At 43.5% G+C, this 72089-nt stretch overlaps 1 long non-coding RNA gene across 3 annotated transcripts; it reads right to left on the minus strand.

The window, feature by feature from the left end:
• Positions 1 to 17279: 17279 nt before the first annotated feature.
• LOC150045845 (uncharacterized) lies at positions 17280 to 54793 on the minus strand. Of its 3 annotated transcripts, none has more exons than XR_016532690.1 (4): positions 54709 to 54793; positions 53848 to 54099; positions 20850 to 21068; positions 17280 to 17434 (listed from the first exon to the last, which is right to left on the minus strand). It is a non-coding gene; the product is annotated as an uncharacterized LOC150045845 (long non-coding RNA). The 3 variants fall into 3 exon arrangements; XR_016532689.1 differs by lacking the exon at positions 20850 to 21068 and adding an exon at positions 24162 to 24239; XR_016532688.1 differs by lacking the exon at positions 20850 to 21068.
• Positions 54794 to 72089: the final 17296 nt, after the last annotated feature.

Here is a 72089-nt window from a genome sequence, read left to right on the forward strand (position 1 = left end):
GAGCTGGATTCAGTCAAGTGGAAAGCAGGCAGCCCTCCCAGATGCCCGCTAGCCTGTGGTGTCTTCCTGCTTTCCTACAGGGCAGTCTTGCCTCCCCAGAGGAGTCGCGCCATTTCCAAAGACCATTTCTCTGCTGAAATTCAGGCAAAAAAAGTAGCTTCTTCGATGTTGCTTGCTTGCAAACGTACAGAACACTTTTGAGCTTTTTAACCTCGCCTCTTACGTCAGAAGGCCCTCCAGTTTACTCTCCGGGGAGGTCAACTGGCTTTGCTCCCTAAACAGGTACAGAATTGTTTTTACAAGGGTTAAAAACTATACCCTTCCCAAATTCATCCCATGCATAGCCCTAAGAGTCAATCTTAAAACTCAAACATGAGTTTTAAATTACAGTCATGCTCACTGTAAAAATCTGCCTGTTTGTCCCAATGGCCCATGGCATGAAGAGCTGACTGTTGTGCTTGGAATCTGATATTCTCTCTCTCTCTGTCTCTCTCTCTCTGTCTCCCTCCCTCCCTCCCTCTTTGTCTCTCTCTCTCGCCTTCTCTCTCCCTCTCTCTCCTCCCTCTCTCTCTCTCTTTCTCATCTTTCTCAACCTCTCTTTCTCTCCATTCCTTATCTTTCCTTTCTGCATCTCCAATGTCATCTCTCACCTCTTTCTTCTTTCAAAAATCTATGCTCCAATATCATTAGTTCTACCGCACATTTTCACCCCTTTTGCTCTTTCTTCCTTCCTGACTGGTGAAATATTCTTCTTTCTGAGGCGATCAATCACCCTTCTTTTTCCTCCAAATATTTTCTTCGTTTAGAAATGCTCTCTTGTAGTTGATCGATGGTATTTGAGCATTTGTGGTGTATCCTGTGATGTTTGGATATGTATTTATAGTACGGGATGACTAAATCAGGGAATTAACCATCCTTCACCTCACATATCTATCAATTCTTGTGGCAAGAACATTTAAAATATAATCTTCAAGCAATTTTCAACTATCAAATGCATTGCATTATTTATTGCTCATGCAGTGTTGTGTACTTGATCAATAAAGCGCTTTTCCTTGGTTAGCTGCAAGCTTGCATCCTTTGATCAAAAGATTTATATAAAAATACATGTTTTGTGCCATATCCTCATTAAAAACATATAGAATTACATTTTATGTGTTTATGTCTATGTCTTCTCCTCGACAACCCTCACTTGTCAGTAACTCTCTACCTTGCTCATGTTTATAGGTCCAACATTTCGAGTACTGCATGGCACACAAGGAAAATGGAAGAGATAGATAAATTTGAAAGGTGTATTTACTGAAACTTCTATACAGTTGAGAACTACCATACGACTTACCTTCCGATTTGTTCTTCACAAAAGATCTCAAAAAATAAAACGTGGCTAGAAGCTGTTAGGCATCCGGAACATTATTCTCCGGTGTGGAAATACAATATGACGTTTCTTCTGTGCCTCACTCCAAGCGACATGGGGAGAAGAGACGAGGTGTGTGTCCTGATCCCAGCAGACTCAGCTTGAGGTGCCTTTTGCTCACTGACATGAGCCAGTGAAGGAGAAGATGCACCCTTTCCACCTCCCTCAGCTGTGGGATCCGGCCACTCTTGCCGCTGTTAGTTGTGTCCTCTTCTTGGAAAACTCTGCCCTCTTTGTGATCCAGATAACTTATTCCTGAGACAACGTGAACAGCGAGGCATTCCCTCCTGGTCTGTAAGCTTCCCTTCTTATCTCTACCAGCAGCTCTGTCTGCTGGGCCTGTGTCCTCTCTCCTCTCCTCTTCTCCTCTCCTCCCCTCTCCCCTCTCCCCTCTCCCCTCTCCCCCCCCCTCTCTCTCTTTCCTTATGTGGGAACTTCTGGGAGTCCTTACTGCACTGTGTTCACACACACACACACACACACACACACACACACACACACACACACACACGCATTATATATAAACCTGGGGACCATAGCATGAGAAATGGAACATGAAGTCTAACTCGCACTCCCCGCACACCCCGGGCAAGGAGCTTCTCCTGGCTTCTGACCATCATAGCTCAGAAAAGCTGACTTGGTCCCTTGACACGTCCACGCAGGGTCAGCTGAGAACTCACAGGACAAACTCATAAGAAGGATGTGCCACCGCTGACTTTGGCATGGAGTTTCCAGTTATTTGCATAGTGGCGGGCACACAAAACATCAGATGGCAGGGGACAGAAGGTGACAAGAAGAAAAAAAAAACAACTCTAACAGAGGCTCTCGTGGCCGGCCGCAGTGACTAAGCTCCAGCCTTCCAGGAGGGAGAGCAGGCCCAAGAAGAGCAGTGTAGATGGAGCGATGGTCAGAGGCACAGCGCACGGGCGCCAGGAGTTACCACCCCTCAGGATGGAACGCTTTTTGGGCAGGGCAATGACTATAAAGCAGAGGTGGTGTCGTTGCTCTTCTGCCTCTCACTTACAGGAATCATTTCATCGTGACTCTGCTTAATGAGCTTTGTGACCCTACACAAGTGGATTCCTTGGCAAGCCTCCAATTCCTTCATTTATCAAATGAGATGAACCCCGAGCTCCAGAGTTATGAATGTCCCTGCAGAGAATCCTGCTGTCTTGCCGGAAACCCTCGCACCTCACTCTGGACTCGGCTGGGACATTTCCAGTAATCTCCAGAATGCACTAAACTTGGTTTGGGCTTCTTGGCTCCCACGTGCTGATTATAATCGGAATGATTCTGAATTTCTTAAATATTTACACAAAAATAAAAATTCTGTCGAAATGAAACCAGGGAAAAATAGTTGTCAGGGGTTACCTGCAAAGTCTTACAGTAGGTATGGAAATGCTGGCCTGTCCTCTTTACCCATGGTGACTAAGACAGCCACAGTACGCAAGACCAGAAAAAGGAGAGAACGCTCTCTCCCTCCCTCTCTCTCTCTCTCTCAGCCACAATTTTCTTCTTCTCATCACAGTGCAAACATGGCATCCTTCAAAACCTGCCCTAGCCACCCAGTTCATGTGTGCTCTGGGAATTCCGCATTGTCTATTATTTGTCATCCAGGGTCTTTCACTGTGGCGTTATTTTAGTGAATGTCATGTATTGAGTGATCGATTTATTGGCTGACCCTAGAAATAAGGTAAACATTTTTATCTTTTTTGAATATCAATTCACAGGAAAATACTTGGAAGGTAACAAAGACAGGACAAATATTTGAAGGCCGAATAAAGGATCACCAAATGTCACATGGTCTTCATTCCAAATGAACTCAAAATTAAGTGCCATGGGCCGGGAGTTTGGCCTAGTGGTAGAGTGCTTGCCTAGCATGCATGAAGACCCGGGTTCAATTCCTCGGTACCACATACATAGAAAAAAGCCAGGAGTGGTGCTGAGGCTCAAGTGGTAGAGCTCTAGCCTTGACAAAGTCCAAGGACAGTGCTCAGGCCCTGAGCTCAAAAAAAAAAGTTAAGTGCCATTAGTAGAGCTTGAACTCGGGGTCTTACACTCTTATTTGGCTTTTTTTTTTCACTCTCAGCCTTTGCTCTACCACCTATGCCACTCTTCCAGTCTGGCATTTTGCTGGTTAATTAGAGATGGAGTCTTGAAGACATTTTTGCTCAGAGTGGCTTTGAACTGTGATTTTCCTTGATTTCAGCCTTCTAAGTAGCTAGGAATAACAGGCTAGAGCCGCTGGTACCTGGCTTCATGTGAGATCAATTTACCTCAAAATACCTCTCTACTTCACAGGTGGTTGTTTTATGTTTTTGTTGCTTTTTGTTTGCTTTATGCCTGTTTTTTCCATTAAGACTATTCTGAAAGAAGCCACTCATTCTTTCACATTTTATGTGGGGAAATTAACTCCTAACATTGCCATGCACAGATATGGAATTTTATATCGATTATTTCTTCATGTCTGTCTTCTCTATAAAATGATCATCATGGTAGCCCCCACTGGCTCTCAGGAAGGATGAGAGGCATAGTAACCAGGACACAAATTGTAGTTACTATTTTCTCACTGTATCAGCCTCCGACTGTAGGAATAGCTGATTACACCTAATCCTTTGCTGGGGCATCATTCAAATGCAAGCTCTTCTCCCAAATCTTTCCTTATATTCCTACTTCTCCTTTTCCTTCCATACCCGAGGTACATGGAGCCATGAGCAATAGTTGACTGATAAGTTGATTCTTTTCATTCCTTGAGGTACTTCCTGCTCACTGGTTGCTGGGACATCATACTTTTATTTGCTGCATTAGCTTTGCTTCTCAGTCTGTGTATGTAAATAGGTAGGTAGGAAGGTAGACAGACAGACAGACAGGCAGAAATGATGTAAACATGCACAGGGCCATATGTACATATACACAAACACGTTGACTAAATTATTAACTCTTTGGAACAATGAACTTACAGTTTAACAAAACTAATACCAGGAAACTAGAATGTGGGGAGGCTAAAGAGGGCCAGAGGTGAACCACTAGTGTGAGGAAGAGTGGGTGGTACAGTTGTAATCTTCAGTGTGACATATTGAACATGGAGCTGGGTAACTTGACGGGATGGGTGGGTTGAAAGATTGGCGGGGATCACAATGGGAGGGGCTGACATTGACCCAGATGCACTCCTTTTTACAACTACTCAAAGATAGAAGCGTAAAATAAAATAATACAATATTTAAAAACAAATTTAAAAAACATAGCAATATATCGCCCCTCATATTGGGGTGATGGATTCAGGGATTTTCCTTGTCCCTTTATAGAAATGCAAGCTGCAGAGGGGAAGGTTTTATCTTCTGTGACCAACATCTAGATCAAGCTTCTAAAACAGTGCCTAGAGAAACAGAAGGCACTGGACAATACCTACAGAAGCCCTAAAAATAAGAAATAAGGGAATATATCCTGTAGCTAGCCACACTCTACAATGGATGAGAGGCAGTGTGCATGTTTCTTCACATGAAGAAATCTGTTGAAGCAAATAGGGCAATCTTGAAATGAGAAGGTTGGTGAAGTGAAATGGAAAAGTGCAAAAGTAATATACAATTATTCTTCTATCTCGTCTTCACATCTGATTAGGGAAAGGGGGAATTGTTTTGGACAGCGTATGCTATTCTTTGATTCAGCACAAGCATTGGAATTTCTTTTTCATTTTTCAAGCCCTCTGCCACCTACTTTTTCTTTCATGTTTGTAAATAACAATGATTCGCCCTTCCTTGGGCTGCTGTCAGCTAGCTTGACCTTTGTTCTAATTTTATTGTGTTATATGACCTGCTCTACCTTGCTGAGAAGACATTCAGATTTGAATCTCTGTTAAACAAGTCAAAAAGAACACACTCGTTCAGCGAAGATCCTATTTTGTTTTCAGGGAATAAATGTGGGGAAAAAAAGAGAAAACATTTAGGTATTAGTAAAGACAGGAGTGTTTTCTCGTTGTACTTTAATAGATAAGTTTCCCCTAGTCAAGTGAGGTCAGGGCCGTTCCAAATATTTTCCTATTTTCCAGGATATCAATAGACTGACACTGAAGAAGAACCAGCCATTCCTTTTGGTGTTATATACTTGTAGATGACTAGTACAAAGGCTGTTTCTCTTGTTCAAGGCACAGTGCTAGCAAACTGTTGTTTTATCTGTAAGTGGATGGCTGGTGTGATGGCTGTAATTAGCTATCCCCATCTCAGTTTGAGGAGGCCGTGGAAGGTCTCACAGAAGCGGCTACTCAATCAACAGCCTTGTGTCCTGGAGGAGCGTAATGACCCACCACAATATTCAGAAGTACATCCCGGACCCCTAGAACATGGCTACTGAACACGGAATAACGTTGCAGCCCACACACCAGTGGGCATGAAAGTGGCTCCCACAGCTCACCCCTTGCAGACTCGGTAAGCCAGCAACTCCTTCCTGCTGAGTGTGAAGTCAGAAACAAAACCCACGGTGGAAGGAACCCAGCCCGTTGAATGTATGTTCCATTATGACCGGGATCAAAGGGCAGTCAGTGCCCTTGGGAAGCCAGGGAGAGGTAACTGGACCCCCCCTTCAGTCTTTCCCCAGTCTCTCCCTGTGCAGTCCTCCAGAGGTACACAGGCAGCCTGACAGGGGAATCCAGCAAGCTGCCCCCAAATCCAGGACAGCTTTCACAAGACAGAACGTAAGCCCATACAGGGAACATATTTCAAAATATCCTCCAAAGGTAAATGTCATCAGTTTCTTGCCATCCCTGCACAAGTTCTCACGAGCCTGGCTTCTCAGGCCATACCTAGTTTGCTACTTCTGCAGGACAACCCCCGCCCTCCCCCCCACACCTGTGTTTGGTCCATCTGTCTCCTTTGCTAAGTTTCACCACCTTCTCCCTCTCATTCTAAGAAAAGTTGCAGTCTTCAGTGTTGCGTGAAATGTTTACATTCTGTAGTGTCTTCCTTCTCATTCTCTCTCTTCTTTCATTTCCAAACTTTGTAGATTGTTGTAATGTGGCGCTTTCGAATGTCTTGTTTCCTGTTCCACTGCAATCTTCTCCCCATGAGACTTGAGTTCTCTAGCGTCTTTAGGCACCTTCTTAATAACTTCTTAGAAGATCTTATTCTGCCTGGGTGATATTGAATGGTTCTGAGGATGACATCATGTCTTCTTTCTTTAATCTATTTGATGGCTTTCTACCTTGAGACTCAGCCTCTCCTTCTTACCTTCCTCATTTCTTTTCCTTTTTTTCTTGTTTATTTATATATTTTTTTGGAATTTGGTAATTACTGACTTCTTCCTTTGCCATTCTGAAAGATTTTTGTTTATCTTCTTTCCTGGGAAAACCATGGTGGATTCCCATATCTCTCTTTTTTTTTAAGAGTTAACACCATTGGCTGGTATTGATATGGCAAGGCCAGTACATGCAGAGCTGCTGTCTGCATTTGTGGAAATGCCATAAACAATGTTTCTAGTCAGATAATTTTAAATAATAACTGACTAGAGAAGGTGCAACAAAGAATACATAATTGTCACGCGCCATTTCCAACATGCTCGATGGGCCATTTTGAACGAGGCATACCTTTGTGTCTTTTGTCAGTGTTGTGGGGTGCAAAGCAGTTTAGGGGTTTGCAGGTGATAAGAGCATGTCAGAAGGGCTCTGGTATAAATGTGTGCTGACATACATGAGTCCACGTGGGTGCTGTAATGATGGATGGGCGGGACTTCCACAGTGTCCTGGGTCCTGAGGTAGATAGGTTTTAGCAAATGGGAAGAGACAGGCCCGAGGCAAGGAGGTACCTTGAAGAAAACACAGAGCTAGGGGAACTTAGACATTCTTGAAACTTTGGGAAAATTCCAGGAGCTGCAGTGAAGCAATCAGCATACCAGACAAATGAGAGATTGAACTACTGTTTGAGAACACTGATTGAACGAGATAAAGGGGAAAACAAGCAGTATGACAGACTAAGGAAAGAAACCTTTTGAAATACGTCTGATTACTTTCTTCCAGTTTTATCAAAATGGAAGACTATGAAAGGAAAATCTTGGAAAGAATTTGAAAACAATCCACCTGTTTTCTCTATAATCTGTTTTATTGCCTTTCACAAATGGTAAGCCTGCCACTAATCCAGAGAGAGAAACCTAGTTTTAAAAGATAATTGAATTTGCACTAGTATAGCCATAGAATCAGACTCTTTGTTTTCCTTAAAGGTGTGATTAGCAATTAGAAAATGAGGAAACAAAATTGAATTTTAGCCAAAGTATGTACGAAAAGTTTAGTCAAAAAAAATTGCAATGTGTTGCCCGGCTTCAGGCTCCAGAGAATATTTTTTTAAGTCATGAGAAGTTGATTCAGACTGAGATTTATGATGCTCAGAAACAAAATCCAGCAGGCACAAGTTTATTTTATTAGAAAAAGTTAATCTCTCATAACTGGAAGTACTATGAAAAGTGTACATAACTTTAATTTACATTGATGAAGAAATACAATACTTTTAATAAGCACCTTTCATTTCCTTACATAAGAAACATAATGCTAGGATCTATTTGGAAAAAGCATGAATCCCTCTCAAAATTTGACATAACAAAAGGAGCCCAGGGCATTATGAAGTGTATCCGTTCTCATCAATGGTCAGGCCTCATGTACACCAGCACAATCTATCGGATGAAGTTGGTTTGTCATGGCGTATACCCAATAAAACTCAACATTGTTCTGCCACCAAAGAGCAATGTATCCAAGTACGGCTGCCTCAGCTTTAAAGTTTCGAGCAGAAGAGGATCTGCTCTGCTCTCCAGTGTGTCCTGTGCTATTAGCAGAAGAGGGGATTGCTTCTTTCCCATCCCTGTGGGAACACTTGTCTCCACAGCGGCCATCCTAGTCCTGGTTTCTCAGCTTCTGTTCTCCATGTCACAGCTGGTGTGAAAGTGTCACATCCTGCCTGTCAGTTGGAAACTGACTCCAGGCAACCACAGGATTCCAGATTGCCCAGCTTCCTCTCAAACTTCAGAAGAACATGGTTGAGGATGTGACACTTTCTTGCTAACCCTTTCTCATCTCCCATCTGTTAGCTGTTAGGTGTGTGTGTGTGAGTGTGAGTGTGTGTGTGTGTGTGTGCACGCGCTTGTGTGTATGCAATCTGATCATTGAGGGAGCTTCATAAGGAGAGAAGTGGATGGTCTCCCTGGGTTATGGTAGGCACGGATGCCAGCGTAACCCGCTATTCTATAACTTCTTCCCTAACCTACCCCCAGACAATCATTTATTCAAGGATACAAAGTGGCAGCTTGCAGTTGTCCCTGCTATAGGAGGTAACTGAGCACTGGGGACTGACATGAATGGGGTGACATTGAGGATACGTGTGCTAACAAAAGTGTGACATTTCAGTCACTACAAATAAACTCATCCTAGACAAACATAGTATAAGGGACAGGAAACTCAAGACACTAGAAAACCAGCAACTGAACAGGTATCATTAAGATGTGAAAACTAAGGGGAAAAATATTGAAGGGTGGTACATGGACTTGTGAAAACAAAATGCTCGTGTAGAATCCATGAAAGAGAAATTTCATCTTGTATCAATTGTTCTCACCGCATGTAAATAGTTAATGAAAATTATGATAGTCAGATTAACAGATAATAGACGAGGTATAGATGATAAAGAGTAAATCAATGGGTAGATAGATGATAGATAATAGTGAGAACTAGAGAGAGAGAATATTCCAATTGTGCCATTGTGGTACAAGTTCTTTAGTGTGTCCTCTGTGATTCTCAATGAAGCATCGCCATCCTGTTTTCCCACTTCATGTCTTACCTCTTAACTTTCTCCAACTCTGCAATCAGCTCAGTAGAGGGTAGTACAAATAGCCTGTGGGCATGAAAGTCCCTCTCAGCTTCCCAGCCCATGAAGAACAGAAGAGGCCCACGTTCTGGTCCCATCTCACCCACGGAGGATGAAAGATAGGAGAGTTCGTGAGTGTGAGCATGCAAGTCAGGCCAGCCTGTCTTTAAGCTTGTACGATTCTGTGTGCGTCTGTAGCTTGTGTGCCGTGGCTTGATTCATAGGAGCGACAGGAATTCTCCATTCTCCCTGCAAAATGCCGACACAGACTTGATGTCCAAACATCTCTGAATTCTGTTGATACGTTCTACTTATTATGCACATTGCCCACTTTTCTTGACAGTAGACACTGAATGAGGCAAAGCTATGCATAAAGGAAAACAAAAGCTCAGAAACTCGGTAAGGACAATTGGTCGTACTTTTTTAAACCTCCCAAACCATCCCTTGAATTAGGAAGGAGACAAATAAATACAAAATATGGTTGAAAATGCAAAAAAGTTGTTTCTCAGTTGGATTCACAAAGTGTCTACACTATCACTTAAAAGTAAAATTTAAATCGGAAGTTTTGGAGCATTCAGGATGAATATAATTTATGCAAGAAGAAAAGCCAAGTACTTTATTAGTGAGAGGAAAGGCTTTGGTCACATGACCAAAGGTGGAGCAAGGAAAGTATAGTAAGGCTTTACATCACAGAACCTGGCAGGCATGTGGCCAGACTGTTGTGGAAAAGCAAAACCAGAAAAGGAAGAAAATTGGATAGAACTCAGCAGGCTGCAGTAAGGTTCTAAATCATGGAAAACCTGCTGGAATCCAAAACTATTGGGAGCTTAAGCCAAACTTCTAACCTCAGATGACAAAATGATGGTATATTAATCTCTTTTGGAATGGTTACATTGGAAACCAATATCCGTAATTAGAACACTTATATATCCTTTACAAACATGTGGCTTCTGAGGCTTCATTCACTGAGGATCAAAGAGGAAAAGCACCTACTTAGGGGAAATAGTTGTCACCAACAAAACTACAAAGGGCAACTACAGAATCATGACTTGGTTCGTCGGTAATAAGGTATTTTATATGTGTGTACGTGTGTAGTTGCTAAGTAACCAATGAAATGCAACCCTCACCCACCGCAATGACTCCAAACAACAGATCAACGCCACTGGGTTGAAATACAAAGTGAATAATACGCTGCTGGCTCCTATCTGTAATTCTAGTGACTCTGGAGGCTGAGATCTGAGAACTGTGGTTTAAAACCAGATCAGGCAGAAAAGTTGGAGGGACTTGTCTCCAATTAATCAACCAAAAAGTAGAGGTATGACCAGCCTTGATCCAAAAAGCCAAATGAGGAAGCCCTGAGTTCAAGGCCAAGTACTAGCACAAAATAAAAGATAGTCACTATTATGGAGTACGGAGGTTTTGATTCTTGAATTGATTGGTAAGATGGTCTTTTCAACCACGGACGTAAGACATTTTCTTTACCTTAGGCTCTTCCTTATCTAAGGAAACTCACAAATGCACACAGAAAAAAATATAGCAAATTCTTGACTTAGCATTAATTTCATCTTAACACTGACAAGATTTTACTAGCAAATGGTAAAAGATCACTTAGCCATCTCATTGAAGCCATACATTAACTTTTGTAGAAATAGGTTTCTTCCTGGCATTCAAAAGGATTTTAAAACATCATAACTGATTCTAAAATAGCCAAGGTAGACAGTTTTTGCTCATTTCTGCTCTTAGGATTTATGATTCATACCACAGAATTCAGATAAATCCTTCTACTTTAGAAACATTTCAACATCACAATTACAACAATGCCTCTTTGATTCAACAGTCTCTTTAGTCAATTTCTTGGCTGTCAAGGGAAGTTATATTTATTACTGTTTCTTGAGAAGCCATAAACCCAACAAAAAGCATGCTTCATTTGAGAAAAAGTTTATTTTTGAAAAACCACTACTCGTGGAAAAGAGATAATGCGTACATAGAATGTTGTTTAGGTTCCAGCAGACTCTTAGTTATGCACAAATCTCTACCTACTGACACATTAATAACAGCAAATATCATTAGAGTCATATCAGCCTGGCAAGCCTTGATTAAACAGATGAACAATTAATGTATTTACAAAAAGGAACAAAAGACTCAGCATGAGAAGAGTTCAGCTGCCTTAAGCAATGCTCAGGTGAGACTTGGTCTCTGAGAAAATCACACCACTGCAGTGTTTCTTTACTTTGCTTTTATCTTTTTTTCTTCCCTTAAGAGAATTGTTCCTATCTATTCTCATTTTCATCTTTGCCTTCCTATTAGATTAGGTTTTGTTTGTTCCTTATTGGGTTTGATCTAAAGTAAATCATATTCATTTTTTAAGAACACATTTGATTTCGAGAGTGGAACTTATAGGTTTCATCATTTTAAAAAGTCACTACAAAGACTTTTTTAAAAAGCTGTAGATAAACATGTCTCTTTACTTGTATGAAGGAGGCTTTTCTCTGCCATTAGAATGTAAGCTTTCTTCAAATTTCAGAGAGTCTGAGTCACACCCATTGTCTGGATTGGTTTGTACAGATTTGAGAGTGTTGGTTAATTTCAGGGACAAAGATGGGAGAGTTTTTCGCAGCGAATGAGGGATTCAAAGATGAGAAATCATGCACTTTTATGAAAAAGTAGGTTAACTCTTTCCTGTAATTCCTTGAGAATTACACTTACAGATATATTTTGGATGTTTCTTTTTTCACTTAAGCACCACTGCCAGCTGAAGATTTCCAATCTCCAGATCCTTAGGTTTTCATGTTTCAGTCTAGTCTTTCATCTTTTGTCCTGATTGACCGTCATGCCTTTTTCACGCAGCTTGCAGGTATCCTGTAAACTTACTGCCTGCACCTGGTGCTTTAATTCAAGCTACTCAGGAGGCTGAGCTCTGAGGATCAAGATTCGAAGCCATTGCAAGTTGGAGGAGAAAGGAGTGAGAAGTGCTGAGAGAGAGAAAATGAGGGAGGGGTAACAGTGTTTAAGAAGAAATGCACTCGTAATCTTGTTTATGTAACTGTAACCCTCCTTGTTCATCACCTTTACAATAAATATCTAAAAACTAAAAAGATAAAATAAATATTTCAAGAAATAATAAAATATGCCATGAGCTAAACAATAAACACATTTCAATAAAACATTAATATATATATGTGTGTATATATCTGAAGCCTCCATTCACACTGAGTGTGCCAGGAAGAAGTGCCATTCATTATGTCAGAAAGGCTGAGGCCTGAGCCCAAGCACAAAAAGCCTTGAAACTCAATAAACTACTCAGAAAAATCTGGAAATGGCTCTGTGGTTCAAGTGGCAGAGTTCTAGATTTGAGCACAAAGAAGCTCAGGGACAGTGCACAGGCCCTGAATTCAAGCTCCAGGATTAGAGAAACCACCACCACCACCACCAACAACAACAAACAACCTGCTTCTTTGCTCTGTCAATCATTTTACTCCCTCCCCTTCTGGGACATGCATGGAGTCTTTTCTGCCAACTTCACTATTCCTGTCTGAAATCCTCTTTTCCAGAAAATTCCAACTACTTCCTGCTTGCGGGTGACTAGACATGAAGCAGAATTTTGTTTTTTAAATGTAACTATTACAATATATTCAGAGGATTGAATGTGTGCATCACTTTATATCAACTTCAAACATCTCTGCAATAATTCAGCATTTCTGTTTCAAACAAGCAATATCTGAAAAAAAAATGTGTGGCCCAGATTTTATATAGAAAAACCATGCTAGATAGTTTTATTTAGTCCCCCAAATTTTGTTCCATACCATGTACTATATGAAACAACTTCTGTACCATATTACATAATTCACTGTTAATCACAGTTCTGGCTTGTGAGTCATAGATTTATTTTGATGTTTCAAGTGTCCTAATTTTTTTTCTAAACTAATCTTTTCTAAAACTTCTTCATGAAGCATTTTCTCCCCTCCTCCCCCTCCCCACTTAAAAAAAAAACAATGGCAAACTTTGAAGTCCTTGTAGGAGAAACATTAAAGGAAACAAATGACTACCTTTTGATTTGTAACAGAAATTAAAGTACTAACCAAATAAACAATAATTCTATACCTTGAGAATAGGTTTTAAAAAAAAAAGGAAAAAGAAGGGCTATTTTTGTACTTTTAGCATAGTACTTGATCCTTAAAAGGAAAAGCTGGAGGAGTTAGCAGCAGGTTCCTTGCTCCAGAAGCCCCATGAACCCCACTGGCTTCAGACATTGCTGGAGTTCAGTGCACAAGTGTGAAAAAAGATCCCCAACACAGCTGTTCTCAAGTAAGTAAGGATATTTCTTTTAGCATCACCACTTTGGAGAATCAGCCTCGTCGAGTCTACCTCTCTGCTGGCTTTCTCCTCCTGGTTTGACCCTCTCAGCCTAGGACCGCACCTGTTCCTGTGGGCTTGGGCCTTGGCCTGCCTGTCCCTCTGCTGTGCACATGGCTGTAGGATTGCATGGGATGAGATTTATCATCATGTTCCGTGTGTTGGTCTGTAACAGACAGATTAGGACTTCTCAGCTGTTATGTCTCCTACGATTCCCAGCCTTCCATGAAGGGAATTTCCTCAAAGTTTGGAATGCCAAGAAGCTATGGGGACGCTGCCTCAGACATCTCACACACCATGGCCTCGTTAGCCTGTTCTTTGCTGTAAAGGAAGTCCAGTAACCACTTGGGAAATAAGGGAGAAACTAAGGCTGAAACATCAAATCCCACCAGAAGGGGGAACGAAAGAGGATGAGTACCTTTGCATCCCATCTCCTGGGTATAAGAAACCCAACCATCAAACAGGTATTTCCACCAAGCTGTCTCCAGAGAGTGTTTAGAAAATGAGTGAGTGGCACTGAACTTTAGACACTGGCTTTAGAAACAGTTCACTCAGGAGAGGAGAAGTTCCGAGGGTTGTGTGTGGATTCAAACCTGAGTAGACTCCTGACTGATACTTGCATATGTGGCGATATCTCCACCAGGTCACAGGATTGCTCTGGGAATGAAGGGTGTTGTCTTTAAAAAAAAAATCCAGGCTTGGAGTTTGGCCTAGTAGCAGAGTGCTTGCCTAGCATGCACAAAGACCCAGGTTCGATTCCTTAGTACCACATACACAGAAAAAAGCTAGAAATGGTGCTGTGGCTCAAGTGGTAGTAGCATTAGCCTTGTGAAATCCCAAGGACAGTGCTCAGGCCCGGAGCTCAAGCCCAGGACTGGCAAAAAAAAAAAAATCCAAAGCAACAGTGATACTCACTAGACATTACATTGGAAATGAACTTTACAACTTGGAGGGAAAGGGAAAAGAGTCGGGAGGGAAATGGGAGCAGATGAGAGTGGGTCATGTGAGAAATTATGTAACTGTACTCTATACTAACGTAGCTGCAACCCTTTACAATAGGATAGTTTAAAAGCGAATCCATTTTGAATGTCGGGTTCCAGAACGCCTTGAATGCTTCACTTGGTTTTTCTCAGAGATCTAGCAATGCTCCGACCCAAGTAAGCAGATAGAAATTTCTAGAGTTTATTATCTAGAGGTGACAGCCTTTCTCATACTGGAAAAATGGAAACAATTCCGATTCAGACCACAAATCTGAGGCCGGCTTTGCCTGGCGCTGGAACAGCTCTCACCTTCGAACCCACCAGAAGATCTGGCTGTCTGGTAGAAAGATCAGCTCAGAACAGACATTCACTTTAACCGGTATGGCCTGCAGATGATTTCCACTGGTAACTTGGTATCAGTGAGAATCTATTGAGAAGAAAAACTATTTAGGGTATGTTATGACTTGACAGAAGGCTATCAGCAACCCACAAACAGGGAATTTGAAATCCTCAAGCCTAAAATATAATATTAGATGTCATATTAGGTATTGGTATTAGATCTACTATTAGCCTGAGACTTTATGTGTGGATATAATACTCTTTCTTGATGGAACTTTGTTTTCTGACTTCATTTTGTGAATTTATTCTGAGGAACATGCCTCGTGATTTCACACGGGCATTTCTGCCTGTTGGTAATTCACTTTAGGAAGACAAATGCATCACCTTTCTCTGAACATTTGAAAAATTGTATGGTCTCGCCCAACTTCCTAAATGAGATGGATGATTTAGGCCTACACTTGGGGATAAGAAAAGAAATCAGGATTGAGGGCTGTGATGGTGGCTTAGTCCCTTCACAAATGTGGTGGGAATGTAGTGCCATGTTAACATTATTAAGAGGAAGGACTTGAAAGAGAAAATTCAGTAAGAAGAGTGCCGTCATCGTGAATAAATCAGAGACCAGAAGAGCAGGTAATTCATGAAGAGGATGGGCTTCTGGGGGAAAGGTGGTGGTGAACTTACTTTTTTCTCTGTATCTCAGGCATTGTTTCTCTTTATGAGACACCCTCTGAATTGCCGTAAGAGAGCAAGAAGATGCATGGTGGATACTGGTGCCTTTTCCTTGCATTTGTATTCCTGCAGAACTATAAATGAAGCCCTGTTCTTTATAAATTATCCAGTCCTAACTGTGACCAAGATAATATCTGCCTTTTTTCTTTCCTTGAACCTTACCATACCTCTGGCTTCTGTTCCTATTGCTTTTGTTGGATAGCATTCAATAAACTATGGCTAAATTAACATTGGATGCCAAATTTTACTTGAGATTTTTTTTAACTTGAGATTTGTTGGATTAAAACTATCAACATTTTGTTTAAAAATAATAAACTTTATTTAAGTATCTCACCTTTGCTTGTTCATGAGCAAAGATGTCTCACTTGTTTTCTTAGTTTTTGTTTCCTCCCTGTAAAAAATTCCCTCTTTGACAAGATTAAAGACCTACAAAAATTGAAATGGAGTATAAGTTCATCTCCTGAAAATAGACCTTTAAGCTACAATTTTCTACACAGAATGTAACAGTTTCACTTGTGGATGAGGCTTTAAGAGACAGCTCTTTTTTTTAAGACAACTATTATAAGAAAAACATTGTTCTCTTGTCACTTAAATTTATGCATTTGATCTTTTCTCATAGAAGATCATCTGTTTAATGCTTTGGATAAAGATAGCAAGGAATTAGTTTCACTTCAAATAACTGTCCTACAAGGTACTGACCTGCTATCTTGGCTACTGGAAGCCATGGGGCTGGGTTATTAACAATTAACTAAGCTGCATTTGTGACAGGTGATAAGAATGACCTTCTTTAGTGACACAGTTTACAGGTAGGTGAGCAGGAAAGCTGCAGTTACTGTAAGGCATGAAGGAATTCAAAATGAGCCCCCCTCCACGCATGCACACTGAAGTCACAGCTTTCACCAACTTCATTCTAATATTTACAGGAACGTTTATTACCCTCTGTGAGGATCAGCCATAAGGAAGTTTGTTTTTCATGCTTGGGTTCCATAAAATAATAGCATCCAGCCTACTTCCTTATATAGACTAAAGCAACTCTTTGTAGTTTAAAGGGCCCTGTCATAAAGTTGAAATCACATCTGGACCAGTTGGGCTTCAAAAGATTTTACACCTCAAGAATCATTAAGGTTGGTTTTTTTTCATTCCATAATAATGACTCAATTAAGCTTTTGCAAACATAGTCAGCATCTCTCTTTATCAACCCTGTAGAACGGCGGGAGTGTGTTTGTTCAGTGATCTTCCTGCGCTCTTCTGTTCCTTCCTCTTCTGATCCCTCTGACTTGAGCCATCATTTGCCTGATGGTCAAGTATACATTCCAGCTCCAGCCGAGACTTGTCAGGGCAGAAAACAGAGAGGATTATTTGCAGTTTGAGAAATCAGTCCTTAGCATACTGTCTTCCACCGAAACATGAGCAACTACACAAGAAACCGAAAACGCCAAGACTTATGTGAGTCAGTACCAGGGCTTCCACGAACTACGCTTACAAGGAGTTAAAAAATCTCAGGAGAAGACAAGGAAGATCAGTGCCGAGAGCCGGGAGACGTTGGCAGTGCTGCAGACTTTTCAAATACTTCACATGCGTTAAGTGCTGCGCTGGTCTCCACATAGGGAAATGGTGAGGGAGACTTACCAAAATATCCCCGGTGGAACAGCTTTTCTGATTGCACACAAGTATGAGAACTCTGCTATCAAAGAGTGCAGGTGCTGAAAGTCTTCAGGATTTGGGTCATAAGCAAATTCTGCAGACTAAAATATCTTGCTCAGGGACAAAAGACAGACAAGTTGAAAAACCTGCAGAAGAATGCCACAAGTCATAGGACAGGAGGGTAGGAGGTTTGGATTATTATACATCTCAAAACCTCCTACCTTTCAGGTTCAAAGATATCATGTAGGTTAGACACTACCTCACAACAACACACTTCCTGGTGGCTGAGGGTTTCTATGACTTATTTAGGTGATACTTATTTAAAACTTTATATTTACACTAAGTTTGATGGACAGAGAAAATTTGATATATGAATGCCAGGATTACTCAGTCATAAAGAAAAAAGTGGAGTTATGTCACTTGCAGGAAAATCAGCACAACTGGACAAGACATCATACTGAACAAGACAAAGCTTAAAAATCCAAATTCCAGAATAATTTTAGCACTGGTGGAATCTAGATTTAAAGATACATATATTCCTGTATATATACACATGAAAATATATGTACACTAATAAATACATCTATGCAAATAAAAACACATACAAATAAATATGTGCATGTATGCACATTTACATATATAGAGAGAGAATATTAGTGTAATTATGGAACTATTAAAGAATGAGCAAGAAGGTGGAGGGAAAGAGGATGGTGGAGTTATTAATGCTAAAATACAATTGAGGTCAGGGCCAGGAGTATAACCTCGTGGTAGAGTGTTTGCCTATCATGTACAAAGCCCTGGGTTTAATTCTTTGGTACCACATACACAGAAAAGGTTGGAAGTGCTGCTTTGACTCAAGTGGTAGAGCTCCTGCCTGGAGAAAGCCCAAGGACAGTGCCCAGGCCCTGAGTTCAAGCTCCAAGACTGGCAAAAAATACAATTCATGTCAATTAAAAAGGAAATCTTCAAAATATAATTTCATAGCCTGGTTTAGCCACAAACATACACATGAAGAATTACAGTTTGTTTCCTGGTTATACATCAAAATCACCTGGAGTGTGGCCTAGGGGTAGAGTGCTTGCCTAGCATGCACGAAGACCCAGGTTTGATTCCTTGGTGCCACATGCATAGAAAAAAGCCAGAAGTGATGCTGAGGCTCAAGTGGAGCCTTGAGAAAGCCCAGGGACAGTGCTCAGGTCCTGAGTTCAAGTCCCAGAATGGGCAAAAAAAAGAAAGTTGCCCTAAATAAAAGTAGTTTTGCTCCAAAAACATTAATGAATGTTAAACATAATCTCTTAATATAGACCATGAAGGAATTGACCACACCGTCCTTCCTTCCTGCTTTCCTTCCTCTGTGTGATTTTTCTAAATGAGGAAGGAACTTTCCATGTTGAAAAAAAAATCAACCACACCCAATACAAGCAAAACTTAAACCATGTGAGAAGAGAAAGGAAGAGAGAACGTCTCTGTGGCTGGCTGTCTTGTGTATCTTTGATATTTTTCTTGGAAGGTTTTATACAGAAGCAAGCAAGAGTGATTTATTTTTATTTCCCTTATACTCCCTAACTTGGATGTTTTTGCTTTCTAACAAATAGGTCTACACACTGGTATACAATCATTAGGAATGGCAATATTATAGAAAATATATTATAAATAAAATCATCGGAATGGTATTATATCCCCTCGCAATCAACATGTCACTCTTACTTTTGTTTCCAGTCCTGGGACTTTAACTCATTGCCTAGGCACTGTCCTTGGGTTTTCTCAAGGCTAATGCTCTACCATTTGAGCCATAGCACCATTTCTGGCTTTTTCTGTGGTTCAGAGGAATCAAACACAGGGCTTCATGCATGCTAGGCAAGCACTCTGCCAGTAGGCCACGCTCCCTGTCCTGCCACTATTTTTATGTTCAAGCTAGCAACAAGAAATGACTGGTGACATAATTACCCTGCACCTAGAAACAAACGGAGATGACAGGGAGATCTTGAGTCTTGAGGCCTTGTTTGCTGGTGTGAAACAGCTCACTGCATTGCTCATTGCTTTCCAGGCCTACCTTTGATCTGTCCTCCTTTACTACCTAATTAAATGTAAATATTATTCCAGGCGGTGGGACTAGGTAAGGGTCCTCTCTGTCCCACTTCTCTAGTTCCTGGAGCTGGCCTCTTCAGAGAAATAGGTGACAGGGAAAGAATCATCACAGTTCCCTCCTTGCCTTGATACAAGGCCAAGGTGAGATACAACCCAGTGACATTGTGTGCCCACAGCAAAAGGCTACTTCACATCATATGCTTACTCAAACACTATTTACAGTGTGACTGGTTGATCCACAAAGGTTTCAGAATGATGAGAAAGCAACAGGGTTAATAATTCTATTTTTTTTTAATGTTTTCATTATCTTGAAGGAGTTACCATTCAACAAAGCAGCTTGTGAATAAGTATATCCTGACCCAATAGCAATCCTTCAAAAGTATTTATTGCACTAAGCATGAATGCCATGGGGTATAACTGGGGACAGAACTCGGGGACACTAAGAGAGGACGTGACACTGTTCAAAAAGAAATGCACTCATTCCCCGACTTAACTGTAAGCCCTCTGTACAGCACCTCTATCATAAAATAAAGCAAATGGGACGCTGTGTGTGTCATATGATTCCAGAATAAAAACTGGAGTTGAATCCTGGAATTCGTATGAGGCTAATTCATTAGGCTGATTCTAAAGAAAACGAGAAGCCTGGAATCTCCGCTGGACAGTGAAAACAACACAAAGGATGCTACAAACTCTCCTGTGAGAACAGACCTGAGGGGGAGCTGGCCTCGCAGGAAGGAGCATTGGTCATGACTGTGATAAAGCGGAGGGGCGAGAGCCCTCAGCCAGGTGGGGAGTCTCCAGCCCACCTGGGAGAAACCTTCCCCAGCATCCTCCAGTCTCACCTCTCCCTGCACCGCTCCCTGGACATCTAGCTGCCATTTACATCTACACAAAAGGACTGCTACCACCCTCATCGGGAGCATATCGAATACCCAGCCTCCGGCTGGCCCTGCCCTGGAGTCCTTCTCCCACCGTCTTCCTGGCATCACCATGCACCCGCTCACAGAGGGCCGCCCACCCACATTTTAAACTCGTTTGCTCCACTCACATCCCAAATAAAAAATGATCACAAATTCCGCCCGCTTTCCTGAATCCATAGACTCGCCATCTATTTCAAGTAGAAAAGACATATGTGCCTTTCCCTCTAGAAGCCCTTGCGCCTCGCGTGAGGTAGATCAAATCACTTGTCACTTCTCAGACACCCACAGAAGCCTGTGCTGCTCTCTTCCTCAAAGCCTGGACCTCCTTAGCTTCCTAATCTCAGACACAGCGGCCTCCCCGGGGACAGGGCCGGCACCTTCTTCCTCAAGGCCCCTGCCACTTAAGTGTCCCAACACACTCTTCCCCAACAGAATCAGACACTTCCTCCAGGTCCCTGTTCCGAAGGTTTCTCAGGTAAACAGTATCTTTGAGCATCTTCTATTCCATATCATCTAGTGTTGCTAGCCAGGGGCCTACGAAGACCTTGCTGACCTCCAGATCTCTGCGTGGGATTTTCACGAAGCTCTCCACGGTTCAGCTTTATTCCAGGGAGCTCTTGATGTGTGTGATATTTGTGAATCTCTCCCATGAACCAGCAGCTACGAGAAGCCCAAAGCAGGCCGACTGTGGCTCCAAGCAGAAAACAGAGCTGGTGCTTGGCTTAAGTGGTAGAGAGCAAGCCTGGCCAGGTTCTCAGTTCAAATTCCTGGTCTGCCATAAAAGAAATGAAACACTGGATGAGCAAGAACACTTCTCTTTGTATGTGACAGCATGTTTTCTCAACAACGGCTTCCTTTCCAGGAAATCAGCATGTCAATGCAGAACGTAAAAGTTTCCTTCCACTAAAATTTCTGTCTCTAACTCTTGGTTATTTCTAAATCAATAGTACACTTTGTGTTCTATCCATGGTGGTAATTATTATTTATAATCTTGCCAGAGTCTTTTCCTAACATTTAATGAGCCAAATGAATCTGTCAAACTACTTGGCCCTGCATCTGCTTTTGTGAAAGAAAAAAAAATTCTGAAACATACACTGAAAGTGGCTCAGGATTCTTTACTTGTTGAGTCATTTCTGCTTTAAAGTCTTGCACATTTAATATATTATAGCACACGTGGAAACGTATGACATTGCTTCTACTATCTCCTCGTAAGATAGTCCCATTCTTTATTTTTATTTGATTCATCTGAATTGCCTATGTTCCCTTTTTTTCTAGAACTTGTTGAGTTCACACTTGAAGACTGGATTTTTAAAACGGAGTCTTCCCAGTCAGATATTGGTTTTTATATGAACAAATTTCCAAGGCCAGGCAAATAGCTGGTGAGTGAGGCTCTGAAACCTTATCAGAGGAAATGAGGAAGGCCTGGCTTTGAGGTTATGTAAGAGGAGGAAGAAGGCACAAAGCACGGGTATGCCAAAGAGGGGAAGAGGTCAGCTGGAGAAAACACCTTTCTCCATAACCAACGAATGGCAGGCATTTGCTCAGATGTCAGCCTTGAACATTTTCCTCTGTTTTCACTCAAGAGATGCAAAATCTTGGAACTGATTGATCCTGGGAAAGAAGTCGAATGTGCTGCATGAACAACTTTATGGCTCAGTTACCAAGAGCTACATGAGCAGTTCAATTCAATTAGATGTCACTGAACTGTCAGTTATTATTGAATATCTTAAAAATCCCCCATGCTTCTGTCTTTCTCTGCCTATGTGCAGATACAATCACACACACACACACACACACACGCACACATGCATCTGTGTGCTTATATTCTGCTAGCATTTTTGCTACCTAAAAGATTGTTCACACTTTATCGTGAGCATTTTATTCCAAACGTCTTGTTAGGAAGGTTCCATTGTCTTCAGCTAGATACGCATTTGTTCCTAGGCTTTTTTAAAAAAACTTTTATGCATGTTAGAAGGGAAGTTAGATGACACTGTATTTATTTTAATTTGTCTTTTTGTTTTTCCAAAAGTGACAAAAGGAAGAATGCTCTTTTAGATTAATTTATGTTTAGATAGTGATTTCTACAAGCAAGATCTTTTTTTCACATGTTTAAATAACTCCCTTTGTAAGGTAGATTATTTAACTTTGACTGCTTCCCTTTAGCAATTACCTGCTCTATGGTATATCAGGTTGTTAATATTTTTATCTAATATAGCTGACAAAACTTGACTATGAATAACCTCTGTAGTATGGGCAAAAGTCTGGAATAAAAGTTGGTCCCTGGCTGGTTGTGATGGAACTGGCCTAAAATCTGAGCTCCTTGAGAATCAGAGATTGGAGGGTTGCAGTCTGAGGTTGGACCATGCAGCAGTGCCAGGCCCTATCCAAAAAAAAAAAGACACTAATATCTAACACACTGAGGGCATGACTGAGATGGTGGCAGACTGCTTGGCTAGCTCCTGGGAAGTCCTTCTCTCAGTCACCCTTTCTGACACCCAGGGAGCCAGGTAGAGAGTGTAAATCACACTGTGATCTGGAGCTCTACTGAGGAACGTGTGGGGGATGGGATGTTCTGGAGAAGGCAAAATTTGTCCTAGTTATCTCCACTTGGCTAGCAGGAATTGGCTAATGACATGTTTAACTTAGATATGTTGAGAACAAGACACATTCCATTCCTGGTTTTTCAACTAGAAGGAAATAGGAATCCCTGCCATTAGTATGCGCCTTGCCCACCCCTGCTCAGCCACGTGTGTGACTTGTACATATATCCAGCGCTCAGTTCTGATTCACCGTTGGTGGGATGAATTTGTGCTCTGATTGAAGACAGATGAGATTCTCGAGTTCTGAAGGTTGGCCAAACCTCAAACCCTCCCTTAACTACTTATCTCCACATAGTAACTACTGGCACATAATTCACATGGTGACATTCCCAAGACAAATTCCCCAGGCACCTCGCACACGCAGCTGTCCCCACTCTACTAACAGGCGTTGATATCAGATGCCGGGGGGACATAAGCTTTCTGAGAGTAGCCAGGTCCTATATGTTCTCCCAGGCTAATCAATAGCAACAGGAATCTTAAAAATGTAGCTGCCTGCCAGGCACCAGTGGCTAACATCTGTAATTCCAGCTACTTGAGGCCGAGATCTGAGGATCCCAATTCAAAGCTAGCACAAGAAAGAAAGCCTGTGCACGTGCACACGTGGACACACACACACACACACACACACACACACACACACACACACAAGCAAGCACAGCATCCAGGTTCAAGGCCCAGGACTGGCACAAAAAGAATAATAAAAATATAATTGCCTGGAAGAAAGCTCTAAGATTTTATGATTAGCCCAAAGAAATCAAGCACACTCTAAGCAGAGGGAAAGGGGAAAAAACCCACACTTGATCCAAACCACAAACATGATAAACTATAAAGGTGACTCCTTTAACTATGCCCAGGCCTGGGCAGAACCGGTGTGCTCTGTTAACTCTTGGGTCTGAACATATGGGAGACAGATGCATGCCCAATGGACTTGAGTGCATGCCACTGAAGTGTTTCTGCACCAAAACTCTTGTCCAATCACGTATTATTCCCCCAATGAATCTGTTAATAGAAGAAATAATTGCTAAACACCTGCTGTATATTAGCTGCTGTTCAAAGCCCCAAAGACATAAGTCAATATTAAAAAAAGAAATCCTGCACTGTGGACTCTCCTCCCTAACAAGAGGAGATAATCAATACACAGAATAGTTAAGTTGCAAACGTGAGAGTGAGAGGCTTGGGACATTGGGTAGCGTCCATTTACACAGAGCTGTCCGTGTGGCCTCAAGCAGGTGATGTCCAATCAAGATGAGAAGTGGAAGGCTCACCCCGGGCTCTGCCACAAGAGCAAGATTTCTGTTGTCTTTCAGAGCTTTGCTTGGATCGATTTTGCACACTGCATGGTCCTAAGAGAAGGAATGAAATGAGGCCAATGTGAGACAGAGGCAGTGGCCATTATTTGGATGTGGTAAATTGGTTCTGAGCAATGTTACAACATGGGCTTTGAAGGTGCTTTGAGCTAGACTCGATTTAGGAGATGACCAGGGAGAAATGGGCTTGAGAGACTGTTCTCATGCCCATCAAATAACACTGGAGGGAGCCGCACCAAAGTCAGAGATAAAAAGGACAATGGAACTAAGTGACATTACAAACCCCTCGGGATTTGACAGCTTAGCATGGTCTTTTTTTCCTTGTGAAAACAATCTCCCTTGTCAGGAATGTATATCTTTGGCTCTCTGGGAAGAAATCCTCAGTAATCATAACAGCATAGCGATCTGACTTACTCTGGGTGACCAGATTTTAGCCAGGAATTTTGAATTGGAGTATCTCTACCAACAAAATAAGAGGGTTTCATGTAGAATTGGGAGCTAAGAAGGTATCCATGAGCTTACAGAAACAGAATCCACGAAGCAGAAAGAAAACTGGTGATGTTTAGAGGGCAGAAAAGTTAAGTAGTTGGTGTTTCCTTAAGTAGAAAGAATCTGTGGATAAGTGCTCATTTAATACATTTCTTCCCTTCCTTAAACTATTTCTTAATTGCTGGGTGTGGTGGCCTAAATACTTGCTGACAGCTGAAGATCACAGTTCAAAGGCAACCTCAGCCAGGAAAGTCCATGAGACTCCTATCTCCATAAAAACCCATGAGTGGACCTGTGGAAGAGCACTAGCCTTGAGCAAAAAAAGCTTAGAGACAGAGCCTCGGCCCTGAGTTCAAACCGCAGGACTGTCACAGGGGGAAAAAAATAGGATATTTCTTAAGATTTTAGCCTTAAGATATATAAACTATCTTGTTTTATTTAGATATTCTTCTTAACTTCCAAATAAAGATCTGTCCAGCTAATAGATAGTTTAAGTCAGGCACCTGGAAATCAGCCAGCACTATGGAAGGGGAAAACTTCCCTTAAGACACTGATGTGTTGTTTTCGTGCTCCTACATCAGTGAGTGCGCCATCCCTATAACCAAGCAACTGATAATTAATCTACACAGAGAGAAGGGTTATTCGGGCCCCTTGTTTGAGGGGTTCATCAGTTAATGGCAGGGAGACCCACTTTTTCCACCTCTGCCTGGGGAGACAGCTAGCCCTGGTGAGGAGTGATGGCAGAACAAACTGCTGGCCTCGGGAAGCCCAAGGAGCCAAGGAAATGGCCAGGAGCCCCAGACACCCTTCCAGGCCATTCCCTCGAGGACTCAAGAGCCACACGCAGATTTTTACTTTCTTTCGGATCCACCACTTGCTCCAAGTTCTACCTGTCAACCGTGGAAGGTTGGGCCTGGGGACTGACCTAGGCTCCCACGACTCTTTCTCCTCTGGTTCCCAAAGGCTCAGCTTCTGGAAACTCATTCCATCTGCCTCTTAAGTCTCCACAGTGGTGACTTGTGACTTCAGAGTCTATGCTCCCACTCAAGGGGAACACTCAACCCACGAAAGAGATGAACACACGTCACAGCTAGAATGAAGGTGGGACAGGCACCCGGAAGACATTGCTAAGTCCAAAAGAAGAGGCCTAGGAAACTCGTAAGGAAAGATGAACCAAAGCAAGACCAAATGCCAGCAGGAAACACATTCCCAGATCCTCATGTCTGGTATCCAGAGCCTGTTATGGAAAAACCACCACAACAAGACAGGCCACTAAGGGCTTGTACACAGGTGGTCTGAGTCTGGGACTGATTTTTCCTGCTCTTTGCCATTGCCTGTGGTGCGTTTTGCATGCAGCTGGCATGGCTGCCTTCCTGCGCTCTCTACTATGGCATTGACTCCTTGTCTGTAACCACACTCTGCATGAGATCCTCTGAGAACATGGACAGCTCAACGCCAGGAAACCAATCGGACTCACTGGACATTTGTGGATGTCCAAGGAACCCCAAAACTCCCTTCCAAAAGAATTCTCCGGGAATGCCTTTGAAATGAAGGCTCTATCTTTGAGCCTGTGATCCTCGAGGTGGGCGGTAAACCTTCAACATGCAACCTGTAGCAGTGCAAGTTAAGAGGGAAAATGAGACTCGTTCCCCAGGCTCTTCTCCTTAGCAAGGACGAGAGCAGAGATTGCTTCCTTTCTTTTGCATTAGAACTTGACTCAAAGGCCATTCCAGTGGGCTGCATTAGCCACAATGCAATGCGATCTGCTTTCACTCCAGTAGATTATAGGTGGAGCAAAATTCTACATTTTTAATATGTTTTCCAAATGATTCTGATGCAAGGCAATGCCTGAGCCACGCCTTGAGAATTATGAGATATGGGTCTTTGTCTTTCTAGGCAAAACAGGACAGTGGAGTTAACCACTGAGCATCAAAAGTACTGACATTCATGAGACTTTTTATCCACACTAAGATGTGTCAATGTCATCCTTTTCTGTTTGGTAATTGCCAGGTTAAAAGTACCATGATCATAATATTCATAGATGGCTACTTACATGACAAAAATCACAAGAATAAAAGCAAACTGGCTGCATTGAACAGTTTTGAATATTAAAATAAAGTAATTTAACTGGAGTTCTTTCCAGATGGGAGTGAAATCCAATGTTTGCAGGAAGAAGAAAAAATTATTCTCTGTTTTGATGTGAATTTAGCTTCCTTTCTCAAGCCCTTATTTCTTCTCTAGGGCCCAGGGTTAAAAAAATCATGACATTTCCAGGTATTCTTCCCAGTTTCAGTTTAAAACTCAACTTCCTTTTGGGTAAATATTCAGTCGAATGGGAGTATTCCTGTTTCCACCATGATCCATGATGCCTGACTTCTTTTCTCTCTTAAGGACTTCATCTCTTTTTTCTCCCTCCTCTTTGCACAGACTTCTTCATTCCTTTCTACTGTGCCATATATATATATATATATATAATGCATTTAAATATAAAATACTCAGTATAGTAAATAATGCATATATAATTTAAAATTTTCAAATCCCTTAATACTCTGTAAAGTAGGCAGAATATGGACACTCTCCTCCCAATAAAACATATAACAAGAATCTAATATTGAGGAAATATCAGACAAACAAACTGAATGATAATATACAATGCCTCAACTCTTCAAAAATTACCATGGTTAGGAAAGGCAAATTAGGACTGTTTCTAATTAAATTGTCTCAGAGAGATGTGAATGGTAGATGTAATGTTTGGTTTATATTGCATCCTGAATCAAACAAAAAAAAAAAACCTACAGAAGGGCTGGGAATGTGGCTTGTGGTAGAGTGTTTGCATAGCATGCATAAAGCCCTACATTCAAGATCTAGTACTGCCCAAAATATAATTTTAATATTAAAAATTGTTTAACATTTAAAACTTAAAAAAATCATGCATGGTAGCATAGTAGCTAAAACATGTTCTATTTTCCTGACTATAGACCAAAATTAGGGAATACCTAACTGAGAAGGATTTTTATTACTTTAATCATTTTTTGTAAATTAATAAATATAGACGATATTGTGCTTATTGTAGGCAGAACTCAATTCATAACTTTAATGAATACTAAATAATTCAGGTTTTGTTTCTGTGAACTTTGCTATCAAAGGATAGATCTTTTATAACTGGAGAAAAACACAATTTAAACTAGTTTGAAGCTGTTTACATTTTAATAGAATGCTCGACTTCATGGTTCTATTTAGATTCACTTTAGATTACATATCAAGAATTCATGACAGTCACCATGAATTCAAGACTCACATTAGATTTCCACTTAGGTTTACCTATCTTTTTTAGTGTGCAATTGGAGTTTAAGCTCTTACAAATTGAAAGAGAGGAAAAACAATATACAATTGGCCAATGTAAGCTTCATTTGAAAAATTATTTCCAATGGCTTCTGTTTAACGCAGGCAAAGAAAACAAGCAGAGAAAGTAAAAATAGCTACACAAATTATTTTGAAAAATGAAATTATTTATGCAAGGCTTCAAAGTTGAAAAGGCAGCCATAACAAGTAAGAAATTCCACCAGGAATCACATGCTTTAAGCCTTATGGAATCTACTGGTTAATTTTGAAAAGGTTACTTGGGATGGAGGAAAAAGGAGGGGAACAAAAGAAGCACCCAGCGGTTAAAATCCAGATGACTAAGAAGAAAACATAATTCTGACCAGGTTTTATGCTAAATAAAACTTGCATTCCTTCAATTTATGATAAATACTATCAAGCTATTTAAATAATTCCATACACAAGTCACTGAACCTTCACTGAAGCCTTTCCTCCAAACCTGACTTCCCAATATATTATAAAAATATAGTGGAAATTAAACTTTCCTTCTGATTACAACTTTTACAAATTAGACATTATATCTTACGCACAGTAGCTAAAACATATTCTCTTATCCTGAATGCAGACAGAAATTAGAGAATACCTAAATGAGAGGGGAATTTTTATTACTTTAATCATTTTTCTTCCATTCTAGAAAGTTAATAAACATAGACTGCATGATGCTTTTTGTAGGAAGAACTCACAACTTCTGTCGTGACCGCTCAAACTGAGGGGAAAGACATGGCTCTATCAGGTTGCTATTAGTAAAATATCTGATGGCCATGTGATACTTTCATGCAGGTTCCTCAAAAAGTAGTCTTATCTTTCCTGAAAAGGGGCATAAAAGAAGGTCAGAAATGCATCTTCATTACTATATCAGATCTTATCCTTAAAGGAATCTACTTCCGCTGTAAGACTAAGCGTCTTGAGACGTTTTTTGTGGGTTAAATGGCCCCTTTGGTGGCAGTACTGGGAGTTCTAGGCATTTGCAGGGTATGGGCCTGAGGGGAAGTCTCTCGGTCTTGGACCAAGTTTTTGACCAGACCATGAGGCCTCACTCCTTGCTTCCTGACTTCTGCAGAGGAGATTCGGACCTGCCAACCAGCAATGGATCATGGTGTGCCTCCTCACCAAAGGCCAAAGCCTTGGGCTGCCTGGACCCTCACCCTCCACACCCCCAGGGACTCTTTCTTCCCTACGTGACCCCAGGCATTCCAGTAGAGTGATGACAGGCTGTCTGGAGCTGCAGGACGGTCAGCAAGAGCATCATCCACTTTTGTCATCTGAGTTTTACCTACTTCAGGGATGTGACAACACATTCTTCCGACTGAAGCAAATGTTCTACCGATAAGAATCTGCCTGTGTCCATATACGAAGTCATTAGGGCACTTAAATAACGATACAAAATTGTATATGTACTGATGGCTACCTAAATACCCTTTGATGATGGACGCAGTACCTAATCACAAGTGTAGTTGCTAACTCAGCGCAGCTGCAATTGCAGAATAGAAGAGGAGGAGTCAGAAAGCAAAGGATCGATCCCTTTCTCCAGTTTAGTAGAGAGAGGGATGGTAATCCACCCAGGCCACACATGAAAATCTCCGATTTCTCCCCTATCAACAGAAGGAAATTCTAAGGTTCACAACAGCACACAAAAACATTAACTCCTCCTCCAATTTAAGCCTAATGCTGAACGATGCATTATTTCATTATTACTCAGAAGTCACTGACCATTGGGACAAAAACACATGATGACAGAACAAACAACATGAGATAAACAACATGGATGCTGAGAGAAGTATGTTTCTGAAGAGATGATCTAGACTGGGAGAAAAACAAAGTTGCCTCCAAGATGAATGACCCAAGGAAAAAGCTACTCATTTTCTCTTGATCCTGGACTCTGCTGGAGGAATCGCCCCTGCTCACTCATGCTTCCAGGCACTAGTGGGGCTGCTTCCCTTGTGTTTTGTTTTCTAATGTCAAAGAGCTACGACAGATACCTCTCTTGCTTCAACAATTCTGTCCAAACACCTTCTGGTTCTACATTTCCTGACACCTCATTGGTCCAGCCCACTGAGAAGGCAGGAGAGTGCCACACAAACACCAAGAGTAGACAGCGTATGAATTGGCTGGTGCCATATTGCAACAATCTTCCCCAAGGCCACAGAACGCATTGTCCTCAGCTGGAGGAGGGGCACTTGTGCTTACAGAGAGTAAAGTCTGCCAATTGTGCGTCGGGATTGGTTGAGAGACAAGTTGTGAGGTAAGAACGGGATGAAAATAGACTATTGTAAAAGAAAACAGAGAGAGAGAGGAAAGAGGAGGTATTATTATTATTATTATTATTATTATTATTATTATTGGAAGGTGTTTCTCCGAGTTAAGAAAATGCTTTTCATGTTTGTAATTTTGTAGAGGAAGAAAGCAGAGGCATGGAGCCAGAAAAGGCAGCAACAACTAGAGGAGGCTTGTCGATGTGTGTTTGTGCTTATGGGGTATTTAAGTGGAAGGAATCTCAGCCCTCTGGTTGTTGGGGAAGAGTCTGTGGAGAGGATGGCATGAAAGTTCTGAGATCTAAACACAACTCTTCCCCAGTGAAGGCTGGTGGAAGGAAGAGAAGTGGAACAGCAGGCCCCTTGATCCCCCAGCAGGAGCGAGGTGTGAAGAACTGGAGGCCTCAAATTTGCACGTTAATGATTAGACATGGTAATGCTGGAGGAAGGTGTTTATTTGCACTGGAATAGAGCCAGCACTCAAATACACTTCCTTGGAAATCTCCCTCCTCTTATCTCTTTGTCGTTGTGGAGTTCAGAAGCACTGGGAGAATTACCTGCCATAATTGGATTACAAAGAACAATGACACAATTGGGTCCTTGGAGTTCAGAGCAAGATCCCCACGTGATTTCCAGCTTACTGTACTCTCTTCCTGATGGAGGGAACAGAGAGGGTGCCTCGGAGCCCTGGCGCCCTGGAGCTTAATCCTTGAGAGTTTAAGCAAAGGATCTCTGTCTCGTGTGTGTGTGTGTGTGTGTGTGTGTGTGTGTGTGTGTGTGTGTGTGTGTACAGTATTTATGTAGTAGTAGTTAAACCGTCTAAAAATTCAAGTAAGCCACTGTTTAAAAAAAATAAAGCATGGTGCCTGTAATGTTAGTTACTCAGGAGGCTGAGATCTGAGGATCAAGGTCAAGGTCAAAGCTCATCCCGGCAAGAACATCATCTTCAAGACTTAGATCTCCAGTTAGCCACTAAAAAAAGCCAGAAATGGAGCTGTGGCTCAAGTGGTCAAACACTAGTCCTGAGTGAAAAAGAGCTCAGGGACAACATCCAGACTCGGAGTTCTCTATGTTCATTGTTTTATGCAATATCACCACCCCATGTGTGCCCATCCCACTACCACTGCATTTGCCAGACACTGCTCACACTATGGCTCATAACTGATAGGATAGCTACCAGGCAAAGTTCAGAGATAATGCAAATGAGATCTTCCTGTTACAATGTTAAAAATAGGAGGACGTGAGCTGGGTTGATTTCTCCTTCCATGCTGTTTATATAAATGATTTCCCACACTTTTCCTGCAGGTGTTGACATAATAATTTCTGGGGAAAAAATCTAAATCTAAATCCTAGCCAAATGATATAAATTAACTCATTTTCCCCCTTGTTGTTGAGAAGGGAGACAGACAAGGACAATAAATGTTTCCTGTCTTTCTGACTTCCTGTCTTCACTTCCACCTTTGTCTTGGAAACCCAGAGATGCTAAGACTTAGTACACATGCCTGGAAGTCATATTTTGCTGAGTTTGGAGCATCTGCTGTTCTATGCATGACCTGACTTACTGAATCCCACATCACACTCAGGGATGTCACTGCACCGCTTTAGACAGCATTGCCAATTTCACTGTGCAAAGGTCTTGGTTTTCAGCCTGGTCTTTTCCCAGTTCATTTTCCTCCCCTGATGTCCAATTACTGTTTGAGAGGAGAAAAGGAGATCAACGTCCCATGCTGGCTGCCAGCTCGATCACCACCAGGATGAAGAACAAAGAGGAGTGACCCAGAGCCACCCCCACCCCCTTCCTCACTGAACACTACCCACTGGTCACTGCTGAGCACGCTGGACAGAGGACAAACCAAGACAGGCCACGTGGCCAGCATGTTAGTGTGGCACAGGACACGTTTCCTAGGAAGCACCCTTACCCTTTCAGAGGGCAGAAGTAGAAAGTGAAGAATGGAGTAAATACTTTAACCTCGACCCGCCATTCAAGACAGATCAAACCAAGTCAACTCTCATTGGTCAGGAGCCTCCAACTGGCCTGCCTTTATTCCTGTCCTAAGAACTCAGGCTTGGCTTGGTCATTCATTGACTGGCGTTGGCTTTAGAAAACATGATTAGGATGCAGGTTTTAATTTAAGGGAAATTGGGGGGGGATAATTATGGATGTTAATTATCAGAAGATACAAGGCTGGAGGCATGGGTCAAGTGGAAGAGCACCTGCCATGTACATGCAAGAAATAAAGATATGCATGCATATATCCACATATACATACATATATGTAAATCAAAAGGAAGTGGGGTATGAGAGTGAAGCCAGGACAAGGAGAGCTTGTCAAAGCTCATAGGAAGGGAATGAGGAAAGGATGAGCCACGTATCCAGGGCTGGCCAGACAAGGCAGAGTGACGGGATGTGAGGTGTCTGGGACCTAAAATAGTCCTACACAAAATGTAATGCTAGGGCATTACAGCAGTGCTCAACCTCAGGCAGAGAGTGATGCTGTTGAGGGATTAACTAATTAAATCAATATTTAATAGCCCTTAGGACAGGTGTTTATTGAATAATAAACACTTAATCAGTGAGATTTTATCATGTATTCTTTTTTATATACAGTCTCTTGACTTACTGGAAGCTACTCTCAAGTGTGTCTGACTGACTAACCTACAGACCTTCTCAAACCATTTCCATAATTTAAAAAATTGTATGTTGAAATACACTATATATTTGGGAATTAACTGCTTGCCTTTTAGAGAAATTTTGAATTATCTGACCCATATTTATACTCTGAACCATAAATTCAAAAAAGAATATCCAGGATATTCAGAAAATACGTATATCTATATGTAGGATACATACACATATGGTATATGTGTCTATGTACCTATAATGTATGTATGTGTGCACACATGTACACACGTGCAAGTGGTGTACTGAAATCTCTTAGAACAGATGATCTCATGTGACCTTCTTTCAACTGATGTTCCTTGAGGAAACCTCAGCGATGGGAAGAATGGAACAGCAAACTCTCATAGAGGACCCTCGTTGCCGTACAGGGGTGGGGTCCTGGCAGGTGGAGCTACAGGTGACACTCCAGGTATCCTGACAAGAAGGCACAAGAAGCCTTGATAAATATGATACTCAATAATGTACATTGCTTAGGCCTCCCCGTAGCTCCATACGCAAAGGGTTTCATACCATTCAATGGAAAATATCCTTTATCTGTTGTTTGCGGACAATATCAGTAGAGATTTCACAGAAATCTAAGCATTTGAAAAGCCTAAGGTGGATCTGATATCTACTACCAGTGGATTCGGGAGCCTTAAAATGATCACATCTAACAGAACTATTGCCAACAAAAATTTAGAGGGAACATAAAAAGAACGCTGATGTCTAACAATGGTGGAGGAAATTGAGAAAACTTGGATATTGCCATAAGGAGAATTGTCTTGACTGTTCTGAAAGGTAATAGGCCAACATTCCTTTGATTCCACCTGCAATTTTTAAGAATTCAGCTTAGCGATATAAAAATATTAGTGCACATGAAAAGTTGTGCAAGTAGAGGGAAATTATATTTCTCATGGCATATGTATCCAATGACATCATTGTGCTTATAATTAAGGGATGTCTGGAAAATGTAAGTTACATTGATACGAAGATCACACTTCCTTTTGTCCTGCTTCTTAGCCTGACTCCTCTCTATTTTGCCTAAGTTCCTCACACCTGCCGCCACTCCATAGAAGGTGGGTAGGGCTTTATGTTCTCATTTCATCAATAAATGAAGGATGCTATGTAGGGAGACAGCATTGACACTAGACACTGCACACATTTCTTTTCCCTCTGGGAAAAACAGGCACAACTTGGTCCATGAACTTGAGGAAGAATAATTTGGAAGACAGACCAGACAATCAAAAGAAACATTTTTTCCTTTGGTTCAACTCACTGAAATTTGAAAATGGCTCATTATCTATTACTGGAGCATGAATCACTGCCACTGAAACAAGTTTGTCTTTTTTTTTCAAAATGATCGGAAATATGGCCATCCTATTAAGCGCATATAGGAAGGTGTAGAATAACGTGCATACTAGAACCCTGTTTTTTAAGTAGAAGATACATGCTCACTGAAGCAGAAAAATGATTCAAATTTAATGATCAACATATTAATCTATGGGAAATAAAATTTACAGAAAGAACACAGAATTAATTTATTCCTATGTACTGGGTTCTCATTCTTTTAAACAAAGATCACTTTTATACTTTGCAAAAATAGAGAAAAATATTGCTATGATCAATCAGCTAAGAAATCCTGTGATAATTCTGTATGTGGCAGCTTGTATTGGATAAACTTCAGAATGAGATGATTAATGAAAAGTAAATGGCTAGGCAGAGCACATTCAAATAGAACTGAACATAAAGTGAGTTTATCATTTCAATTCTGGGCAACAAAAAATGTCAGTTCAGTAAATTGGGTTGATGGCACTGATTCAGTATGTCAAAAAGACTAAATGAAATCCATACTTCTTTTTAGCCAGATAAATTCCAACTTGATGCTAGTTATAAAGTTAATAGATCAAACCAAGAATTCATATTTGCCTGGTGGTCTGGATGGTCTTCTTCTATAATACCAAGACCAAAAAGAAGTCTAAACAAATTGACAGATTCAACTTTATAACACACATATATATTACTGTGTCCATAGACTTAAAAAAGGAACTTGTTTTCCATAGATGTATGAATACATACTAAAAAATACGCATGCCTACCCAAATACACAGTTGTTACATACAATCTTAGGTTTCCAGTATTACTTGTATGCTTGAGTATTTGAGTTCATCTGGCTCGAAGACAAGACTTGGAAAATGTGATAAGTGAACATAGTATTTTTCAAAAGTCAGAAGCAATCACCTAAACAGTGAGCCACATGTGCTAGCCTGCGAAAAGGCTTGGTAATGAATGAGAACACTGTACAATAAATCAAGTTATATAGCACAGCCTGACTCTCATGCAGTCCACTTATATGTGTGTGCAAATAAAACACCACACAGGGATATGTTCAACAAGAACAGACAGTCAGTCAGTACATGACACAGTGGACATGAGAACAGGGTTCTTATGTCACAGGATTGGTGGACATTTAGTGCAGAGGACAGGGAGGAGAGTGAGATACACAAACAAATATGAACAAAACCCCAGGGAACAAGCATGACTGGAATGGCTAGAGACCCAACCAGCAATGTCCCAGAATGAGAACTAGTCCAGTTAGCTTAATTCAACATCGGTGTTTAAAAACATAGAAAGAAGAGATAGTAAATGAATACCTAAGGAACACACACACACACACACACACACACACACACACACACACACACACATAGTAAATATTTGAGAAAGCATCCGCTTTGCTGGCATTCAGTCACTGGTGTCAATAGTCAAGTCGATATGTGTTTGTCTGTATACTCGAAGGCCAATTGACTGAAAGAGTTAGTGAGAAAAGCAGGGATGTGGAGAATACCCACTCCTCATTCCCCCACCAGCAAGCAGTTAAACTTTGCTGACTATGCCAAGAAGGTTTGAGCAAAACTTGTGCCAAAATTTTCTTTTTATTGTTACGTTGATTAAAAACATTGAAAGTTGGGAAAGCAATATCCAACCCCCAGGAATTAGGTCAAACTAATCCGATAGCAAGTTAGTAGACATTGTATGATGATTCAGAGTTGCTCACTTAGGGAAATTGTCCTCTTTGCTTTCCTGTCCTTAATTCTTTCCACATTGGTATGCATTATTTTCTGGAGAAGATGTAATAAATAATGAAAACTCAGAGAAAATTAATTTGAGTGTGCTTCAAAAATTAAATTCTCCTAAAAAGCACTAAAACCGCTTTCTTTCTATCCTATAACAAATACTAGAATTCTCACATACTTTGTTTTGCTTTCATGTGAATAACCTCAAGTTGATTTATAAACTCATAACACCACACATTCCCTTACTATAACTAAGAAATGTTTGTAAGAGTCAACAGGAGCATTCGGGTTGCGGCTGAGTAGAAAACAAATTACTTTTTTCTGCATTAAAAGGACTTTTAAAATATATCTGAAAAATCTAGCTAAAATGCTTCTTAGGAAGTGGGATAAAAAAGGGTTTGATTTCTTCCCATTAGATTAATGTACTATTACATTTTGATGAATATGAAATGAAATAATTGAAAATTTGATGTGTTTGATGTGAAGTCTCAGCTGGGGGGCAGGGTAAGTAAATTCATGGACCACTTTTCTAAAACAATATGCCTTTATACTTTCAAGTAGATCAGTTAAATAAGCCCACATTTTAATATCTTATTTCTTAGATGAAAAACAGAATAATTTTTATTCTGGGGTGAAAGAAGACATTGTTTTCTTGCCTTTAGTTGAATGGCTTATTTTTTAGTGTGGCCACAGCTACCTGCATTTCCCCGTTAATTCTCTTTTCCTGGTGTTGGATTTGTTTGTGTTGAGCCAGGAATACCAGGCTGTTTCTATCAGCACACCTGTCCCCTGTAACTCAGATGAGGGAAGTAGAAACACCCAAGAGTCTCCCAGATGTGGGGCTGGGCCGGCTTAGAACCAGCAGGCCTGGGGCACCACATTCTCGAAGCTTCCCAGCACTACCTGTTCTGCAATGGACAGGGAAGAATTCACTCTTTTATTTGGCCCAGTGACAGTCGAAGGTTTTTACCGAGGTGGGAGTCAGTCAGTAGTGATCTCACACATACACACAAAACTCAGCATTGAACTCTTTATCGGTAAGTACACCCGATTTAGCAGAATCATTTAGAAATAGATTCATTCTCTGTTGATGGGTGTAAACTGGATCACTAACCCTACAGCTTCAAGGGAGAAGAAAGGGAGAAGCGTGTCTTGATTCTACTCTAGGCTAATAGCCAGGTGATTCAGAGTCCTTAAGAGGCCCGATTCAGCCTCCATTTCTCCCTACCAACAGGCTTCCAGAGTTGCATGCCAAAATATTAATTCATCTTGCCCTTGTCAACCATATAAATCTTCAGAATGAGCCTCAAACTGGGTCTAGAGACAGTGTTGCTTCTACACCTATGCAACTCCTCCAGTTTTTCTTCATTCTTCTTTGAATTGGACTGTGTATCTCTTTGTCTTTCCCAAGCCCCCACTGCTCTCCTCTGACGCTTCTCCTGTCTTCTTCCCCAGCAGTCCTGCCTGCATTTCATGTTCTCTAGGGTCTAACTGCTCAAAGAACATTATTTGCACAGGGATTCCTTGTACCCAGCAAACATCCTCACCCCTTTCTCTTCATTCACTGTTTTCAGCATGTTGCCAATTACAAAAGATCTGTCAGGAAAAATGGGAAAGAGACCCGTGGCCTCAAAAGCTAGGCCTGTGGAATTTCCTAGAATGAAGTTTTAGAAATGCAGAGCCAGAGCACCAGGCTAAGAATGGGTGCTTTGAAGACTCTTCCAAATTTGAGATCAGAAAATGACAACTCTTAACCTACAGAGTTAGAATTAGACAAGGCGGTTTGTGCCCCCACTCAGTCTCCTAAAGGGATTCTATATGCTGAAATACAGCCTCACACTACACATAAGCGCATATGGTCAAATGGTAAGCAGCAGCCTTCCATTGCAACCTCTGGGATAAGCCCCACCTCTGCTCATCAGGTGTCAGGATTCTACTGCAAGGCAGCTCACCTTCCTCTCCGTAGGGACGTCCCTTTGTCAACCCTGTGCTGTGGGTCACTCATACAGTCCAGCATCCAGAATGTTCACACTATATTCTGTGAGCTCCGACAGAACCTTTTCTTGTTGCTAAGGCTTTAAGGCCACGAGGAAGTGGTGTTTGTGACAGAAAAGGTACACACTGTTTTTGTCATTGCTTTTAGCATAGTGGTAAGGAAACCTTCTTTCAACCATTCCTTCCTTCATTGAGCAACAAACCTGCTGAAATCTGAGCACAAGAAAGATCTGAGCGCAAGAAAGATAATGAAGGTGGTTACAACACTCAGAATAGCGAGGAGAATTAACGAAAGAGATTAAAGTATGAGAAATTATGAAGAGACAAGTAAAAATGAATTCATAAATTCAAAAGATCAGTACATTTATTGATATTGATTCCTTCTTCCTGGAGTTCTCCCACTCCTCAATAATATATATATATATATATACACATATAGACATATATATGTCTAATGATCTGGTTTACAAGGAACCCACAATTCTACTTGAAAAGAGCCCTGGAGAAGATTCAATTCCAATTTCACAATTTTACAAAGTACTTATAAAACTGTCTTCAGATCATTTGTCAGTGTCGAGAACTAAGTTTCAGCCAATGGTTGGGACCTGTTGTGTCAACTCCCCTGAGACTGGATGGCTTCGGCTGAGGCATACTGGGAAAATCCCCCCTGGTAGCTAGAGCTCCACATCCTGACATCTAACTCTTGATCACCAGGCACCACTGTCTTCCTTTTTCTCAGGATCTGGTTGGAAGGGAATTCAACAAGGACATATATGAAGCAAACGATATGTTTCTACTATTTCCCTGTCCTTATCCATCAGCTCATGTCTTGGGAGAATTGCTCTTTTAGTTTGCTTGTTTGTGGCTAAGCGTCAAATTCAAGGCCTCCCTCCTGCCAGGCAGTTGATCTACCACATAGCCATCCATTTCTTCACATTAAGAAACAACAACAGTCTAACTGATGGCTAGGATTCTTTAATCTGTTAGCATAAATTGTGTGTGTGTGTGTGTGTGTGTGTGTGTGTGTGCATGCACGCACACATGTTGGAAGAAAGATAATAAAGGAAAAACACAGAACTCAGAGCCAGAAAATACCTATTTTACTCTCAGATTTTGTACAACTTGGCAGAGGAACTAAGGAAGAGATACTTTATCTTTCTAAAAAAAAAATCTCAGTTTCTTAATTTATTAAAATGAGGGACTTAGGTGTCCAAAGTATGGCTTTCTCAAAGCGAGTAAGGGAATATTTTAAGAGGTTAAATTGGAAATGTTTCCAGGATCTTACATCTCCATACTGGAGTGTTTTCCCACTCACATCTAATCCAAATCTGCTCTCTACTTGCAAAGACCCTAAGACTTTAATGACCCACGGCTTTAAATAAATATCTGTTTTTATATATGTGTGTATATAACTATCAGTTTATGTTTGCCTCTAAAATGTAAAATATTCCAACAAAAACAGTAAGAAAGACAAGCTATAAATCACCCTCTAGTCTTTCTGGCTTTTGTGTACAGTCCTTTAGGTACTACCTTCACGCATGACCTTCTATCTGACCACTAAGTAGTTTTCCATTTTTTCTGGTCAGGATAATCCTTTCAAGTAAACCTGGAGGGAATGGGACAGCGTCCTGGAGCAGGGCTGACTTTCCAAATTGCCCTGGGTAGCTATTTGCTAGCTTACAAGACTGGGGTCAGGCTGTGACAGAAGAGGCTTTAACTGGAGAAAGTAAAATGGTTCTTTTGTTCTATCTGAAGAAAATGCTGAAAGGAAATTCCTGTTTCCTGCAGGTGATTAAACAAGTTTTATTAGAGGTCATTATATGGAAGTTGTTATTAATGCCTCTGTGTTGCAAGAAAATGGTTCATTCTCCCGTTTTCCTTATAATTTACCTTTCAAATAGTCTGACCGAGATTTATTGTTCAATCTGTAGCTCCAGTATGGTTGTCATCACCTTGTAGTAATGGTTTGCTACCAAGCTTCTCTCAAGATAAGGAGCATGAACGGATGGGGAGAGGTGGTCAGGCGGCTCCCAGGGTCAAATCACGGAGCAGGAAATGTTTCTAGAAGCTTCTCTTCCCACTGGTTTCCACTCACTTCTAAGATCTAACTGAACAGCATGATCATGATCTAACTGAGCATGTGTGGAGTTACCAAGCAATAGCTTTACCCCAATGATGTTTAAAGGACCATAAACCAAGTTAAATTTCCTGTTCTACTCTCACACCTTTACCTCTTTCCAGAGTGAACCAGAAAGGTGTCATTTTAGTCTTTCGGTACCTCCCAGAGTGAACCAGAAAGGTGTCATTTTAGTCTTTCGGTACCTCGAAACGATTCCTGGATCATGCATTCACCCCACCCACCCATGCTAAGCATCATGCCCATCAATTAGGAAGCAGATTTATGTGCATCTGAATTTTTTTCCGCCTATACCATAACTAAATCTGAAATTCAAATGTGACTTCAATTATCCTTGCCTGATTCCCTACGAGGATGAAAAAGAATTTGTCAAGGTAAGCTGGAGAAGGAGGTACCGACAGGGTACATACATCTTCAGACTGTGACTCACAGTGCTAGCTGCCACCCATACAGCTGGGCAAGTTTCGCAGCTGTGGTTTGCTCCTGGCATCCTACAAAATGGTAGGGTGCAGAGATAGCACTGTGTGCCACAGAAGCCTCTGCTCCACACTTTGCATTTCTGTGACTTCATTTCACCTCACAAAGGAAGCCTTCAGCTTCCTTTTGATTGTTTCCTTTTCTTTTCATATCATCATGGCCCCATTCAGAATATATGTTGCCATGTGGTGTTTGGCACATGGACCATGGTTTGGTTGCATCAGAGGAGAGCAGTGGTTCATCTTCTCCTTTCCCTGGTAGCTTCTGCTTGAATGTTCAGAAATCTTTACACTGCCTTGGGCTTAGTCAATTCCTACACTGCTAGCTACAAATTCAGAAATTTTGGTGGCAAAACTTTGGCAAGTACCTTGACTATTCCATAATGAGAATCCTTATATAAACGTCACTTGTGGATTTTATTAGGGCATGAAGATACTTTGGGGTATGTTTTATTGGTCCATTAATAAATGACTAGGGTGGGAAGGATCTCTGGCTAGAAGCCCTGTTTCTCGCAAGCACAAAAGATGTGGGTTCATGGAGCAATTAAACATACTTTCCCATCCGAAGGCTGTAATATTATTGGGTAAAGTTAAGTGAATTACTGAAAAGCACACACAATCACATAGAGGGTGAAGGACCGGAAGCTCAACTGCTGAAGGCATGCAGAAGAAAGTAATCCCTTGATCTAGATAAGCTGAAGGGGGAAGTTTAGTGGACACTTAACTACCATGAGCCCAAAATGGCGGGTGCCTTCGGAACTGTCACCTTCTTTCCTGTCCCCCAACCCCTCTTCCCTGACAAGTCTTTGCAGCAGAGTAGCTTGTCTCCTCTACAATCATCCATCGGACACCTCTGAACTTGTCTTCTGTTACCCAGGCCAGCATAGGCCAAACTACGGCCGAACTTCTTAGTTCTCACACTTTAGAAGCTGTGCCCAAGTTACCTCCCCAAATCTTAGGCGAACACTCAGAACAATCCGTGACGCTTTCCCGTTATTGTCCTGAGCTTCTCTTGCATCCCCTGCAAATTTTCACAAAGGTCATCACTCTCTGTGCCTTTACTGTTAAACTCCCTCCTTCATACCCTTCTACCTCTGAATATCCTGCAAAGCAGCTGCACGAAAGACTCCTAACATACACATAGTTAGAAGAGGACAGTAGACATAGATACGTGGGAACACACGCCCATATACATAAGCAGTAACGATGCTAATGATTAAGAATGGATAAGGGAATTGAACCGCCACAGCACCAAAGCCATATCGAAAGCAAATAGCTACGTGTCCCCTTCATAGGGTGACCAACTCAGCATCACATGACAACACCTCAAACCAAAACACCCCCCTCTGCTAGGGGCCAGGAACCGTCTTGGGAAACTGGAATCCGTACCCCATGTTGCTTGGAATATAAAAATAGTACAGCTGGGCAGTTCATCAAGAAGCAAATCACTCACTTCTTCTATGATCAGGACATTGCACAGCTGGCTTTTCACAGCATGCAAGGAAGCATCTTGAAGACTTGTGCACAGACGTTTGCAGGAACCTGACACGGGTAGGCAGATAGATAAAACAATCTCTGTCCAATACTTGAGGGGAAAAAAATACCCTGCAGAGGAAAGCAACAGCCATCCCGGGATACCACAGCAAACAAAAGAAGCCATACCCCTCAGAAACACGCCACGTAACTCCAGTCATAGACAGTTCTAAAAGTGATGAAAAGACAACCCATGCTGACACAACAGACAAGACAGAGCAGGAGGAAGGAGTGACAAAATCAGGAGGAAAGTTTTGAGTAGAAGATGTGTTCACTGTGGTTTTGGTGTCATGGATACAAACATTTACATATATATATGCACATAGGCAAGCATATACTCACACATACAAGAACTATGCACTTTTGATATGTACACTTTGGCCAGGTGCCTGTGTCTCACACCTGAAATCCTAGCTACTTGGGACTCTGAAAAGGGGAGGATCACAGTTCAAGGCTAGCCCGGGCAGGAAGGTTTGCAAGGCCCCTTTTCACTGCTGGGTGCGGCTGTGTGCATCTGTTAGCACATGCTACATGGGAGGTGAGACTGAGAAGACCCCGTTACAGGCCAGACGGGGAGGAAAACCCGCAAGACTCTGTCTCCAAGGAAGGAAAGCGGGAGGTGAGAGGGCTCTGCTCTGATCCCAGTGCTAACAGAAGACCTGACAGTGGGCGAATGGGAGGAAGACACACCTGTGCAGTCCTAAAGAGATCCCAGTAATCCTGCAGCCTCCCGAGGGTGAGACCTAGAGGATCCCAATCAAAGGGAAAGGTAGCTGGCCCAGCGAGGAAAAGATGCCAAGCTGGGACCTGCTGGTGTCTGGGGCAGGGTAGCACAGCTCCGCTTTCTCTCGATCTTTCTGGGTAACTTCTACAAGTCCATTCCGACTTAGAAGAGGAAGCTGTGTCTCCAGGACCCTGGCTTTGAGCCTCCTGCCCTCCACTCGATCACAGTTCTACCTGCTGGATCCCAACACCATTCCCAGGCTTACCAAGCCCCCCAGCCCCCACCCCTGCTCTGGGTCAACTATGCTAGGGACATTGAAATTTAGGGACTACTGAGTCTTACAGAGGCTAATTCATTGATAATTTGTGGAGGGGCATGAGATCTGGGACCACCTATGTGATAATGGATGCTCTTTTGTTCTCTTCAGCCAGTCTCACTTTCTGTCCTCTCCCCTACCCAACACACACACAGACAAAGCCCCCCGCCCCACCCAGACACTCTGCTAGGCTTGGTTTCCAACATTTAAGAACTGAACCTGGTGCCTCAGCCAACACTCGTCCACTTCAATTTCTTTAATTTGCTGGCCACTAAAATAAAAATGGAAACAAACATACGTTTTTAGTAGTAACTATTCTGAAAATTGATGTGCTCCAATCTGGCCAACGTTTCATATCAGGGAATCAATACATCTCGTTAATTTTGGTCTCCAACAACTCCAATTCCTCGACTTCTAAAGTGGGGATTAGAGTACTGAATGGTATGGAGAAATTCCAAATGAAGCACAATTTGGTAACTGAGCCAGGGCTTGTAAGAGAACTTGTTTGTGATGGACTATGTCTTGAAGATGGACTGACGCAGGGACCTGGGGATGGGCCCAGAGAAGAAACACAGCGGTTTGCTTGCATCATGGCTCAAAATTCAAAACTGAAATCGTCTTAGGAGCAACTACATATGAAACTCACAGGAAGTTAAAAAGACAAACTTGAGTCAATATGAAAGAATGGCGCGGGTGACTTCTAATGCCAAGAGAGCATATAAACCTTGACGCCGTGTGCCTTCACAGAGTTCAGAGAGTTCAGAGATAAGGAGTGGATTGTGTTTGTGTGTGTGTACTTTGTTTTATCCTTGGTTTGAAAGAAGTACAACTTTGGCACGCATTAAAAGCAGTCAAAATATTTGTAGCCACGGAGGCTTTACTGGAAGAGGCATTTCTTCAAAAGTGAATCAGCTAACTAGGTTATAAGAGTCAGGTTATTGGAAACCAGTGAATTCCTTTGTGCCTGAGACTTTGCCCTTACTAGAAGAAGGTGATACTTACAAACGTGATGTCCTCATCCTGAGAGCAAAAAAAAATTCGAGCGAGCGGTATTAACAGATGTCTGCCTCCCTGTGGTTCTTAGTTATGGAGCTTGGATTCTCTTCTGAGTAGAGGACCTCCCTGCTTTGCAGTGAATTGCCAGTGGTATATAAGATAGTCATTGCTAGATTAAACTTCTAATCTTAAACAGGGCCATCCTTCTCTCTGTCTCTCTGTCTGTCTCTCTCTGTAACTGTCTGTCTGTCTGTCTTTCTCTCTGGTTTCTTTTTATATGCACAAGTATTAGTAAAGGAATTGCAGAAGCTGTTATAGATCAAGAGGAGAACTTGATAGAAGCTACAACTTAAGGACGATGAGGTAAAACTAAGTGGAAGACACCTCTCTGTTGCATGAGGTAGTGCATACATCTAGAAATATTTTTTATGAGCAGGGTAAGTTTCTATCTTGTTTAATTCTGAAGTTAATATAGAGATCTTCCTCTGTATATAAAATTGAGTTCTGACAGCATACATACATACAGGCATAGGATAGAATGCTCAGGTAAGGGTTCAGAAATCGTTCTGGTTCAAATAGAAGTTAGGCTATCACCACTGTCGTTGACATGTATTGTCACAACTAGATTTTTAACCTTTCTTACACAGATTTATAACCCTGAATTTAAACTAAATTACCTCCTCCCCTCTGCTTGCATAAAATAGACCAAAGACAATGTATGAAACTAGAGAGGAACACTTCAAGACCAAAGCTCAGGCAAAGACTTTCTGAAGAGAACTCTGTTAGTGCAGGAACAAGAACAATGACTGCAAATGAGATTGCACTGATTCAGAGGCTTCCACGGGGCTCCAGAAACTATCAACAGAGAGGAGAGGAAGCTTCGAGAATGAGAGAAAATCTTTGCCCGACACTCATCTAACAGCAGATTGCTATCTAGATTATAAGAATTCAAAAGCCCAACTCTCCCCCAAAAAGGGAGCAAATAATTCAACCAATAGGCAACAAAACCAAATGCTTTTCAAATTCACAAGTGCAATGGCCTATAAATTCTTCGGGGGGAGGATGCTTCATCATCCTTAGTCATAGGGAAATGCAAAATAAAAACTACACCAGAATCCCCCTTAGCCAGTCAACATGGCGTCATGGAGGAAAGCCACTCCCACAAACTCAGGTGAAGATGAAAGAAAACTGTGATTTACTGCTGGTGGGAATGCCAGTGACTCCAGCCATTATGCATATCAGTGTGGAGATTGTCTAAAAGTTGGACTTATTTCCAATCAACATCTCCGCGGGTTTCTTTGCCCCCCAGTGGAAAGTGACAATTGCATGTAAAACTGACAGGAAAACACAAAGAATCTAGAATAGCCAAGACAATCTTGACATGAAACACAACTGGGTCGCTAGAAAGAGCTTCTTCAAGAGAATCACAATGAGATACCGGTCACTGTCAGGCTTAGTCTTCTGGGAATATCACCTGACTTAGGCCGTTTTCTGAAGAAAGAGTGCAGAAATTTTAGGGACTTCAAGCTGGTCTGGCAAAGAGCCCTTTAAACTGAGTTGTCAGCAAGCCAGGCTGGGGGAGGAAGAGCTTGTGAAGTAGGATGGGGAGGGAAAAGACCAGAGGAATGTAAATAGTAAATGGCTGACATTTGGAAGGTGGGTCATTGAAAGGGATTTATTTTAAAAGATTCTTTCCTAGGGGTCGGGAGTTTGGCCTAGTGGTTAAAGTGCTTGCCTAGCATGCATGAAGACCTGGGTTTGATTCCTTGGTACCACATACATAGAAAAAAGCTGGAAGCGGTGCTGATGCTCAAGTGGTAGAGCTCTAGCCTTGAGAAAGTCCAAGGACAGTGCTCAGGCCCTGAGCTCAAGCCCAGGACTGGCAAAAAAAAAAAATAAAAGAAGATTCTTTCCTCCAAGAAAGTAGAAGACAAATATGATCCAAGGACTTAAACATATTATTCTAAGTACACTGAAAAGGGTCAAATAGAGTTGCTTCAAATAAAGAGGTAGGGAAGGGTTGAAAAGAGTAGTTGCAACCAAGAGGCAAGTCATGTGACCTGCTGCTACACAAATAAGATGCTTCCTATCTTGTAAATCAACTGGCTGCCGACAAATGTGAGGACTTGGTATCCAACGCTGAGGAGAAGGTGAACTGGTTTCTGGATCTTAGAATTTGAGAGAAAGAGAGAGAGGAAACATGTGGAAAGAGAGAAGAAAGGAGGCTGACAGAATTCAAGGGAGCAAATTGGAACTCCGGGGTATCTACTTTCTTATCAAGAGGGAGACATTAGAATGTGAACTCTGGTCTCTGTCTTGTGTTCTCTGCTGCTTGAGCCAAGTCCACAGCCCTTTTTAGTTGTGGTTACGTTTCAGGCTGGGTCTCACATGTATTGCCCAAGCCCAGCTAGCTCGGTGACTGTGATCCTCCTTCCTCCATCTTCTAGGTAGCAGAGATTGCAGGTGTGTGCTGCCATGCCCAACCACAACGCATGCTTTTGATTCAAAATAATAATGAGAAGGGAAAACAACTCCAAAATTAAAAAGCAAGAAAAAGGTTAAAAAGATAGAGACTGAAATGGTAATAAAATTTAGAATGCATTCACACTGTCTAGAAAAGGCTGCGAATTATTTCGACACAACCCTCGTGGTTAACAGCTCTGGAAGTCCTAGCCAATGTATGTAATGATGTATAATTAAGCCTAATTATGAACATTAATAATTCAACAGATAATCAGGAAAATATCTATGCCTATTTCTTTCCCTAGGTGGTATTTTCACAAGTATATCCAATTTCTAAATTATGTACTTCCTACTTGGGTAACCGACACAAGTGTTTTGATTTCCTGGTCTCGTATTCACTACAACATGCAAACTTCCAGTTCTGGAGGGATACCAAAAAGAAAGGCCTTCCGTGAAAGTTCACCATGGATAATTCCAAGCAAATGAAACACATGTTTTCAAAAGTGAGACTTTTAAAATTTTACCTGAGAGAAGCAATTTAGTCCATATTAAAGACAATAAAGGACTTTGGGGCTTTGTTTGGTTATTACTTAAAAACAACTATCCCCATACAAGCCCAATTCGATTCGTAAACAGAAAGTGCCAGGGTACAGCTTTGAATGTGATACAAAAATGACTCCAACTTCCACGTTTCACACACACACACACACACACACACACACACACACACACACACACATAGAGGCATTATAGATTTAAGCTGACACAAAGCAAAGTGGCCATGGTATAGAAATGGTACCTATGACGATTACTCTCCCACATACGGAATGGTATTAGAAGGTAGAGTCCACCTCCTGTGCTCATGTGCTGGAGATAAAGAGATTTCTCTGCGTGACACAAAATCATTCCACAGTGGGCATTTGACCACAACACCACGTGCTAGTAGAAATGTGCTCAGCGACATGCAGAGTGGGTTTGAGCATGGCAGCACACACCTGCAATCCCTGCTACCTAGAAGATGGAGGAAGGAGGATCACAGTCACCGAGCTAGCTGGGCTTGGGCAATACATGTGACACCCAGCCTGAAAAGTAACTAAAACGGGCTGTGGATTTGGCTCAAGTGGCAGTGAACAGTGGCCTCTCAAGACAGAGCCCAGAGTTCGAATTCCAGGGTCACCCTATCGAGAAGAGAATAGGCATTCTGGAGTTCCGAATTATTCCCTGTGCTGGGAGAAACTCCACTGCACGTGCAGTTCTGGAAGCTTCCCTTTGTCTTTCAGTGGGATTTCTCTAGAGTAAAAGCTCTGTGCAACTGGAATCCCAGAGAGGAGCAAGAGATAAGGAGAAAACAGACCCCAGGCCAGCTGGTCACACGACACTGAGGACTCTTGCCCTGTTACTTCTCAGACCATGCCAGGTCAGAAGCGACCGCCATCTTCATTTCCTACTTGCCATGCCATTGGAAGGAAGACCTTGTCCTTAGCAGGGTGAAAGCCACTGACAGGCGTGGTTCCACTCATTAGGAGGCAAACCAAGTGCAGTCTCACAACCCCTCTGGCTGGCATGAGCGCCATCCTCAGCTTTGTGCTGTTTTGAGCCTCCAGAGCATGGAAGATACAGAACAGCCCAAACAGCTTACCCAGGCATACAGGCTGAAGTCCCCACGTTTCTGAGTTGGAAAGTATCTCAGAGATCCACATATATTTTTTCAACATTGAAAGAATCCCTCCAGCAACTTTCTGTTTAAACTGTCACCGAAAGTAGATGGTTATTGTTTGTGTTTTTCTAGGTGACTTGCCCACTGGTTTCCCCTCTTGAAAATACAATCATGTGAATCTCTTGATAAGGCATATGTTAAAATAAATATAAAATCTATAACCCCTTGCCCACAAAAGACATACAATCAAAAGAGATCCTTACTCTTCCTGTCCTGTGTTGGAATGTTTCCAGAAACATAAATATCAACACTTCTAAAGGCAGATGGGACCTTCATAAAGGTTAGGCAAGGTTATCTTTATCATGAAACAAAAGCTCAGGTTCCCATAAGTTCCTCTAGAATCAGGTGATCTGTTTGCATTGCTTTCAGAAGCTCTTGTCATTTAAGTTGTATAAGTCTTTCCAGGTAAGCAGCATCCTTTAACTGTGTGTTGACATCTCTATGTCTCTACAGCATCACCAAATACCTGGTATTTAGCAAAGTCCAATGTGTGCTTTGAAATCAGTGAATAAGTGAATACATGAAAACAGTAAGTGGGTCTCACTCATTCTATCCTTGTGTCTTATCTATTAAGGGCTGTTGGATTAGCCAGGCGCCAGTAGGTCACGCCTGTAATCCTAGCTACTTAGGTGGCTGAGATCTGAGGATTGTGGTTCAAAGCTAGTCTGGGCAGGAAACTCTTATCTCTACAAAACTATGCAAATTAATTAATTAATGCTGAAATCAGAGCTGTGGTTCAAGTGTTAGAGCACTGTTAGCCTTGCACAAAATGAATCTCAGTGGAAGTACCTAGGTCTTGAGTTCAAAACCCAAGACAAGGACCAAGTTTTTTTTTTTAATTGGTTGGTTTAACTCACTTGGAAGGTAGCAAATGATTCTGTTGAAGAGAGTGTTGAAGGATTATCACCATACAGAATACGTTTACCACTGATTTCTCTGAGAAGAACCTTGTCTAAGTTGTCTAAAATCAACTCCAAGTTTGCGCTGCATGAATTTCAGCCAGATATTCTCATTCTTGAGAGCAGGAATCGAATGTTCCTGGAATTTCTTATTTGTAAACCGGTGCTTTATGCACACCATTAAGTCAGTGTATAATTTGAAATACCGTATCTATAGAGAGATGTGTGCATATGTTAAGCATGCAATTTGATGCATTTTACATATTTATCTTCAGTCCTGTGTTGCTTAAAGAGAGAACACATGATTTGGTGATTATATCCTTGTGTAAACCTCCTAGAGTGAACAAATGGAGTTCATCACAACACTGACAGCCAATTGAATCAAGGGACACTGTGTCATATGCAGTCCATCCCAGAAACAAGACCAACCACATTCACTCTGGTAATTTTGTCTCACACCAAGACAGAAATCTCTCCCACACGGTTATCATGTCGGTGATGAATTTCGACTGAAAATGCACTTCAACACCAGGCTAACTGAGGAGCCTCCAGACCTTCAAATGTTTCAGTTATGCCTAGTGAACTTTTCCACCTGTTTATTCTCAACCTTTCTGTGGTCCTTTTACTTATGGACTGTAAACAGCCTTAATTATTAATCACTTCATTTCCTGTAAACAGCCAATAGTAAAGTCATGTTTATGTACCTTGAATATAGTTTTCTTTTATCTTTTATATGTCCATTGACATCTAATGGAATTGATGGTACTGCTAGGTTTTTACTTTAACATCCTGCTAGTGTTTTCTACTTGTCCTGTTTATTCTTGCTTCAGTATCTCACCCAGCCTTTCCTCCTTTAGTCAAGCTGAGTTTATAATTCAATTGTACTTTCTCTCTTGCTGTTTGTTGTGACATTGTTCACTGGTCATAGTAAAAAAAAAAATTCTTAAGTCATTGCCATCTTGTATATCTTCCATCACCAAAGAATCTCATTTCTCCTCCTTCTACGTTATTTTATCTATAGGGTGTAAGACCCATGAAACGCATTTATTATTTAAATCTCCAGTTTTCTATGATGTCATGTCATACGTTTAGTTTCTACTGGTGCTGTCTACTCTTGTTTTCTGAACCATCACTCAATCCCAGGTCACTTTCCTTCAGTTTGTTGGATAATCTTCAGTATCTTTCAGTTGGTGGTCAGCTGACCATGAAGGCCTCTCATCTTTTCTTAGTTGGAGGGTTCCTGCCTTTGAGTTTAGGTGGATACAGAATTCTAAATGGATGCTGTTTTCATCCTTTTGGGCTCCCATCCTTTACATGTGTCTTTCTTCCCTCTTTTGCCTTCCATGATTTTTCTGTGAAAGTCTATGTTCACTTCCACTGTTCCATGAAAGTCAGTTATTTCCTTTGCTTCTGCTACTTTCAAAATTTTTTTCATTATCTTTGGTTTTCAGCAATTTGGCTCCCATGGACCAAGTTGTGGTTTTCTTGGTTTAAGGTTAATTGAGCTCCTTGAATTTCTTGGCCAATATCTTTCATCAGATATGCAAAGTTCCTGACCATTATTTCTTCAAATATTACACGCGGTCCTCTCACTCTCTATTCCTTCTGCATATTTTTTCTTTTTTTTTGTGCGTCGAGGGGCTTGAACTCTGCCTGGGCACTGTCCCTGAGCTCTTCAGCTCAAGGCTACTGCCCTACCCTTGAGCCAAGCCCTGCTTCCCATTTTCTAGAGGTTAATTGGAGGTAAGAGTCTCGGGTTCCTTTGTGCCCTGGCTGGCTTTGAACCTTGATCCTCAGATCTCAGCCTCCTGAGTAGCTACCATTACAGGTATGAGCCACTGCACCCAACTACATATTTTTTTCTTTGAAATAAGTTCTGTGTGGTTCTCAGTAGTGTGTAATTCACAGTGTGGCACAGGCTTGCTTGCCTTGAACTCAAAATGTTCCTGTTTCAGCCTCCACATTGCTGGGATTCGGGCATATGCCACCATTCAATTTCAGGCTCTCTCTTCTCTTTCCTCAGTATCCTCACAGTAAAAGTGTGTCTTTCAGAAGGCCTTAATACATACCAGGGGTATTTTCTCTGTTCACATTGAGCCCAAACTCCCAGATCTCCTTGGAATCATGTGGTTGAAAAATCTCTGGTGAAATAGCATCCCAGAGCCTCTGGACTCCACCTGGATTCTGAAAGCATGCCTCTGGACGGGCATGACCTTGGTAGATGCTGAGGAGACACTCGGGTGGGATTCGAACTTACCACAGTAAAGTCCCCAGCACTCATTGAATTGAGCTAGAAGTCATTTTAATAGCTGCACGGGAACTACTGTCCAGCTTCAGGCGGGTAGAGTGAGTTTTTAAAGGTGACCACCCCACACTGGTGGTTGTCACCATATGATGTCACCCCTAAGTCAATAACCACAAAGACGAAACCACATGCAGGTGGTCGAGCAGGTTACGCATTTTTAAGAAAACAGAAACAACATGGCGGCTAAGCTTGACAGGTTATTACACAGGAAGTAACTGGCACACATGCCCAGCACATTATCCCGGGGGAAACCCCCAGATCTGTTTCCTCTCTATAGCTCTAGGCTCTAGGCTCTGCTTGGTCTCCACATTGCAGCATTTCTGCTGGAAGATAAAATTATGTAAGAAAAAAAGTTTCTGTAGGAATGGGACACCCCACACCTTCCCACTACCTGAATTTCACCCTTACATTGGTTTTTCTTCATAAGTAAACACTGACTATCGTTCATCTAGGTTTTATAACTATTTGATAACAGGAGCAGTGTGCTATTTTAGCTATCTGTCTTGTCTACAACTAGAGTCTCATTTAATAATTGAGTAGGTCCTGTAATTATCCTGTGTGTTTTGGGTAAACAAATCTAGAATGCAGAATTTCACAATGTGCTCCGGAGTCTATTTCTCCTTCATCTAAGATCTCGTTGGAAGGTAAATATTCACAGGTTTCTGATTTCTTTTTTCCATGTCTTACAAATTAGCATTTGCTTCTGGTTCCCCTACACATCAAGTCTAGCAAGTGACATTTTGTAATTTTTTTCTGAGATACAATAGGACAGCAAATTCATAAATAAATACATCATTCTAATCAAGCATGAATCCACTTGATGTAGAAAGTGTGAGTGTAACTCAGCCCAAATTGCTCATTGTAGTTTGTTCAATACAAACATGCAATTTACATTTAGCATGTCCATAAAAGTAATGAGATTATTGGATGGAATGAGGAAATAATCTATATGCACATACATATACATACATATACCCATCTATATATCAATGAATCTAGTGGCTACAAAAAGAAATGAAATATATCAATATTTTTTCTAAGTTATAATTGTTCCTTTTTCTGCCTATTTGCAATTTTATTTCATGATCTGTAGACTATTGTCAATGATCAACCTTGAGCTTAATACATGAATAACCTTTCTGATTTTTGGAACCTCTGCATCTCTTCTTCCCTCTGCCCCCACCACATACATGTACTGGTCCTGGGGCTTGAACTCAGGGTCTGTATGCTGTGTCTAAACTTGTGTCCTCGAGGCTACCATTCTTTTTATTTCTTTTTTCTTTTGGATCAGTGGTGGGACTTGAACTCCAGGCCTGGGCATGAGCTCTTCAGCTCAAGGATACCACCCTACCCCTTGAGCCACCAGGCCACTTCCCTCGAGGCTATCATTCTATCACACCAGCCACAGCTCCCCTTCTGGCTTTTTTGTTAGTAAATTGGAGAACCTCAAGTCTCTTGAGTAGCTAGGTTACAAGTACCTGCACCAAGTTCCTGTCTACTTTTGGTCACTGTGTCTTCTTTGCGGGTGTTTCAAATGTTACTGAAGTCACTTCTGCTCCGGGAGGCAAAGGACAATTCTTAATGGGAAAGATTCGGCTGATTTCAAGTCACTTTCCTCTTCAATAGGTAAAATGAGCAGTGCATCCTTTTCAAATCTTTACCTTTTCCTTCATTAAGTGCGGACAAGAGGCAGTCATAATTTAGGAATAAGACTAAGTAAGCATACGGAATATTCTCTTTCCAACCTGTTGTCCTTTTGCTTGCTGAAATGGCTGCAATGTAAGCAGAGCACTCAGCTCTGGGAGGCCCATAGTACGTGCTCCATGAACACTGGCCGTTCTTCTTAGCATTAACCCGTGAATACCATAATTCCTTGGTATCCTGGTAAGACTGATTCCAGAATTCCAGCGAACGCCAAAACCCACAGCTATGTCTTTGTATCAAGTGATGTGAGCTTTGTGCCATCGATCTACTCATTAAATCATGTCTCTATTACTTGTGATACAAAACACAATATAAATACAAGGTAAATGGTTGTTCTGTTTAGGGACTGAGAACGAGAAATACATCATACCAATTCAGACATTGGTGCAATATTTTTTAAAGAAAACCTTTCTCGATCTTGTCATTGGTTGAATCTATGTGCTGACCTCAAGAATACAGGAGGAGGGTGCTTTCTGAAGGTTTGTTTAGTCAAGAAATATATAAGGCAATAATTATATTTCTACCTGACAAGTATCCAAAGAAGACGGCTTCTGTATTCATAATAATGTTTCGATATCCTTCCTGAAATTCAGCCAAACCTGCAGATTTCATTGAGGACACGTAGTCACAGGCTTCCTGGATCTCTTTTCCTATGATGACTTCAGTTCTCGCTACGCCATGTTCAGTCGTTTCTGTCCTAAAGACTTTCTCACCTGAAGAAGAGAACAGACTCCAGAAGGGGTAGATGGACGTAATGGTCCGTATCACTACTTCTCCTGCAAAAGAAGAGAGACAACTCTATGTCCTCTTATTCACTCTCCTGTGCTAAATACAATTAAAAAAAAAATTCCTCCACCTTTATTGTTAAAAGCTGTGCTCACAACTGTGCTCCACTTTCCACTTTCCCTTCCTTCCTTCCCCCCTCCTCTTTTTGTTTTTTTTTTTTGTCCAGGGTCTCCAGCTTGATGTCTGTCCTTCCTCATTTCTGGCTGTGCTTTTAAAGCTCCGCTGTCGTTTTCTCTTTTGAAACTTTAATTCTGCATTTTCCTTATCAGTTAGCTGACCTTAGCCTCTCCATCCTCCCCCTCTCCCCTCCCTCTCTCCCTCACCCCTCTCCCTGGTCCTCTCCCTCACCCCCTCTCCTCTCCCTCTCTCCCTCACACCCTCTCATCAGTCTTCCCCATCCTCCCCCTCTCCCCTCCCTCTCTCCCTCATCCCCTCTCATCATGGATCCTCTCCATCCTCTCCCTCTCCTCTCCCTCTTTCTCTCTTACCCCCTCTCATCATGGGTCCTCTCCATCCTCCCTCCCTTCCCTCCCTCTCTCCCTCACCCCCTCTCCCTGGTCCTCTCCATCCTCCCTCCCTCCCCTCCCTCTCTCCCTCACCCTCTCTCCTTGGTTCTCTTGAGCGCTATACAAGTTTTAAAAGCCTCCCCACTAGACTGCGCCTTTTCCTGATAGGAACAAACGGAGTGTGCGCGCGCGTGTGAGTGTGCGCGCGCGTGTGAGTGTGCGCGTGCCCGTGTGTGTGCGCGCGCGGGTCTGCTCCTGGGCCGCCCTTCTGATTTCTCCGGCCGCGCTGACACCGTTCAGGGCGCGTCCCGTCCCCGTCCTGTCCCCGGCCCCGGCCCGGTCCCCGTCCCCGACCCCGCCCTGGCCCCCGTCCCTGTCCCGGTCCCCCGCCCCACTCTCCGACCCCGTCCCCGGCCGTCCCCGTCCCCGCCAGCGCCGGCGCCCGCGGCCCCGGGAGGTCGCTCCCCACTCGGGGTGCAAAAGTTGCCTGGAGAGCCGCCCGCTTCCCGCGCGCCCGGCAGTCCCGGGCGCCGGTTCCTCCGGGCGCACGGCCGGGGGAGGGGGTCAGGGGGTCGGGGGGTTGGGGGGTCGGGGGCCCGAGGGGAGGGGCGGCCCGGCCTCGCGCCCCACCTGAGCCGCCCACCCCCGCCCGGCAGCGCGGGGCCACTGGGCATGCTCAGAAGCTGGGCAGGTCTGGGGCTCCACGGGGCAGCTGCCTGTGAATTACACCAGCCCCGGGCTGGAGGAGGAGGGGGAGGAGGGGGGAGGAGGGGGAGGAGGAGGACGGGGAGGAGGAGGAGCGGAGGAGGAGCGCGCCAGCCGCGGCCACGACCGCCACCACCCGGCGGACGAGAGCCCCTCCGCCCCGCGCCGGCGCCCGCGGTCTGCTTTTGGGCAAAAGGAACCGGAGATTACGGAGGGGCCGCGGCGAGCGGGGCTAAAAAGTGCGACGGCCGCGGGCGCGGAGCGGCGCGGACGGAGAGGGCGCGCGGGCCGCGGGCGCGGGGCGGCCGGCCGACCCCGCCGATCGCCGCCGCCCGGAGGCGGCATGTGAGGCGCGGCCGGCGCTGCCCGCGGGCGAGGACCCGGGAGCCGCGCGCCCCGCGGGGACCCGGCCGGCGATGAGCCCGTCCTGAGCGAGGCGGCCGCTCCCCGGAGCCCGGCCTCCCCGGAGAGCCGCGGGGCCGCGCGGACCGAGCCGGACGCCACCTGCGCTCCGGAGCGGCGCGGAGGCGCCGGAGCCGCCAGGTGAGGAGGCGCGGGCGGCCGGGGCGCGGGGCCCTCGGGAGGCGCCGGGCGCTGCCCTGCTTCCCTCCCCGGCCTGGCTGCGAACGCGGAGGGAAAAATGCAAAAGTTTTGCGCAGGGTGGGGAGCGCGCGGCTGGCCGGGCTGGGGGGGGGGGGGGAGACAGAGATGGCGGGGCCCGAGCCGAGCCGGACTGAGGGTGGGGGGCGAATGCCGGCTGGCACGGGGAGGCGGGCGCGCGGGGACCCCTTCCCCCCCCCCCCGACCCCGGGGGCCTGGTCAGAGCCGCAAGTGTCCAGAGGATCCGCGGCTGTGCGCGGGGGTGCGCGCGGGCCTGTGCGCGTGCGTCTGCGCGCGCCTGAGTGTGTGTGTGTGAGTGTGTGTGTGCGTGAGTGTGTGTGCGTGTGAGTGTGAGTGTGTGTGAGTGTGAGTGTGTGTGCGTGCTTCGCACCCCCCCGTTTCCAGTTAATTTTCCCACCGTCGTCAAGAAAGCACGCACCACCCCTGCGGCCCGACCATTGGTTCCTATTCCATTTCCAGGGGCCAAGAGACCCCCGCGTTTGGGGCCCTGGGCGACGCGGGGACGCAGGTAGGTGGCCCGGTGCCCGCCCGGGGGTCGGGGCGGGGGGAGCCGGGACCCGGGCGCCGCCGGGCTGCACGGCTTCCTCCCGCGAGCCACCCGCCGGGAGCAGCGTCATGTTGTTGTTATTATTATTGTCGTTGTGGTTATTTGGGGAGGGGGACGTTGGCCTCCGCGGCCGGATCCCCTGGGTGCGCGCGTGGGAATGGCGATGGCGCCTGTGCGCGTGAGTCTCCCCGCGCGGCTCGGAGGGGAGGGGAGGGGGCTCGGCCGCCGCAGCCATATGGACAGAGTGGCCAGAAGGCCAGCGTGCGCGCGTCCGTCCGTCCGTCTGTCCGTGTGCTTTGCGCCCGCTCCGCGCCCGGCACGGCAGATCCGCGCCCCGCGCCCCGCGTGGCGGGAGGCTGGGGTCTGGGGAGGCGTCGCGGTGGCCGCGCTGCCCGCGCCCGTCTTGGGGTCCCCGGCCGGCCTTCTCTCTGAGCTGGCGTGGTCCCCGCGGGTGTCTGCTGTGAGTCGTGGCCGCCGTCCGCCCGGGGCTTTGGCTCCAGTGGTCGGTGTGTGAGTGGCCTGGAGAGCCTGCGCGGGCGGGCGCACGGCCGGCGCTCCAGATGGGTGAGGGGCGACCCCGGGCGCAGCGGGGCCGGGCGGCCGCTCGAGGGCCGAGGCTCGGCCAGACCCGGCTCGTTGGGGAGACCTGGCACCCAGAGGTCTGTGTGTGAACGTGTGGATTCCCACCCGCCCAGGAACGGGGTTCGCGGCACCCTCCGCTCGCTCTCCAGACTCCGGTGGACTTGGTACCCCATGGCTCTCCTTGAGCTGCTCCCGCGCTTGATTTCCATATGGACGGACAACTTGAGCGGCAGTTTCTAATTGAACAATCATGACATGGCAGGTCTGATTCTGTGGGCTGGGAGGGGTGTGGAGTGAGATCCCGTTCAGCAAGGGGGGGTCGGGGGAAGGAAACGTCGTGATTAAATATTGCGTCTGCTCCGATGGAGTTGATAATGCGAAAAGATAGGGACAGATACGAAACATCCACTTGAAAAATGTTTGCCAGTGTTTGGTAGGGTAAATTATTTTGAGGGCAAACTGTAATTTGGGAAAAGGAGGAAGTGTGGAATGGATCCAGATTTAGAGAAATAACAAGTGTTGGAGTAAGGATCACTGTATTAAACCCACATTGAAACTTAATTTAGATAATTTTTATATAGGCTTCAGAGGTGTGTGTGAATATTCATTGCTGTATTTTTCTTCTGGGAAGCGTAGACTATCACTTCAAACGTGTATTTACATTGTACCAGCTCCTTTGTGTCTTAGAAACATCAGTGGTTTATAATTTTACAGAGAAACAAACTTTTTTGTGATTTATGCTAGAATGTGTCAAACTTTGGACTTCTTTTGATCATATGTTTACCATTTAATTTCAGAAAACTTGTTGCAAATGATGTGGGGGAGGGTGAAAAAATTGGCAGAGAAGAATTTCTGGGATCTAAACTGTAAATTAAATATAAAGTTCACGATAAAGATTCAAATCAAAGTTACTGTCAGTGCCTGCAGAGTCTGAAGTGATTGTTTTCCCCACAGATTTCTCCCCAAAATATCTGGTTGGTTTCTGAAGCCAGCCTGGTGTTCTTCCTAAGTCTCTTAGCTGTGGCAAACTGGGTGGTGTGCATTCCTGTGTGAGGCACTGTGGTGCAGTAGCCCTTCAAGAGGTGAATGGAATGCAATGGACATGAATCTCAGAGGGAGCCAGAGCCACCGCTCCGTGTGCAGAATTACACATCTTCCCTCCACATCCACAGCCTGATTTCACATTATGTTTATTATGACTAAGAGCATTCTTCTAGTGGGGTTTTGAAGGCTGGGTAACAGGAAATGGTGTCTTTTCTACAGTCTGTGAATTTCAAATGCTTTTTCTTTATAGAGCATTTTCAAAGGCAAGAGTAGCTCCAATAATCATGAAATCCCCCTGCCATGTTTATTGGTAAAATGAATCTACATGAAGGTCACTTGTGCATGTGAGTGTTTGCCATAGTTTTGTCTTTGTCAATGCTCAGATTTGCTCTTCCAGGCTTTTCATCTGTCAAGCTTTTATCAAGTTTTTGTTTGTTTGTTTTTTAAGCTAGGCACCAGTGGCTCACACTTGTAATCCTAGCTACTCAGGAGACTGAGATCTGAGGATCACAGATTAAAGCCAGCCTAGGTAGGAAAATCCATGAGACTCTCTCCAGTTAACCAGCAAAAAGCCCCAAGTGGAGGTGTGGGTGAAGTGACAGAGACCCAGCCTTGAGCAAGAAAGCTAAGAGACAATGACCCAGGTTCTGAGTTCAAGCTCCGTTGCCTGCACCCACACCCACACCCACACCCACCCCCCCCCACACACACAGATGTGCACATATGCACACGCATTCTTTTAGTTCTGTCTACAAGTCTTATCCTGCTTCTTACCCTTGTAGGACTTTGGGAAAGAATTTCAAACACAAAGGGAAGTTTTTGATTGTTATGAAGAGATCTTTTAATGGATTTGACACAAAACAAAACCTGTTAGTTTCTGGTGTCTGATAGCCTCTGTCTTCTCAGTTAAGGAAACACTGGGCTCTTAATCCCGAAGCAGACATCATTGAGCCTTGCTTCCACTGCCCTACCCCTTCCCAGAAAAGGCTGTGGGGTGAATTCAGTCTTCATGGGATCCCCACGTGTGTGTTCCGGCCATAAGCAAACCAAAAACAACATGTAGTTAAGTTTTAGTGGCAAAGTAGAGAACACGAAACCATATAAGCCTTTTGTGGATACCACACGGGGACCCCTGGTATTTGTGCATGAGACGGTGTTGTGTCTGTTCACATCTTGAGTCATTTCTAGGATGAAGGCTTGGAGAAGGTCTTCAGTCCAAACTCAAAGCCCTGTGAAATGCTACCCAGTAAAATGTAGGAAGCACAGGGCCCTGGTGTTTAGCGCCCCTGGGGCTGGGCCTTTGGCCATGCTTTGTACCCCTTTGTCCAGGTGCTTTGGCAATGCTCAGACTCTTTTAGCTTCTGGCACGCCGTCTTGTAGAGATTGATTGGTGGTTTACATTCCCCCACCTGTTGGAACTTCCAGCCACCACTGACCATAAGAGAAGCAGATCTGAGTTCCTTTCCATGTCCCCTGCCCCTAGCAAGTCCTAGTGATGCCCCTAGCCCCAGGCCCCCGTCTCCAACACTTGTCATATTGGCCATAGCATAGGGCTACGTAGATTTGGGGTTTTCAGTGTCCATGTTCAGTACTGGACTTAATGTTTTGCCTACAAAATCTTTAGCTCTGACCTTGCCAACAACATCTCTCCAGGAGTCAGATTCTCTTCTTTTATCCTCAGTCTCTGATTCACCCTGAGTGTGGACAAATGTCTGGGTCTGAGGCCCATACACCCATGACATGGCGTCACTCATTTCTCTTGTTGCCAAGTTCATCTGACAAGTACGATCTCCTTGTCCGTCATTGCTGACCCTATCGATTCTCGCTCTTCCACAGCTCCCTGCCTCACTGTAATTTGAGTTGCTGACTCTCCACTGCCCTGTTCTCCTTCCTTAGGTCATTTGTTCTAGCCCAGCCATCACCTGTTTCCTGCCCCCACCATTTCCTTGAAATCCAGCACTCCAGCTGAGACACCTGCCTCCAGTCACCTCTGCCCCCAAGAGTCATGGCAGCACTGCCAGCCTTTCTTGGTGCCGAGTAAAGTGTCAGAGAAGATCTGGGGAGACAGGGGTCCCACACCTCTACTTCTGGGGAGAGATTCCCCCCCGCCACACACACACTGCCCAGCTATGCTGCTGAGCTCTTTGATTAATCATGAGGAGCGGGCCATCACTGAGACTGCATTCACTTGTCCCCCTTCCACTACAGTAGACCCCCCCTCGCCCATGTCCCCACTGGAGGGGCACTCGGTTCCTCCCCTCGACTGGTCAGTCAGTTCTTGTCCTTGGTCCTTGGAAGCTCTGTATGCCAGGCATCAATTCCGGTGGACTTCTGTCCTGTGGGAGGTCACAGATGAGGAGCTGGTGTTGGGAGAGTCACTGAGAGCAGTGGCTCTCACTCGCACACGCATACACGTGTAGACACAGTCCCTGGAAAGTCACGGCAAAGGAGTCACTTCTCGTTTTCCAGTCTCTTGGTTATAACTCTCCCCATTGGGAAGATGGTTGTTCTCCTGTAGGGTGCTTTGTCCCCTTTCTCTGTGCTGTCTCACACAGACTACACGCAGTGTCCTGTGTGAGGAGAGGGTGAGCGGGACCTGGAAGGGACACCTTGTTTCTCTCCTTAGACCACTCCCCTTTCTCTCTCTACCCCAAAACCATCTCATCACAGGACCAGCAAACCTTTTCCAGCTTTCCTACTGACTTGCTTTCTCCATGTTAAATAATTTAAGTACATGACTCAGTGGATTATCAGAAACCAAAATGTCATCTAATTAATCATAGGTCTTGGACACTGTCAGTCTCAATCCTTGGCATTCTAATGAGGCTCGCTGCGATGTCTTCAAACACTTGGGTGAAACAGTTGGGTTTGAACTCGGGGACTCATAATTGAGAGACTAGTGCTCTACTGTTGAGGCATGTATCTGGCCCTGCTTTTTGCTTGTTTTAGACATGGAAATCTAGTAAATTTTTCTGTCTGGGCTGACATAAGATCACAGTCTTCCAGATCTCAGCATGCTGAGTAGCTAGGATTATAGGCTTTCTTGTTAAATTTGATAACCCAAAGTAACGGTGACTTTCTGCAAGGTTAATGTCAGAAGAATGTATGACAAATAAGTGTTAATGAATTCCTGTTTCAGTACAGGAAGTAAATGTATCTCATCTGTCTGTGTTGATTGCATATGCTCATGGGGGTGTATTTCTGTGATAGCCAGTACTCTGTATCATTCACTATAGGGTCAAAGACCCGCCTTCCACAAGCACATGATTGACAGGAGCCTAGGTCAGAGGTGACAGAGGACACTGGATGCTGTATTCACATACAGAAGTGCACTCTCTTCTGTTGTGGAGGTCAGAAGTCAAAAATCAAGGTGACAGTGAGACCCCTCTTCCTCCACATTCTGTAGGAGTGGAGGAACACACCTCTTTCCTGCTGGCTAGCTTCAGGGGTCTACCTGCATGCCCGGACTCTGCCGGCCTCTCCCTGCTCTGATGGCTTCCATTCTGGGTGCAGAGGAAGCTGGCTGTGGGAGACAGAGCCACTGAAAGGCCCAGGAGGGAACTTCTCCGAGCCTTGACGCTTCTTTTTCTCTTTCACCCTAGAAGGTGGCTGTGTGTTCCAGGCTCGGTGGACACTGCTTCGACCTCTCCACGTCCCCACCCCTCGCTCTGTTGGTGGACTGCGTGTCATGTGCTCTGGGCTTGGAGAAATGAACTCCCCCAGGCAGCCGTCCCCTCTACACGTGATCTTTCAGAAGAGCCAGAAACCTTCCTTCTTACTCTCTGGGCCTGTTTGTCTTCCTAATAATTCTGGGAATGAAGGTGAGAACATTTCTGAATGTTCTTCCATAAGAAAATATTGAAAGTTGAGGTCTATGAAGTCAACCTGGGCTAGCTTGCCAATTCCCCACATCTCATGTTTAGTCTTCACTTTCTCATTTCTCTCCAGAGAACAGCATGTACACCTCCCTAAGTCTCACTATTATCTACCGCTAAACCTTTGACTTTTGTGTGTGTGCGTGTGGCGGTGGAGAGGGGGGTGGAAAGGCTGTGTGTGTGAAGGAGGGATGGGCTTGAACTCAGAGCCTGGGTATTGTCCCTGAACATTTCCTTCTCGTATTGTTGTTGTTGTTGTTGTTGTTTTACTCCGGGCTAGCACTCTATCATTGGAGCCACAGCTCCACTTCTGACTTTTTGAGAGACGAGTCTCATGGACTTCAGTACCCTGCCTGGCTTTGAACCACAGTCCTCAGATCTCAGCCTATTGAGTAGCCAGGATTACAGGCCTGAGCCACAGGCTCCACGCATAACCTCTGGACGTTGGTCTTCCATCTTTACAAGATTCTCAGGACATAAGCTCCAGGAAGTCTTCTGTAACTTCTTCGTGTTACGATGCACGGCCGGCCTTTTCGCCACAATCTCATGATCTCTATTAACGGTCCAAACACTGGCTGCCCACCCTCTCCTCCCTTGTTCTTTCTTCTTCCAGCTTCCCCATTCCTGCATGGTGGCGGCGTGGAGCTCTCCGATGTGTGGAGTTCTGGGACGTGCGGTGCTCAGGTTCCCATCCCCTGCCCCTGCCCCTGCTTGTGACCACAGTCAAGGCCAGAGTTTCGGTGCCACCTCGGCCTGGCTCGTGCTCCAGGCCTGACTTGGCCCTGAACAGGAGTGGGGGAGCGTGTAGGCTTGCCCCCGTACCTGGCATTTCCTGCTCCTCCCCCAGGGTTCCCGCTTCTATGAATAGCACGAGCAGTGCACTTGCCCTTTGATCTTGATTTATTTCCTTCTCCTGCCTCCTAAACTTACCCAGACACTGAATCTTAATAACTCAACCAAGTAATAGCTCAAACCAGCCAGCTGTGCTCTCTTCTAATTTTAAGGTGTACTAACTAAAAATATGGAGGGACAGGAGAAATCTGATCATATTTTTTCCTACCTAGAGCACCATTTTGACATCCCCTTCCGCTGCTGATTGAATAATGACTAAACATCTTTCATCAGCTTCGCCGCATCCCTGGCTGGATTTGCACTTGTAAGTTCAATCCTGTGACTCAAGGTCACCTTTGCCTTAGCTCTCAGTACCTGCTGTCCCTTCTGCTCATCCTGGCTCCTCACAGCCCCTGCCCTTTCCCCCACACTGTCAGGGATCCGGATTCCAGCAGTTTGTCAACCTTGAAAAGAAACTTCTCCTTATGAATTTATCTCTTAGCACTTTATCAGAATCTTAGCCTTATCAGTTCACTCTTTGTTCTCTGTGTGTATGTGTGTGTGAGAGAGAAAGAAACAGAGACAGAGAGAGGAGAGAGAGCTACAGAGAAAGGAGAGGGGGGAGGAGGGAGGGAGAGAAGGATAATGTATTCATTATTTTCAATATCAGACAGGGAGACCCTAAAATGAGATGCTATGCTACACTTCCCTTTAACGTACACTCAAGGTAAAATTTTTCCCCTTAGAGACCGTTCATCAAGTAGAACCTATTTACATGCAATTTACATACGATGCTTTTGCTGCTGCCTCATTGTAAAAGTAGTACATGTGAGATAAAATGTAAACCCTACATTAAGTGTATACTGTCAAAATAAAAGTGCAGCATGATTCAGGGTCCCCAGAGACAATGCCAGCTCACGACTCACAGTATGACCTTCTGGTGTTTTTCTGCCCTGCCATTCACGGGATTGGATTGTCATTGGAGGCCATGGTTAAAGGCCTGGACTCCACCTTATAACCCCGAGCCCCCAGGAACCTTCCCCCTTTACAAGCTGGTACCTGGTGAGTGGCTGTGACGTGATGGGGATGAATGCTGACTGAGGCAGGCGGACTGATAAGCTAAGGTTTACTCCCTACCAATTTGCGATAATGCTTCTCATCATTGAGTTTTGCAACTTGACTTTAAATGTAAATCCACCCTCCTATTTTTAAAATCTGCAATTCATTCCAAAACATCGACTGATTTAACTGCATTAAAAAAAATCAATCCTCTTAAAATGGTCTAGCAACTTTGAAATACGGTTGCTTTGAATTTTCTATCGGGGAGCCAGGACTTCACTCAGCAGTTTCTCCGCTGTGGAACTGTGCAGGGGGGTTTGGATTTGTAAAAGCGAGGCACAGATACTATTCTGCAGTGCCCAGACTCGTCTTAACACCATTGACCAGTTCTGAGTATTGGGCTGATGGGGAATTAGTGACCAGTGTGGATGGAAAATTAAAAAGAAAAAACTGTTATGTAGACTGTTGAAATGTAGACTGTCCCATTTGCAGGACCACAACAAACAAGGTGACAGATGGTTAGGTTCTGAATGTGTACATATTCATCCATTTAGCTACTGGAAAGGATGCTCTCTGCATGGAGGTGTCTGGCTACACAGGTGTATTATGTGTTCGCTTCCTAAATGAATAAAGGCATGATTTTAATAAAGATTTAAATATGTGGTACAACACTGTTCTTTTGGGAGAGGCATCATTATAAAAAGGAAAACTGAATTGTCACATGAGCTCTGTGCTAAACTGCTACGTGAAGGTGGAAGGCATTTGTGGAAGGGAGGCCAGGAGGAGATTTGTTGGATCCCATACTTCACAAATAGCTGTCACATGGAATATATTTATATTATTTACATACTTTCATCACTGTGTATGGCTGACATCCAAGCTAGAGATAGGAACCAAGTTGGTAGATAGGGAAAGCCTAAATTAAATAGATCAGGTCCAAGTTGGTCCCTTGCCTGGGAAATGAGGCCTTTTTCAGAAATCACCAGCACATAAAACAACGCCATTCTAGCAGGTGTGTTATGATGTATCATTGTGGGTCTCGTGGGTATTTCCCATCCATGTAGTGATGTGAAGGGTGTTTGTTTACCCCTCTTTGCCAGTTGTCTTAAAAAAATTCAGATTCTTTGCCTGTTTTAATGGTATTGCTTGTTCCCTGGCCATTGAGTCATTTGAATTCCTTTTTTAAATCACTGTAGGAATTGAGATCCTTGGTAGCCATCTTTTAATCAGATGCATGATTTTTCTTGATCTATAGGCTGTTGGTTGTTTTGTTTGCTGTGTAGAAAGCTTTCCCTTGTGTTATCTTTACTTTTGTTGCTATGCTTTGTTATTATCTCACCTCCATCCCGAAAAAAAAATGATCGCCCAAACAGGTCTTAGATCTTCTGTTTGAGTAGAAAACCCCATTTTTGAGTTGCTTTTTATATTTGAAATGAATGAGATAATATCCTGTCATTCTTCTCTACATGTATATCTGGTTTTTCCCCAAACCAGTTATTAAAGAAACTGTCCTTTTCCCTGTGTGTGTTCTTGGCCTTTGTTGTAAATTGGTTGGTTGTCAATATGTGGGTTTATTTCTGGGTTTTCTGTCCTGTTCCATTGGTCTCCATCTTTGTATTTATGCTAGAGTGATGCTGACAACAACCACGTTTAACTATGGATTGTTATTACATATATGTTTATATATACACATCCATATATGGAAAATAAAACCTTATGAGGTTAACACATTTCCCAAGCTTAAGCATATAATAATAAAGGTCAGTGAATCCAAGTCTTATTATCTGGCTGTGGCATTACAGAAATACTTTTTTTTAAAAAAATTTTTCATCAGAAATAAGAAACCAGGTTAAAAAAAAATGAAGAACCACACACTGAGGCCTGGTCTTAGAGAAAAAATGAGGAAGTAAATCTGGGAGGGATTGGAGTATTTCTTTAGTCTTAGCGGTCAGTCTTATCTGATGAGGTGCCTGAGAAGGTCAGAAAGTCACTTAGACCAGGCGGAATCAGGAAGCTGGAGCCTGGGTCACAAGGCTCGTCAGGTGAGACGATTCATGGCCACTCTCCAGCTTCAACATGCAAAGAATTCTGCGCCCAGCAGTGCCCTGTCTTATAGCCTGTCCCCAGCATTCTACACTTTGCTCCCTGATCACTTTCTCTCTGAAAAACATTGTCCTCTTGTATGGACACTTAATTTAGCTTCCCTTCCATTTTCTTTCTTAGCTCTCCTGGCATTGCAAGGGACCATGGTACATTCTATCTTCAACCTGTCCCCATATTCTCTTTATCCTGGTTTTGTTTTCCTCTCCAATGTTTTTGCTTGGTCTTTTTTTTTTTTCAGTTGCACAGAACATGGTCTGCTCTAGCTCACTCTTCAAACTCCATGCCTGTTCCCTCTGGATTACCCCTCAAAGAGGATTGCACATGTCCCTCCCTCCATTCTCACTCACTTCCCTGGACCCGACATGCTCTCCTCAGGCTCTTTCCCTTTACCACATAAACCATGCTTACACTCAGACTCAAAACTGGCCGCAGGGGAAGTCCTGTAGGAAGGGACTACATCCAGGACAGAGGACAAACCTCCTTCCCAGCCAACCCCATTTGTCCTGTCAGTGGATTCCCTCACAAGAGGAAAATACAAAGGAAATAGAATTAGATTTTCCTAGGCTACCCCTGTCCATGCTTCCCCTCCTGTCCTGGATGTATTCCCTGCCTACAGGCCTTCCCCTGCAGCTAGTTTTTCCTCCCCCTCCCCCCCCCCCTCCTCCTCCTTCTCTTCTTCTTCTTCTTCTTGGCATTTCCCAATTCTGGAGAGAAATCAGAGTCATGTACAATTTCACCTCTATGTAACTTTCATCCGCATGTCCTTTCACCCTCTGCTGGGATGACTCTAGCCTCATCAGCAGGCTCTGGGTTTCTGCAGAGACCTCCTTAAAAAAAATTCCTGAAAGTTGCTATCTGCAGCTTGGCTGTAACAGTCGTACACACATCAGCAGACCTGTGTTCTCCAAGAAAATGCTTTTCAGTCCTCACACTGTGTTAATGTGTCATTCCCACGTCTATTAATACATTTGCCGCACTGATTGCACTAGAATGAGTTACATAACAGCAGAGTTTTCCTCCGAACCGTGGAGTTTCTCATAAGGAGTCACCCGTGATCTGCGTTCTCTGCCCAACACAAGACATCTTGAAGCAGCACCCCAAACGGCATGATACTGTGGGTGCTTATGAGAGCAGAGATCTTAATGTTTTACTTACTGGCCTAGCCCAAAGGATTAGTGTCTTGGTGGCAAAAGGCAAAATAATGTGTTAATAAACAGAAAGCCGTCTCCAGTGAGTGTTACAGTGACCGTACTAGACTTTCCCAGCTGACATTCAGTCTCCCTGGCCTGGAACACTGTGTGCATGAGTGTGTTGGTGGCCTGCAGATGGAGGGGGTCGGGGGGAGGGAGGAACATGTCCTATGTCCTTTCACACAGTGTCTCCTGTAGAAGCACTCTCCTCATCAACCCATGCTCACGGCCAGTGGTTATCAAGAAGTCAACATTGGTTGATCTCCAGCCACCACAAATAGTTGTGCTGCTGGATCTCAGTAATCACCAGAAGGGTTCGGATTGTGGTGATTCTGATGTCTTCAAACCCAGGTCCCAAGATCAATCGTGGTTCCATAATTGCTAAAAATGATAGTTGTGGGTTAAAACCAGCCCAGATAGTTAAGAATAGGGGCAGAGCTTCTCAGTGTGCATTCTAAGAAAACGTCTTGCATGGTGCTTCCGGCTGACAAAATTTAAGACCACGAGAAAAGAAAAACGCAGAGAGAAGGTAGAAAAAAATAGGTGAAAGTTGGGGGGGGGGGGAGAGAGAGACAGAGAGAGAGATAGAGATTTTCCATTTTCCTGTTTTTATGAGTAAATGACTAGCGTGGATTGGTAAGGGGTACGTTATCATAGGCTCTTCTGTCTCTTAAAGCGAGCCATATTTGATTCAGGCTCTCAGATTTTGAAGGAAGGGTGGACTGTTCTTTCTCATTGAAACTTAATTCTCTTCCTGAGATCTATTATTACTTGAGTTTAAGATGCTGCTGTTTCATTCAAATAGAACCTATTATATGTGTGTATATGCATTCTATATGTCTATGTATATTTATATATAAGTATGTATTTATACAATACATGTATATACACAGAGGTTTATATATACATAATGTATACATTATATATGCAATGTGCTCACATGGAGAACAGGACTGATTATATCAAATGTAAGCCATTCTGGCTTGCATTTTTTTGTTGTTGTTTCTGATCTTGGTGTGTCAGGGAGCTGTCACACACAGATGTATGATGTGGTACTGAATGGTTGCAGTTTTGAGAAAGTATATACACATAGCATAATATACCGATATGAACAGTTGCATGTCAAAAAGTCAATAAAATGGCCTAAGTCGTTGTATTTGCTAAGTTCCGTTGTCATCAATAGTCTAAAAAGGCCATGGATTGGTTTTTCCCACTCATTACAAGGCATTTTCTAGAGATCTGTTTTTCTGTTTATGGGGTACAGACGGAGGAATCAAACCCAGGACTTGGAGCATGTTAGGCAAACACTCTACCACTAGGCCAGACGTCCAGCCTCAAGAGCCCTTATATAAACAAAATTTAATAATCTGATGTGGCTACTACCTTTCCACAAATTCATCATAAAGTAGTATATTAACTTTTACAAAAAGCTAATCATCATTATATGGCTTAACCTCTTTGAAATCCTGGGGCAGTAAAGATGCTTGAGCCTGGCAGTCCTGTCCAGTCTCTTTCTAGCTTTTCTCCTGGCCATTCACTTGTTGACTGAATTTATTAAGTTCCTGAATTGTGTCATTGTCAGTGTTGGAGATACAGGACAAACAATCGGGACAAGATTCTGCCACTGTGGAATTTATATCCATAGGAAACTGCACCAAATCCAGACTTAAATCCCCCAAGGGAGTCTAAACAAGTCTGCTCAACTTGGTGTAGGGGTTTACTGGGGCAGTTGTGGCCATTGGGTGTGAAGCCATTCCTAACACTTTCCTTCTTTAATTACATTCACTGTTTCTAGAACAATCATATGTAATTCCTAACCCTCCCCCATACACAGCCACACATTCTCCCTCTTCCGTTCTATTGACTGTTTTCTTAATAGATAAATAGCTAATGAGACTGCCCATACCCATCCTCACCACTAGGTGGCAGACACCTGCGCTTGTGCTCAACCAGCCTGGTGGTTTGGAAAGGTTCAAAGCCTGAACCCAAGTGTGGCTAGCTTTCCATGAGTGAGATAGGCTTGCCTTGCTACTGAGAGCTGTGCTCTTGGACTCTGTTGCTGAGCCCAGCCATGGTATTTGGCCATTGGTCTGGTGACATTCTCTGCTCCCTTCCCTTCCACCTGGGGACCAGGGGAAGCCCCCGGAGGCTCCAGGACTTTCTCATGTTCAAGGAGCTACCCTGTGCTCTGTTTTGTTTACCTGGAAAGTGTGGAAGTTGGCTTCTCAGCTGGAAATGTAAATGAATAGGTTGGTGACTCTAAGGGATGTGTTGATTTGTCAGACAGGTGAGAAGCAAGTAGTCTCCCCTTTAGTTAATCAAACTCTTAGCTACAGGAATCTTAGGAAAATGCAGACTGATCCAAAGTGCTATGGGGGTAAGACACATGAACCAAAGTCAACCTGAATCCTACTCCTTGACAGTCCCTTGCCTGATGCTGGCCTCAACGAAGTAAAAACGGTCTCCGTGCTGTCTGAAGCACGGAGGGCGCCATGCTGCATGCTTCCCAAGTGCATCTCAGAGTGAGCTAGAACAAAGCGGTGCCCAGAACTTTAAACTTCTTCCAGAAAGCCTAAATGACTTACGCCTGCTGTGTCTGGCTTCTTCCACTGCTAGGACAAAATTCACCTGAGGGAGTGGCATTTGGAAAGAACTGTTCAAAAATCTGTGGCAGTCTTCACCCTAGATGTATCTTGATAAGCTTCCAAATGTTAACGCATAAAACAAGAACTATCAGTCCCACATTGTTCCTCAGATTCAGGTGTTGGATAAGCCAAGTCTTTCCAAAAGGAGAGAGGGAGGGAGGGAGAGAGGAAGGGAGGGAGGGAGGAAGAGAGGGAGGGAGGGAGGAAGAGAGGGAGGGAGGGAGGGAGGGAGGGAGGGAGGGAGGGAGAGAGAGAGAGAGAGAGAGAGAGAGAGAGAGAGAGAGAGAGAGAGAGAGAGAGAGAGAGAGATTTTTAAAGGTCCAGTGAAATGTAACTTGTTGGAGACCCAGGGTGGAAGATTCTAGCTGTGCTTGCCTTGTAAGTAAAAGGCCTTGCCATTATTTTGTCCATATAAGAACAGTGCAGCCCAGTACATCCGTGATCTGATGCAAAGAAAAAAAAAAACCCTCAATTCCCTTATAAAATGGTTCTGGAAATTGAACACAAAGCCTTTAGCTTACTAGGCAAGCACTCTGAGATAGGAAGCATGTCCCAGCCCTTTGGTTTATTTTTCTAGTAGGTCTCACATTTTTCCTGGTACAGCCTTGGACTTTGGGCCTCCTGCCCTCTAACTCCCACATAATGGGGTTTGTGAAGGGGAGCCGCCAGGCCTGGCTGCTTTTCGAGCTAGAGGTCTCACTAACACCTCTCCAAAGTGCCACCCTCACTAGTTAAGAAAAATGAACAGTTCTTACAGATGAGACTTTTCAAAGTAGCCTCCTTATTTTACCAGAGCTCATTATTTAAAATTAAGGGCTGACTGTCTCTAGTGTTGCTTTGTGTTTACTAATTCTTTCAGAGATGTAGTCTCGAGGACCTTTTCTGTCCAGACTGGCCTCCAACATCAATCCTCTACATCGCAGTCTCCTGAGTAGCTAGGAACACAGTTGCAAGCCATCAATATCAGGCTTTTTCCTTTGAGTTTCATCATCCCCCAGAATTTGTCTCTGAGTTGAAGCTGTGTAAAGTGAGATGCCAAATATCTCACCAGGAAGTAAGTCTGTTACGAACCCTGGATTGTTAGACCTATGCTTAGCTAGATGTTTGCTGAAAGTGGAAATGGAAGTAGAAAGTGCATGCCTGTCCCAGCACAGTGCACACAGGACGCCCAGGAGAGACAAGTCTGTCCAGACCTTCCCTGAGAAAACACACATTACCAGCTCTGACCCTGCTCTTCATTGATTCATTATGGATTGCTGGATGTGATTTATATGGGGCAATGCTACTTAGAAAAGTATCATTTCTTTGCAATAGGCAGACTCCGAAGGCAGCTGAGGGCCCGGGGAGGAGTGGGGCTGTCGTTTGAGGTGAGGAGAGGTGGTTTTCCTGCTTCAGAGGTCTCTCCTTGCCTGGGCTATATTTCCGACTTTATCAAAGCATTTAGATGCCACGTTGTGCCCACCGTTTTCCCTCCTCGAAAGCGGGGACCCGCCGCGTTGTCTTCTCTCACCTCAGAAGTGAACACTGATGAACGTGGAAGTTGATGCACAGCCTTCTCCCTCCATATCTCAAGTGCCCGCTGGAACTTCTGGGAGACCCAGGTGCCTGGACTTCCCTGAGAGGCAGGAAGTCAGTCGCGTGGGGAGTTCTGCAGGGCCCAGCCCTCCATCCAGGGTTGAGGACCCCTGAACTGCATGTATGGGAAGGTTTTAACCACCAAATAATAACACACTCGACTTAAGGAACATTTAAGCGTGGACTTCGAAATGAGTCTCCTGCCCTCAGTAGATGAACGGATCAAGAAGATGTGGTATATTTACACCATGGAATGCCATCAGAAAGAACGACATCACACCATTTGAAAGGAAATGGGAAGACTCGGAAAAAATCATATTAAGTGAAGTAAGCCAGACTCAAAGGAACATCAAAGGCTCCATGGTTTCCTCATTTGTAATAATGAATATGTGCCCGGGATTTTCCTGGAGAGGAGCGCAATAGCTCACAAGCCATGTGCTTATGGCCATGTAGGAAGAGGCTGAGGGAAATGACCTCCAGGATAAGGAAACAAGAGGTTTGTCTTTGTGAGTGTTGTTCTTAATGTACTATGTGAAGATATATCTTTTCTCTTTTTTTACTTTTCCTTTTCTTTTTTTCTCTTTTGCTTTCCCTTAGGATTTATCCTCTGTTGCTGCTATATCGGACTTTGGTACCTGGTGTTTTGAATATACATTTATTTTTTTATTTGAATCAGGCAAGGGAAGGGGAAAAACCA

The sequence above is a fragment of the Megascapheus bottae genome, chromosome 26 (genome assembly GCF_031878675.1).
Source record: "Megascapheus bottae isolate mThoBot1 chromosome 26, mThoBot2.hap1, whole genome shotgun sequence".
Classification (NCBI taxonomy): domain Eukaryota; kingdom Metazoa; phylum Chordata; class Mammalia; order Rodentia; family Geomyidae; genus Megascapheus; species Megascapheus bottae.